The following is a 68,017-nucleotide window of genomic DNA, read 5'->3' on the forward strand; positions in this document are numbered from 1 at the left end:
GTTTTGTACAAACAAAACCAATGCAAACAAGATTAGAAGGAAAGCAGAAAACTGGGAAACAATTTTATAGTATTTCTGGTAAAGGTCTCATTTCTCAAATATATAGAGAACTGAGTCAAATTTTTAATAATATAAGTCATTCTCCAATTGATAAATGGTCAAAGGATATGAACAGGCAATTTTCAGATAAAGAAAGTAAAGCTATCTATAGTCAGATGAGAACATGCTCTAACTCGCTATTGATTAGAGAAATGCAAATTAAGGCAACTCTGAGTTACCTATGAAATTGGCTAATATGACAAAAAAAGAAAATGATAAATGTTGGAGAGAACATGGGAAAATTGGGACACTAATGCACTGTTGGTGGAGTTGTGAACTGATCCAAACATTTTGGAGGGCAACTTGGAACTATGTCCAACACTACTAGGTCTGTATCCCAGAGAGATCATAAAATTGGAAAAAGAACTCGCATATGCAAAAATATTTACAGCAGTTCTTTTTGTTGTGGCAAAGAATTGGAATTTGAGGGGATGCCCATCAACTGATGGGTGCATAACTGAACAAGTTATGGCATAAGAATGCAATAGAATACTATTGTTCTATAAGAAATAATGAGCAGGCAGATTTCAGAAAAACCTGGAAAGACTTACAGAAACTGATGCTGAATGAAGTAAGCTGAACTAGAACATTATACACAGCAGCAGCAACATTGTACAATGACTAACTGTGATAGATTTAGATCTTCTCAGCAATACAAGGATCCAAGACAATTCCAAAAGATTCACAATGGAAAATGCTTACCATATCCAGAGAAAGAGCTATGGAATCTGAATGCAGATTGAAGCATACTATTTCCACTTTTTTTCCCTTTCTCAGATTTTTTCCTTTTGTTCTGATTCTTCTTTCACAGCAAGATTAATGTGGAAATATGTGTAACATGATTGTACATGTATAACCTATATCAAGTTGTTTACTGTCTTGAGGACAGGGCAGGGAAAGGAGGGAGGGAGAAAAATTTGGAACTCTAAATCTTATAAAAATGAATCTTGAGAACTATCTTTACAGGTAATTGGGAAAAAAATACCAGTAAGGAAAAAAAAAATCATTTACCTCCCAGAGTTGTTGCGCAGATGAGATGTTAGTAAAGTATTTTTCAAACCTTAAAGCCCTATATAAAAGCTAATTATTATTATTATCATTATTGTTAGTCCTTAGAGTTAGTTTGGGGACTATGTAGCACCCTGTGGGAAAGAAAGAATCACTAGAATGCCAAAAAATTACCCTGATGGCAACTCCAAATTTAGTACTTGTCTTAGAAGAGTTTATGGGCTGCTTCAGATTTTAATGTTTTCTGGATATCCTTATGACTTGAGATGAAAATCAAAACCAAAACAAACAAACAAAAGAAAATACTGTCCTCTTCTCGTGAGTCAGTTATCTTGAGGGCCTGTATAAAATGTGTGACCCATATTTGGGGAAATCTAGTCATGAGCTGGACCTTTGCTCTCTTTTGGAAATTTTGATGGTCAACTTTAGGATAAACAGATAACAGCCAAAGAAACATAAAAACCCTGCAGGATCTGATCCTAAGAATGGCACCTTGTACCTATCTAAAGGCCAGCATTTTAGGATGCTTTGGATAAGATACTGACCCTCTGAAGTCTAATGAGGCCTCTATGTCCAGAACAAGTATCTAAAGTGAGTCAGTCAGTCAGCAACCAATGCCAGGCACAGAAAGGCAAAAACTTCCCATGCTTTCAAGGACATACGTTTTAATTAATGAGTTAACTTGTAAATAACTAAGTATATTCCAAATATATACAAAGTAAATGCAAGGTAATCTTAAAGATGAAGATATTAGTAGCCAGGGTTTGCAGAGGAGGGAAGAATAGAAAAGGTATGTACAGAAGGTAGGGGGAAGATTTTTTTTCTTTGTTTTTGTTTCAGAGAAGGAAAGGCTTAGGTAAGGTAGAATGAAACATCATAAATGTCTCCATTTCTATTATACCACAGCCTGCTCTGTATGTCTATCTGTTCATATATAATTGATGTAGTTTAATTTATTTGAAACAATAATATTGGGCTAAAGGAGCCACTGTGTTTGGAATGATTCAGTAGGTCTATGAAATAACTTTATTGCTCATGGCCTGTTTTTTAAATTAAAATCCAATGGCGTGTGCATGGAAATGTTTTTGTTAATACAAATATAGCTTCCTTAAAAATGAGAATGTGTCCATGAACTCAGTTACTCAATAGCTTCAAAAACCCTTTCTGTCAGTTTGCTGACAACCAAACATTACTGCCTAAAATATGCCTTTTATTTATCTGTTGTTAGTGACAAGTACATCAAAAAGTAACGTGTTTCTATTTATAACTCTTTTATGTATGACTAGTTAAGATCTTTACATCTTTAAATTCTACAAATTTTTATCATGTGGTCATAAATTTAGAGTAGGAAAAGGACATTAGAAGATATCTAGAACAAAATAAATTATCGATTACTTTTTGGGGGGATATGACTTCAATAGCAACAGCAGCAAAAAATATTTATATTTATATTTGTGAAGGAAAGTATTATTGGAGATTTTATTTTTATGATTTTATAGTGATATTCATTCATTATTACTACGCAGTCCATAGTTTTAACACTGGAATGTTGAACAGGGACCTGGGGCATCCAATGAAATGGGTGAAGTTGGCATGAAACTTGGATGATAGTCAAATAGAGAATTCTGATATAATATTGGCTCATAATATGCAATAAACTCTGAATGTTGGAATCCAAGAATTGTTACTCATTTAGGTTTGTTTTAATCATATAGCGTTTTGTAGAACTTTCACAGTAAAGAATTTTTGCCTTTTAAAATCCATTCCAGTTCATAATCACAAAACTTGGAAGGGATTTGGAGGGGGCTACAATGGCTATCTAATTCAATCCATAAAAATGAAAGAAACCTCAAAACAACAAATGCAACAAGTGACTATTCAATCTTTGCTTGAGGACTTTGCTTGAAGTCTTTCTACCTCCTTTGGCAAACCATTACCCTCTCAGTGGGCTAATTGTGATGAAGTATTTTCTTAAATCATGCTAAAATATATTTCTTTACATTTTCTATTAACTCAGTCTCTGAGTAAGTTGATATACGCATCTGAACTCTTTGGGATAAATATAAGTTATTAGTTGTTATTTCTTTTATTTTTGTCCTGACCAAAGATTTTAATCAATGTAGAAACGTACTATTATTCTGGGAAATTCCTTTCAGTAAGAAAGATAAGCAACTCTCTTGCCTTACAATATAGACCCTTAGAGAGTTGGTTAATGTACTACTAGATTAAAAAATTTCTACATGATCACACAGTTATATGTCAGAAATAATAATAATAATAATAGCTAATGTTTATGTGGCACTTACTATGTGCCACATAAAGTGCCAATCACTTTACAATTATTATCCTATTTTATACTCAAAACAAATCTCGGAGGTAGGTGCTATTAGTTTCTCCATTTTACGTATACGGAAACTTAGACAGAGTTTAAGTGATTTGTCTAGGATCACACAGCTAGTAAGTGTATTGAGGTCAAAATTGAACTCAAACTCAAGACTTCCTAACTCCAGGTTTATTGCTATTTCCATTTCACACCTAGTTGTATCTAGAACAGGAATAAAATTCATGATTCCATGGCTACCTTTCTAGTAGTAGTACCTTTCAAAGCAAATTTCCTTCCTCTCTCCCTCAATTTCTTTCTTTTCTTTTTTCTTTCTCTCTCTTTCTTTCTCCCTCCCTTCCTTTTTTCCTTCCTTTCTTTCTCTTTCTTTCTTTTGTTCTTTCTCTCCTCCTTCTCTTATAAATAACATTGTCATTATTAATGAGCTAAATGATTAAAATGAATCAGAGATAACCTGCTTGTGAAGTAAGTTAGAAAGATAATCCTTCCCCAGAGACTGAGTCATCATTCATTCAACATTCATTTACAGGAAGTAATTGCTATAATTGGGTAGGTGGAATTAACTTATTAATTAAGTCTGATAAAATCAGGTTTTAGATTGAGAAGTAACTATTTTCAGTTTCATCTCATTGCTTGGCACATCATCATTATTGACAGACTGATTGAAACTAAATTCATTTTTACATTTTACCATTTTATATATTTACCAGTTAACCAAAATGTGCTTCAGTTTCAAAATGCGTAAAATGGAAATAATGGTCATCAATTCTTGAGGGGAGCAAGTGAAACAAGTAAATTACATGTAATCTAAATACATAACTTCTATATTATAAAATATAAATAAGAAAGAAAATAAATGTTTCTATATATTCATAAATACATTTGTAAAATAATATATGTTATCGATAAATCTATTTACATGTACATAGATATATGTATATACATACATGCATACATACATACACACATATATAGTACAAATATATCTATAACTAGGAATTGTATCATCTGGGCAAAATCAGTTGGCATGTATAGAAGACAATTTAACAAAGTGATGAGGAGAAGCCTGAGAGCAATCCAAATTGAGTCACTGTCTTGCCAGTAATGATCCATCCCCCAGACCATCTGACTTAAAATATCAGAGAATGTGGGAGCAAAATTGGGCCAAGGAAGAGGGATCCCAGAGCAGGAGAACTATGTAGGTGGTCAACTGTCTTATTTAGTTACATTGGATAGTTCAGGTCTAGGAGGTAATTTTTTACCTCCTAGGGGTCATCTAAGAGAGGAGATATTTTCCCTTAGATCATCTGAGTTTGATTTGATTACTATGGGGACTATGGTACCTCAGGAAGAATGATGGATTTGGAGTTTGTGGACTTACTTTCCAAACTGCATTTCTACCATTTACAACTTAAGTCTTTTTGCCTCTCTTTTTATAACCAGTGACATAGCACAGTAGTTGGAATAGAAGAAAGGCTCAATAAATGCTTCTTGACTGATTGAGTATCTGTTCTTGGGCAAATCACAACCTCAATCTCCTCTTCCATCAAATGAGGGGATATTAATGCACACTATTTAGTGAACATGGCAAAGTTATACGTTGTGCTTATTTTAACTCTTCTGTTCCAAAAGAATATATCCATTTTAAAACACACATACACATATGCACACACACACACACACACACACACCCATGATTTCTCAATAACCCTAATGAATACAACTAAACAAATAAATAAGTAGCTTGAGAACAAGTATCAATCTGTTGAAAATTCATTAGCTCCTCTCCAATACTCCTTGTTCTGTGATCCTGGGAATTTAATCTCTCTGGCCTTCTTTTCCTTATCTGTCAGATAGTACTAAGAATATTTGCATTGCCTCCCTCACAGGACTGTTGGGAGGATAAAACAAAATAAAATATGTAAAGTACTTAAGATCATTTTGTAAATGTGAGCTATTATTGTGGAATTATAAACATAATCTATTCAATTTACTAATTGTTTAGGTATGATAATAAGTCAATGAACCTTAGCTGATGTGACAATATTAAACAAATGTTGTCTGTAAAATTTTGTGCCTCAATTCATATACTTAATCTGTTCTGACAGTTCTTCACAAAATCCTTGCTCTCAGAATCATCTTTAGATAAGAATTTCATCAGAATGTACTTTGCTATTTTGACTTAGGGATAACTAACTCCAAGGCCCAGGCAATTGCAAGGTAGTTGCACCATTCTGTTGGATAATTTGATAGCAACAAACTATTTCGACCACTAAATCTCCCAAAGTGAAAGACATTTCAATTTAGATGGAAAAATGCTTTATGACCTGTTTTACATAAGAGTTATAGGCTGTCCTATTCTGAACAATTACTAAATGTTTAGCCTTTTTAATATAATGAAAGATGAACCTCCTGTAGAGAAAAAAGAAAAACAAATTACATTTTCTGCAGTTCCTCTTTCTTAAGACAGAGTAAAAATTTTATGTCAGTTATTGTTGGAAGCTTTTATTAGTTGTCTGAGCTCCTATTTTGCATTGTACCAATGGAGGGATATGGTCTCTGGAAGCCCCACAGACATTAAAGTCAGCATGTTCTAAAAAGAATTCATTATCTTCCTTCCCTCCAAAAGAAAAATTCCTCATGCAAATTTCCCTATTTCTGTCAAGGACACCACCACACCATACTCCCCTATTTCTGTCAAGGATACCAGCAGCCTTCCAGGTACCTGGCTTTGCAACTGGTTATAGCTAGGTAAAAGTTTGTATGTTAGAAGAGGAGATATGGGTGTCAATGTGACCATACTAGTCTGAGACAGAAGTGAAGCCATTTCTTCACTAACTGTCTCACAATCAGTTGCCAAATCCTGTCAATTCTGTCTGCTTCATCTCTCCTATCCTCTTCTTTCTACTGACAGTGACAAAAATTGTTCAGTCCCTCATCACCTGTCCTGTGGACTATTACAATAAAGCTGACACCCATCTTCTCCCTGATAAAAGCCACATACTGCACAGCATTATAAATTGATACGCAACTGATCTGACCATGACACTCCCATGCGCAGCAAATTTCATTAGCTTCATTTGCCTCTAGGATAAAATAAAAACTTTTCTATTTGGTACTTAAGCCCCTTCACAATCTGACTCCAAAACTATCTTTTCAGACTGATCACATATTAATCCTCCTTTACCACTCTGCATTTCAACCAGACTTAACTACTTACTGGCCTCCACCTATGGTATTCTGTCTCTCACCTCTAAGCGTCTTATTCTGTCTCTCACCTCTAAACGTCTTACATTGGCATATACCTCCCCCCACCCAAATTCTGAATTATTCCTACTCGTTAACGTCTGTTAGTCTCTAGATTACTTAAAAGAACTACTCAGATGCCACCACTTCCTATAGTATGCCTTTTATGATCTCTTCCCAAATTATCTTGTTTTATTATGTATGTATATGAAACACACACACATATACCCTGTGCATGTGTGCTGTTAATACTACCTTCCTCAACAGAATTCAAAGATATTGAAGGCAAGGGCTGTTTTCATTTTGTTTCTATCTCCAATGACTAGCACAGTGCTTGGTTCATAACAGGTACAGTATTGAAATGAGTTGTATTGATCTGTCCAGCTGCCTTCATATGGGGTGAAGGAAGGGCATTATTTTGATGCTATTCTGAAAATCCAGTGGGAGCACTCAGTATTCTAAAAGTTACTTCATATTCCTACTATTTATACAGTATCATTTCAATTGTTCTTTACCTATCATTGTTATGTGATAAAAGCTTTCATTAAAAAAAAATCTGATTTCGTTTGAGAACATTAATTGCTATAAAAAGGAACCGAGACTTTTAGTTGGTTGCTAATTTTGGAGAAATGAATTCTAATTGTTCCTTCCATTTCATTTCACACATCAGTTGACCAAAATGTGCTTCATTTTCAAAATCTGTAAAATGGGGGTAGTGTTAGTATATTATTATGGGGAACACCTGAGATGACCATTTTTTAAAAAGAAAAACTGATACAATTAGAGTGAAACTAGGAATTCTGCAACTAGGACACAAAAATAGTTGAGTTACACAGAAGAAAATCTAATAAAGTGTTCAACAACAGTAGAGAATACATTCTAACCTAAGATACAATAATGCCAGACAAGAAGGTACCTCGTTCTCCAGAAAGACTGATTCACACCAGGAGGATGAGAGGGAAAAATTAGGCCAAGGAAGTGGCGTGTTATGACAAAAGGACCCAAGGGCTAGAGTTCTAGAACACTATGTGGTATAGGTGAGGACTATGAAATGCAGTGCCAGAGGTCAACTGGGAGAGAAAATTCATTCCCTTGGATATTGGTGCCCTGGGAAGAAAGCTCCTTTGTATTAATGAGCTAAATACTAATTTATGTAATTGCTAGATGATTTGCCAATGTTTTAAGGTTTTTTTTATGTTTTCAATTATTTTGGAAAATAAATGTAAGGGGTGGCTAGGTGGCGTACTGAGTAGAACACTGGCCCTGGAGTCAGGAGGACCTGAATTAAAATCTGGCCTCAGACACTTAACACAAATACTAGCCATGTGACCTTGGGCAAGTCACTTAACCCCAATTGCCCTCCAAAAAGCAAAAAAAAAAAAAAAGAAAGAAAAGAAATGTAAATATGCCATCTAAGAAAAAACCTGGGTAAATAAGGAATGGGCAGGACCTTATGCAAATAATCAAGAACACAAAAGTGTCATTGTAAGAAATGGAAAAGAAAAATCTCTTTAAAGTTTTCCTTGGTTTGCTCCAGCAGAAGTTGTATCTCTATCCTCAAATCCCTTAAAGCAGTTTCCTGGATCCTACCCTTCCCTCTATCTGCTTTCTATCAAATTTATCTATTTATATGTTCACCATTCCTCATATCCCCCCTCCCCAACCCCACTAAGAAGATTGTAAGCTTCTTGAATGCTGGGTCCCTTTTCATTTAATTAGTAATTGTGTACTAAATTAATGTTTAATCAGATAAATTCTCCTAATGTACATACTTATTCAGAGGGCAGGGAAGGGGCAATATCCATCTAACTCAATGCTAATACAATGGAACCTTGTAATTGACTCCTATTAATCATTTAAATCCCATGAAGTTTGTGATGTGTTGACCTTTCTCTTATTTCAGTTGGAAATCACCTGTGTTAGCATCAGTGAACATGTGAAAGACTAAAATATTGTAAGACCACAAGAAGAGTTCCAGGAAAGGAATAAACTCAACTGGCCCCAGTGCTCCTTAATTTTAATGCCTTGTCTCTAAAATTATCTCTAACTCGTCTTGTATATGTCCTGTTCATACATAACTATTTTTAGGCTCTTGTCACTCACCCCAGCCTTAGACTATGAGTTCCATGAAAGCAGAAGCTGCTTTGTTTTCTTTTTTGTCTCTGCAATGTTTAGGACAGTATAAGGTACATAAGAGGTGCTTAATAAATGCTTGTTGATTAAATGACTGGGCTGGAAGGGGAGGTAGTATTAGGGGAAGATAATCAACTGCTTCCTAAGAATATAGAGAGGTAGATAAACACCAGTCTACCTCAGTAAAAGGGCTAACCACTAATAATGAATGTTCAGGCATCCTTATGCTGTAATCTGAAATTTGGAAGAGTTTGTGAGCTTTGAAACCAATAAAGAAAGGCAGCCAGTTCTTGGCACTGTGCAAACAATCATGCACAAAAGACAGGTTCCTGGTCTTTAAAATGAAAAAGTCATTCAGATCCACTTGGATTGAATCTAAGCTAGGTTAAGACAAATATTTGCTACAGGTGAAGAGGCTAAGCTACATCCCAAAGAAGAACCAGACCTGTGTACACTTCAGTGTGTCTGGGTCCTGGTCTGGACATTTAAAATTCATCTAGGGGTAAGAGTCAGTTATTGCAGACAAAGACAGTCAGGGTTGCTTGAAGAGCCCCATGCCTTTGCAAAACAACAAATACTATATTTTGCTTTATTTTCCTTATGATTTCTTTTCCCTGTTTACCTTCTCATGCTTCTCTTGCTTCTTGTATATGAATGTCAAATTTTCTTTTCAACTCTGGTTTTTTCAGCAAGAATGCTTGAAAGTCTTCTATTCCACTGAATGACCATATTTTCCCTGAAAAATGATACTTAGTTTTGCTGGGTAGGTGACTCTTGGTTTTAATCCCAGCTCCTTTGACCTCCAGAATATCATATTCCAAGCCCTTCGATACCTCAGTGTAGAAGCTGCCAGATCCTGGGTTATCCTGATTGTGTTTCCACAATATTCAAATTGTTTCTTCCTGGCTGCTTGTAATATTCTCTCCTTAATCTGGGAAATCCAGAACCTGGCTATAATATTCCTAGGAGTTATCTTTTGGGGATCTTTTTCAGGAGGTGATCAGTGGATTCTTTCAACCTCTATTTTGCCCTCTGATTCTAAAACATCAGGGCAGTTTTCTTTGAGAACTTCCTGGAGGATGATTTCTAGGTTCTTACTTTCATCATGGCTTTCAAGTAGTCCAATAATTTTTAAATTATCTCTCCTGGATCTCTTCTCCAGGTCAGTGGTTTTTCCCATGAGATATTTCACATTGCCTTCTATTCTTTCATTTGTTTGGATCTGTTTAACAGCATCTTGATTTCTCATAAAGTCATTACCTTCCATTTGCTCCAGTCTAATTCTGAAGCCATGATTCTCCTCAATGAGCTTTTGAGATTCTTTTTCCTTCTGGCAAATTCGACTTTTTAAGGCATTCTTCTCCTCATTGCCTTTTTGATCCTCTTTTGCCATTTGAGTCAGTCTGTTTTTTAAAGTGTTATTTTCCTCAGTCAGGCTGTTGACTCTCATTTCATAATTTTCTTGCATTGTTCTCATTTCTCTTCCAAGTTTTTCTTCCACTTCTCTTATCTGCTTCTTAAGGTCCTCTATGGCCTATAACCAGCTCGTATTTTCCTTTTCAGCTTTTGGTGCAGGAGTTCTGACTTCACTGTCTTCCTCCTGTTCCATGTTTTTCTCCTTTTTGTCCCCTATATAGGAGTCTAATGTTGGAATCTTCTGTCTGCTTTGTTTCCTTTGCCTGGTCATGTTGCCCCTCAGTCACTTGACCTCTGGGCTTTTTGCCACAGTTGGACTCTGCCACCAGACAAGGGAGCTTTCGTCCTAAATGCTGGGGTTTTCTCAGCTGCTGGAGGTATTAGATGGGTGCCCTTGCTGAAGCCTCCACAGCTCTGGCAAGCTGGACACACACCCCAGAACCTCCACCGTAGACTGCAATCCAGATCCAAGAAGGTTAAAGCAAGAGCGATTACCCCTCAGACTGGTGCTTGGTCCCCCTACACTCTGCAGGCCAGGAGCTGAGGCTGCCACATGGTGCTGGCTGGTTGTGCTGATGCCTCAGTGGCTTCTTGCCCCAGGTGTAAAAGCCATGCACTCCCACTTACTTGTCCCAAAGTCCAGACTGCACTGACCTCTCACTTTGTCCTTTGCATCTGTGTGTTGATAAATCTGGAAATGGCCACAGCTGCTGCTGATCTGGAATCCCTCTGGCCATGGCTGGTCAGGCCCGCCCTGGGGCTAAAGCCTCAGTGTCAGGCTGGGCTTGGCTCCCAGAGCATTGTACTGGCTGATTCCTGCAGGCCTCCTCAGCTGTCCTCAGCGGGAGGTTAACTTCTCTGTGTCATTTTGTGTGTTCTCCAGCTCCAAAGTTTGTTTAGAGTCCCCTTTTTACATGAATTGGGGAAGGTGGAAGCCGGAGCAGCGGGGAGGTCCTGCTTCTACTCTGCTATCTTGGCTCTGCCCCCTATTTTGCTTTATTTTACTTTCCCCTTACATTCACTGAAAATGTTTCAGCTTATCATGTTTCAGCCTGGCTGAATTAAGGAAGGAAGAATTGCTGACATTTCTATGAAATGAGTGAGGGGACAATTCTACTTCCCTCAGGGTTCTGGCAAACATTGATGGTAGTAAAAAAGAAAAGAAGAAACTAACATATTCAGTAGGGAGGTGGATTGGAAGTTCAGTGACAGGAGTTATTGCTAGTCTTTGACCTAGAGAGTGTGTGTGTGTGTGTGTGTGTGTGTGTGTGTGTGAGAGAGAGAGAGAGAGACACAGAGACAGTGTGTGTGTTTCAACCACACAAGTTGCATGAAAAGCCTTCTCAAATGTTGCTTTTTCCTCATATTTGTCCCCTTCTCAAGACTCATGCAAAAGATAATAGCACAGTTCAAGCTCTAATCATATCTAAGATGGACTTTTGAGGTGGATTATTGCTTCTTAATTGGTAATCAGTCCCCTTGCCTTGTCTCTCTTTACTCCAATGCATCTTCCAAAAAGTTATCAAAATGATTTTCCTAAAGCATAGGTTGGACAATGTTACTTCCCTGCCCTATTCAATAGACTCTAATGTCTGTATTTCTTCTAGGATCAAATATAAATTAGTTTGACATTTAAAGCTCTTCACTACCTCTCCCTTTATTATGTTTACCATATTCTTATTCTTTATGCCTCCTCTATACACATTCTACAATTTAACTTGACTGGCTTACTTGACAATTCTTCATACTTTATATCTAGCTTCCATTTTTGTGTCTTTACACTGTCTCTTCTTCCTGAAATGTTACCTCCTCACCAATCACTATAGAATCCTTGGCCTCCTTCAAGTACCAGCCCAAATGCCACCTTCTGCAGGAGTCTTTTGTCTCTCTTCCACCAACGTCTAACTTTTGTTATGAGGTCCATTTCCACCTCTACTATATATTTTATAACTTTATATCCTTTGTATCAGGCATCTCAAACTGAATGTCCAGTAAACATCTGAAACTAAACAAGTCCAAAACATCATATTATTTTTTCTCCCAAATCCTTCCCCACCTCTACTTTCCCTATTACTGTAGAGGACACAGCTATTCTCTCAATCCCTCTAGCTGGTCTCATAGGAGGCATCCTGGACTCTTCACTATCCTCACCTCCAATATTCTATTTGTTACCAAGTCTGTTGATTTTACTTTTGTAACATCTCTCACAAACATCCTTTTTCTCTCTTCTGACACTATCACCACTCCAGTGCGGGCCATCAACACCTCATCACTAGTTTACTACAACAGCTTGCTGGTTTATCTACCTGCCTCAATTTTTTTTCCCATTCCAACCCAGTCTCTATTCAGTCAATAAATTCATTTTCCTAATCCTTCAAACTATTCCTGCCCCCTCCCTCTCCCAACATACTCAATAAATTCTAATGACTTCATATGGCCTCCAGGATCAAATAAAAAAAAAAGTTCTATTTGCTATTTGATGCCCTTCATGACCTAGGCTCCTCCCATGTTTTCAGTCTTCTTACACCATACTCTACAGCAGATATTCTTCAATGACATTTACCTCCTGGCTCTTCCACAAACAATACACTTTATTTCTTGGCTCTCAGCATTTTCCCTGACTTTGCCCTATGACTAGAATTCTCTCCCTTCTCCACTTTGGTTACTGACCTTCCTGGATCCCTTTAAATTTCAGCTAAATTTCTACCCTTTACAGGAAACTTTTTCCAATCCTTCTGAATTCTAGTACCTTCCCTGCTAATTATTTCCCATTTATTCTGCACATACTTTGATATATAGCTAGATACAGATAAATAGATTTGCATGTATGTTGTCTCCCCTACTAAACTGTAAGTTCCCTAGGGACAAGTACTGTCTTTTGCCTCTTTTTTGTATCCCCAGTGCTTAGCACAGTGCATTACACATAGTGAGCTCTTACTAAATTCCTGATTGATTGAAATAAACTTTTTAAAGACACATATTTGGGGGATAGGATTGAGATTCAAAGATACAAAAGGCCACTTCTTGGTGACAGAAAAAGAACTAACATTAAGGAAGGCAGCTGGGGATAGGAAGTAAGACCATCTGGTAGTTTCCTATTTTAGCTAATTATTGTTCTTAATTAAATTCTGAGTACAGTTGCTTCTACTTATTCGAGGAAGTTAGGTGTTATACATGCCCTATAAATTTCAGCACTCTGGCACAAAGTATCAATTGTTCCACCCTAGTTGCCATTCTGAATACTGCCAGTTTTCCAGCAGAATTTTTATTTGTTTATTTTTATAAGAAATTAAGAGCTCTATTTTTGGGGATTCTCTGTTGTCTTTCCTAATCCTTATAATGATAAATTTCACTGTATCCATGAGAGGCAGCATGCTGAAGTGAAGAGTACTGATTTTGGAATTGAGGCCCTGGGTTCATATTCACTATCTTACAGAAGTCATTTAACTTTTCTATGTCTCATTTTGCTGAATAACAAAATAAGGCATTTGAATTAGATGAAGCTGAAAGTATCTTCCATCTTTAAATCTCTGACACGAGGATCCCTCCAGTGCTTCATGTCAAATCCTTTCTTGTTTTCTTTTCTTGTGTCCTTGTTCACTTCTTTGCACTAGCCTAGCAGTTAACCTGGTCATCTGCTAGCCTAGCCCTTACTTTCCTTGCATAACCAGTCCACTTCCTTTTCTAGCCCTGTATATCTTTGATTATATCTTTAACATCGATTCTTCATTAGACACTGTGTGCAAATGACCTCAAGAAACAAAAGTTCTGAGTTGTCATATGTTTTGTTCTGATGAATGAAATATCTTGTTTGACCCTGTCAAAAATACCAGCAAGTTATCCATTAAAAATATTCTTTCTCCCTTATGTTGATATAATGTACATGGTATTTTTCATTCCTAATACTCAGCTTTTTACATTTGTATCTCAGTGGGTGATTGATAATAAATGCACCAGACATTTAGTACTAAAAATACATGAATAAAATGTATATACATGTTACAATTTACTGTTTTAAAACAACTATAGTAAAATGGATTCCAGGAAAGAAGTTATTATTCATCTTAAGGATACAATCTCAGATATGGAGAATAATTTATTTTTTTTCCCCAAAAGATTAGAGACTTTGACATAGAAGTAAACTTAGAGATTGTCTAGTTTAGTTCAATCCATTCATTTTATAAAGAGCTGAACTGAAAACCAGAGAGGTTAAATGGGGTATCCAAAATTGCACAGGAAGTAGGAAACAGAGCTAAGATTCAAGCCCACATCCTCTTACTCCAATTTTGGTGCCCTTTCCATTGGACATTGCTATAGCAAACATGGAAATTATCATAACAATGGTTCATTATAGTTTTTGAATAAGTGAATAAGGAATTAGGTAAGAAGAAATTGAAGCTTTTACAACACTTGATAGGATAATAAAGAGGTCAAAAATTATATTGAAGCTAAAAATAAATTTTCTAATGGACAATTTTGTACTAGTTTGTCTAAATGATTGAAAAAAATCTGAGTTTTCTGCTCTAAATAGACTGATGTCTATGTCCTAATCATTTGACTAAAAAGTGACTTGGTGGTTTCTCAAGAATTCATACCTAGAAAAGGCTCTATTCCCTACACTTATTGGGAATTAAATCATATAAAGGAAAAAATCTGTATTACTTGGTGAGGTGTACACTCCTGTAGTCCCCGTTTCTGGGGAAGTTGAGGTTGGTGGATCACTTGACTTCAGAAGTTCTAAGCTGAATTAAGGTTCAAACCAATTGGGTATATGAACTAAGCATAAAACTAAAATATTGAACCCCTGAAATAGGTGTGGAGGAGGTGGGTTACCAGGCAGCATAAGGAGGGACCCAAGGCAAAAATGTAGAGCAGATCAAAATTTCCATGCCACACAAATTACTTTGTGTTTTCTTAAAGCTTAAGTTTCATTCTCTAGGAAACGCACAAGGAATAAAGTACTTGCTTCATTATAATAATAGTTATGTATTATTGATTCCCATCTCATCTTTCTATTAAAAACACTCCTTTGATTGCTTTGTGTTAAAAAATCCTCATATATAATACATAACTGTCCCATATCTGATTCATATTTTTCATTAATTACATTTCTATACCCTTTTTGAGAACACTAGACATGAGACAAAATCATGCTTTAAATAATTTTCTCTAGGAGCTCTGCAGTGGATGGCATAAAGATCCTAAACAGCAGGAAAAAAATGAGACTATTACCTCTAATTAGAGACCAAGATCCTCCAGTACTCATCCTAATCCAAATATATGTGTGAATCAAGAACAGAGGTTACTCAAGGGAGCTGGGTGATGTAGTAGATTGAGCAATGGGTCTAGAATCAGAAAAACCTAAGCCTATCCTCAGACATTTACTAGCAGTATAAGCCTGGACAAGATACAACTTCTGTCTGTCTTAGTTTCCTCAATTGTAAAATGGGAATAATTAATAGCACCTATCTCCCTGGGTTGTCATCAGGACCAAATGAGATAATATTTGTAAAGTGCTTAGTATAGTATTTGGTACTATTTTTAGTTCAGTTGTTTTGTTTAATTTTGTCTGATTTGATTCTTTGTGACCTCATTTGAGAATTTCTTGGAAAAGCTACTAGAGTGAATAGTAGACACAATATTTTTTTTCCTTCCTTCTCTCTCTTAGTCTTGGACCTCTCAGTAGGTTCCAATTTTTAGACAAACATAAATAAAATATACATTTACAAAAAGTGAGCATTAAGTAAAAAGATTACTTTTGATAAAATAAATGTATTTTGCAAATCATAAAGCACTGTATTATAAATATCACTTATTATTACTATTAGTCATGGGCATTAGCAATCATAGTTTAATATATATCATAAGATTAAATTTGAAACTTTAAAATATTTTAGGCTAAAAAATTCAAAGGACAGCTAATAATCTGTGAAAATTAGAGTAATTAAATAATTATAATAGTTTATATCTATACAGTGGTATAATAAGGATAATAGAACAATTCTCCTCTCATACCACTGGATCAATGGATAGTTCCAGAACCAAACCTATTTTCTCATACATCTCCACTAGTCTAGTACTTGTCTATGGGCAGAAAAAGAAGGGGAATAATTTGGGAGATAAGAACAAGGTGGATGTAGAAGATACTTCAGCTGTTTCTTGAAGGAAGATGGGAATTATATGAAATAGAATTAATGGATGTAGTTAATGTTATTTTCCCTTTGATGTTTTCTTGATATCACAAGATATTATTCTTGAAAAATCACCAGGATAATTCTGTGAGAACACTAAAATCAATTAATTCTAACAAGCATTTATTAGCTATCTACTGTTTTAAGACATTGTGCTAAGCTCTAAATAGAGAAAGATTAAAAATAGCTGTTCCTGCTCTCAATAAGCTTAACCTCTACTAGGAAGGATACATCACATGCAACAGTAAGTGTGATAAAAGAAAAGATATGATGGAGCAAAAGAGATATCATAGGAGCACAGACAAGAGCCAGAAGGAACCTGAGAAATTACTAATACTTTTAAAGATTTTGGAGCTGAGGACTAGAGAGGTTAAAAAAATTGCTCTACATTACATAAGTACTTAATAGCAGAACCAGGATTAAAACAGGTCCTTTCCAAATGCATTGCTTTTTCCACTCCACCAAAAAGATACAAATTGCTATAGGAAAATCAGAGTAGGAATAAGAATTTCATATAGGAGAAGACATATCAATTCTTTAACAGAAACATTAATTTCAACAGGTGCAAATGTGCAGAGTTTGTGTTCTAGTCTTTAGGGAATGACTTTTATAATTACTTGAAAGCAGTAGAGAACAACATGAAGAACATAGAACAGCTACTTATCCAGTTTGGCTGGACCAATGAATGAATGAAATGGAGCAGTATGAAATAGGAGGGTAGGAATTAAAGCTGGAACCAAATATTGAAGTACCTAAAATATAAAAAGTTTGTGACATCCTATAGACAGTGTGGAGTCATGTTTCTTAGCAAGAATGAGACATTATTAGACCTTGTACATTAGGAAGATTATTTAGGGCAACTTGGTGATTAATGGATTAGAAATGGGAGAGTATAGAGGCCAGAAGACCAGTTACAGAGAACCTTTGTTAGTCAGTCAGATTTATCTCACATTTTAACATGATTTATAAACTTGAGTCTTCATGATATTTAAATAGGACTTTTAAACAGTTCTGAATTATGGGGCATTATCTCACCTGTAAGAATGCATGAAGCATTTTAAGTGATTTAGGACACTCAATATTTTCCAAGTAGAAAAGGACAGTAGATTAGTTATCATCCATCTATCATCATCGTCACCATCATCTCAATATGCACATAACATGGTACCTATTTTCACAAAACGCTATGCTGGGCTCTTCTTCAAGCACCTTATTCAGTGAATAAATCAGTAATCAAATGACTTAATCTTCCCGCAAGCAATCAAACTTTAAAGTGATATTGAACTATCACATTTTAAATAAGAAAAATGCTTGACTTTAAAAACATGACTTATTAATTTGTGGTATTGTCTAAGCAAAGTCATGAAACTGGCCACACTCTTTCACCCAGTGATCCCTCTATTGGATATACATCCTAAGGAGATTAAATACAGAAATATCCTATATATAAGAAAATAATCATAGCTACACTGTGTGGTAGCATATGTGTATATGTGTGTATGCACACACACATACATAGTGCCCTCAGTATCTAGTACAGTGCCTGGCACATAAAGGACAATAAATATTTATACACACATATGCACAAGTTTACATGTGTATACATTATATACGTGTGTATACCATATATACATACATGTATACATGTAAGAAATATATGTGTATATATAGTTACACACAGAGTTCATGGAGAGCTAACACTGGTGTGAGGGGTTGCTGAACCCTTTTCAGGGCTGTTCATCCACCTTTAGTGTCCACCTTTCACCAAACTCTTATGTGTGCCTACAAGTAGCTGTAGCAGTAACAGCAGCCACACCCTGATAAAACAGTCTCAGCAGGCAGGCTAAATAAAGCAGGTTAAGGGTAATTGACAGGTCTCAAAAACTTTGGTGAGTTAGGGGATGTCCATTTCAAGCATGTGAAATATTTCCCCAGTGTAATGGGTAGATGAGAACAATTTGTTCCAATGGCCATGCAGTTGACTGAAACAGGTATTCTGGGGTGCTTAGTGTGTGGTCAGACATTGAAGATGCCAAGGTCATCCACTGCATCCCAGGCCATCATCACCAGTCATTTTGACTATTATCTTAACACTGGACTTCATTGGCTCTGGAAGAGAAAGTGAGGCTGCTGATTTTGTGCAACTAAATTCAATTCACATGCAAGTCAAGATAGCACCCCACAATGTTACTGGTCCTCTGAAAACAAAGGACGAAAAATAATATCTATATACATGTATATATTTTTATTTGTATCTTTTTATGGTAGTAGAAAGAACACTAGATTTGTAATCAGAGGACCTGAGCTTCAGTCCTGACTGCTACTGAATATTTGTGAGACCTTTAGCAAATTTCTTAACCTTCCTAGTCCTCAGTTATTTGATCTTTAAAATTATAAGATTGGATTCAATAAACTATAAAGATTTTTCCAGCTCCAAATCTATGGTCCTATGAATCCTCTTTGCCCCACAGCGTTCTTTCCTTGACCATACTTATCTATTTACATGCCATATACTGTAAGGCACAATGCCTTAGAAAAAAGATGGCTCATCATCATAGACCTATAAATATATATTACCATATAAATATAGATATGCCCGTATGCACATGCAAACACTCATAAAATAGCAGCCCATCAACTAGGGACTGAGGAATTTGGAGAAAATCTTATCATTTATATGAAGTGACAGGGGGAAGTACCAAGAGAACAATATGCACTTTAAAACAACAATGATGTAAATGATAAGCAAATAGTCCTGAAGCAATAACTTTAGTCCTAAAGAAATGAAAGAGAAAAATCTTCCTCAGTTCAGTAGAAAGAATTAATGTTATTTATATTTTCTTTTTTAGTATCTTTTATTTAAAGTTATTGTTTATTTTTATTTTTAACTTTTTAAAAAATTTTGAGTTCCAAAATCTCTCCCTCCTTCCAGTCCCTCCCCCACCCTTTGAGAAGGTAAGCACTATGATATCAATTATACAATTATATTAGTTAAAACATTTCCGTATTAGCCATGTGACAAGGAAGCAACAAAAATAAAGAAAATGAAAAAATTATATTTCAATTAGCATTCAATTAGTTTTCTTTCTGGAGGTAGACAGCATTTTTCATCATGTATCCTTCAGAATTGTCTTGGATCATTGTATTGTTAAGAGTGGTTAATTCCTCACAGTTGTTCATCATTACAAAAATCCTATCGCTTTTTACAATGATCTGCTTTCATTCCTTTCACTCTGCATCAATTCATATAGCTCCTTTCAGATTATGCTGAAACCATTCCCTTTGTCATTTTTTTTATAGCACAATGGTATTCCATCACAATCCTGTACTACAACTTGTTCTGTAATCTCCCATTGATGGGCATTCCCCTATTTTTAATTCTTTGCCACCACAAAAACAGCTGCTATATTTTTGTACATATTAGTCCTTTTCCTTTTTCTTTGATCACTTTGAGATGCAGATCTAGTAGGGGGTAAAAGATTATGCACATTGGTAGTCCTTTGAATACAGTTCCAAATTGTTCTCCAAAATAGTTGGAACAGTTCACACCTCCAACAGTGAATATGTTCCTATTTTTCCACATTCCCTCCAATATTTGCCATTCTCCTTTTCTATCATGTTAGCCAAACTGATAGGTTTGAGATACTACCACAAAATTATTTTAATTTGCCTTTCTCTAATCAATAGTGATTTAAAGCTGTTTTCACCAATGAGACGATAGCTTTTTTTTCTGAAAACAGAAATTTTTGTTTCAGATCCTTTGAGTATTTATCAAGTGGGGAAATGGTGCTTATTTTGACTTAGTTCCCTATATTTTTTGGGAAATAAGGCCTTTATAACATTAGCTTTCTATGAAATGATTTTGACTACTTCTTGGTCTATGTACTTTTCAGCAAAATATACTTTACTGATTATCTCTTTTAATTAAGTATATTTCTGCTATTTCTTTCTCTGAGATTATTCTTGGAATCTCTGCCTTTTTAAAAACTCAACTGAAGCACAGTAGATTCTCCTTCAAGTTCCTTGTTTTAACTCTGTGTCTTTATGTCTAAGTGTGTTTCTTGTAAACAACATACTGTGAGATTCTGGTTTCTAATCCATTCTTCTATCTACTTATGTTTTATGGGTGAATTCATCCCATTCACCTTCACACTTATGACTAGTAACAGTATATTTACCTCCATTCCATTTTCTTGGTTTTTCTTCACTTTCTCTTTTTACCCTGTCCATATATATTTGCTTCTGCTTCTGACTACTGCCTCCCTTGATCCACTCACCCATTTTTCACCCCTCCTCTTTCTTTTATGCCATTCTCATTTTTCCTTCCTTGATGGGCATAAATTTCTATATCAACTGAGTGTGGATATATATTCTTCCCTCTTTCAACTAAATCCAGTGACAGTGAGGTTCAAGTGTTGCTCCCCAATTTTCCCTCCATTATGAAAGTTTATCCTCACATATCTCTTTATGAGATAATTTTTCCCATTCAACCACCTCCCTTCCCCCTTATCTCAGTGCATCCTTTTTTTTCCCCTCAGCCTTTCATTTATTTTAGAAATCATTCCAACATAACCAACCTTCACGCATACCCTATCACTACGTAAACTCCTTTTAACAGTCCTAATAATGTTAAAGTTCTCAAGAGTTACATGCATCATTTTCCCATGCAGGAACATATAATATGGGGATATAATAATAAGCTCTTCCCCATTAGGTCTCTTATGATTTCACTTTCATGTTTACCGTATTTTACTTCTCTTGAGTCTTGTGTGTGAATGTCAGATTTTCTTTTCAGCTTTGTTCTTTTGATCAGGAATGTTTAAACAGTCACTATTTCATTAAATAACCACTTTCCCCCCTTAGTTTTATACTCAATTTTGTTTGGTAGATTTTTTTCTTGGTTGTAATACTAGTTCTTTTGCCTTCTGGAATGTCATATTTCAAGCCCTACACTCCTTTAATGTAAAAGTGACTCAATCTTGTGTCCTGACTCTAGCTCCACATTATTTGAATTGTTTCTGTCTGGCTTCATGAAATATTTTCTTTTTGACCTGGAAGCTCTAATTTGGCTATAATATTCCAGGGAGTTTTCATTTTGGGATCTATTTGAGGAGCTAGTTAGTGAATTCTTTCAATTTCTATTTCACTCTCTACTTCTAACATATTGGGGGCAATTTTCCTTTATAACTTCTTGGAATATCTTGCCTATGTTTTTTTTTTTTTGATTATAGTTTTGGGAGTCCAATAATTCCTAAATTATGTCTCCTCAATCTGGTTTGCAGGTCAATCATTTTTCTGATGAAATATTTCACGTTTTTTTCTTTCTTTTGATTCATTTGACTTTGTTTCATTGTTTTAAGTGAAAGTCACTAGCTTTCACTTACCCAGTTGTAATTTCTAAGGACTTATTTTGTTCAGTGATCTTGTATCTCTTTTTTGCATTTGGCCAATTCTGCTTTTTAAAGAATTTTTCTCTTCAGCAGATTTTTGAACTTCTTTTAACATTTAGCCTATTCTTTATTTAAAAGTGTTATTTTCTTCAGTATTTTTTTGCTTCTTTTTTTCTAAGTTTTTAATTCTCTTTTCATAATTTTCTCACATCATTCTTGTTTCTTTTCCCAATTTTCCCACTACCACTCATCTCTTTCCTTAACTCTTTTTTTCATTTTTCAAATGCTTTATTAACTTCTGATTTACATCATTCATTTCCACCAGATTTTGAGTTGCAAATTTTCTCCCCATTTTTCCCCTACCCACCACCCCAAAATAGCAGTCCCACAGGATATCCCCTCCTCCAATCCGCTCTGTCCCATATTTTCTCTCATACCCCTTTCAACTTTTCCAGTGAGGCATGGTGGATCTCTATTCCCCAGTGCCTGTATATCTTATTTCCCAATTACACATCAAATAGTATTAATTATATATATATATATATATATATACACACACACACACACACACACACACACACATATATATGTATATATAAACATTTGATTTTAAAACTTTGAATTGCAGATTTATTCCCTTCCTCCCTTGTCACCCACCCTTACTGAGAAGATAAGCAGTTCAGTATAGGTTGTACATGTGTGGCTAATGCAAAACAATAACATAGCAGATATATTGTAAAAGACTGACTATATTTCCCTCCCACTTGTTATATTCTCTTCTTTGATCCCGTCCCTTTTCAAAAGTGGATGCTTCCAACTTCCCTCCCCTCTAGCCTGCCCTCCCTTCTATCATCCCCCCTCTCATCCCCTTCCCCCCCTACTCTCCTGTAGAGGGAGATACCCTATTTAGTGTGTATTTCATTCCCTCCTCAAGCCAGATTCAATGGGAATAAGGTTGAACCATTCCTTTTTGCCTTCCTATTCTTCCCCTCCATTGTAACCATTTTCTCTTGCCTCTTCTGTATGAGATATTTTACCCCATTCTGTCTCTCCCCATCTCCTCTCATTATATTCCTCTCTCATCTCTTAATTTCACCTTTTAAGTATCATCCCTTCCTGTTAAATTGGTCCTGTGTCCTCTATCTCTGTATACCTGTAAACATATACACACACATTCACATATATATTCATATGCTCATATACCCTCATATATAAACACACACACACACATATATATATATATATATATATTTCTATTCCCTTCAACTACTGAAAAAAAGTTTCCTAAGTTACAATTATTGTTTTTACATGTAGGAATGTTAATAGTTCAACTTTGACAAGTTCCTTATGATTTCTTTTCCCTGTTTACCTTCTCATGTTTCTCTTGCTTCTTGTATCTGAAATTTTCCATTCAACTCTAGTTTTTTCAGCAAGAATGCTTGAAAGTCCTCTATTCCACTGAATGACCATATTTTCCTTGAAACATGATACTCAGTTTTGCTGGGTAGGTGACTCTTGGTTTTAATCCCAGTTCCTTTGACCTCCGGAATATCATATTCCAAGCCCTTTGATCCCTCAGTGTAGAAGCTGCCAGATCCTGGGTAATCCTGATTGTGTTTCCACAATATTAAAACTGTTTCTTCCTGGCTGCTTGTAATATTCTCTCCTTAAACTGGGAATTCTGGAACCTGACTATAATATTCTTGGGAGTTTTGTTTTTGGGATCTTTTTCAGGAGGTGATTGGTGGATTCTTTCAACCTCTATTTCACCCTCTGGTTCTAAAACATCAGGGAAGTTTTCTTTGAGAACTTCCTGGAGGATGATTTCTATGTTCTTACTTTGACCATGGCTTTCAGGTAGCCCAATAATTTTTAGATTATCTCTCCTGGATCTCTTTTCGAGGTCAGTGGTTTTTCCCATGAGATATTTCACATTGCCTTCTATTCTTTCATTTGTTTGGATCTGTTTAACAGCATTTTGGTTTCTCATATTAGCTTCCATTTGCTCCAGTCTAATTCTGAAGCCATGATTCTCCTCAGTGAGCTTTTCAGATTCTTTTTACATCTGGCAAATTGGGCTTTTTAAGGCATTCTTCTCCTCATTGCCTTTTTGAGCCTCTTTTGCCATTTGAGTTAGTCTGTTTTTTTAAGGTTTAAATTTACTCAGTCAGGCTGTTGACTCTCATTTCATAATTTTCCTGAATTGTTCTCATTTCTCTTCCCAATTTTTCCTCCACTTCTCTTATCTGCTTCTTTAGGTCCTCTATGGCCTGTAACCAGCTCGTATTTTCCTTTTCAGCTTTTGGTGCAGGAATTCTGACTTCACTGTCTTCCTCCTGTTCCATGTTTTGCTCCTTTTTGTCCCCAAAATAGAAGTCTAATGTTGGAATCTTCTGTCTGCTTTGTTTCCTTTGCCTGGTCATGTCGCCCTTCAGTCACTTGACCCCTGGGCTTTTTGCCTTAGCAGGACTCTGCCAAGAGACAGGGGAGCTTTAATTCCAAATGCTCGGGTTTTCTCAGCTTCCAGAGGTATTAGATGGGTGCCCTCTCTAAGGCCTCCACACACTCTGGCAAGCTGGACACACACCCCAGAATCTCCACCCTACACTGCAATCCAGATGCAAGCAGGTTAAAGCAAAAGCAAATACCCCTCAGACTGGTTGCTTGGTTCCCCTACACTATGCCAGCCAGGAGCTGAAGCTGCCACTTGGCGTGCCAGCGTCTCAGTGGCTTCTTGCCCAGGGGCAAAAGCCATTCACTCCCACTTACTGGGTCCCAAAGTCAGACTGCACTGACCTCTCACTTTGTCCTTCACATCTATGTATTGATAAATCTGGAAACGACCACAGCTGCTGCTGATCTGGAGTCCCTCCTGCAGGTGGCTGGTCAGACCCACCTTGGGGCTAAAGCCTCAGTGTGGGGCTGGGCTCAGCTCCCAGAGCAATGCACTGGCCACTTCCTGCCAGCCTGCCAGGCTGTCCTCAGAGGGAGGTTAGCTTCTCTGTGTCATTTTTTGGTTTCTGCAGCTCCAAAGTTTGTTTAGAGTCCCCTTTTCACATGAGGAAGGTGGAAGCCAGAGCTGCAGGGAGGTCCTGCTTCTATTCTGCCATCTTGACTCCTTTCCTAAACTCTTCCAGGAATTCTTTTTGGGCTTGGGTCCAATTTGCATTTTTTTTTATTTTTGAGGCTTCTCTTGTATATGTCCTAATATTTTTTTCCTTCTTGTAAGTTTGTGTCTTGATGTTCCCTGCAACTATGATAGCTTTATAATGTCAGGTTTTTGTTGTTATTATAATTTTCTCATTTTTTAGTCTATTTCTTTTTTTTTTCAAAATCATTTTTATTGTCAGGTTTCTGTACTTTAGTTTTCCTTCTCCTGTACAGTCTTGGTACCCCCTAGCTGATCAGTACCCCGGGCAGCGATGAGACCAACCTTTCGTCCAGCTGGGGCGTCTTTTCGAATGGGGGATGGTTTTCCAATATGCTGGTGATTACCTCCTCCAAAGGGATGTTCCACAGGATTCATGGCCACACCCCAGACACGAGGCCAGCAGTTTCTCTTGGCCTTGTATTTATGATAGGCATGACCTGCCTTAAGGATGGGTTTATCAATAGGAGCTCCTCCAGAAACAACACCAACCACAGCTCTGTTAGCAGAGGAGATCACTTTCTTATAGCCTAAAGGTAGCTTCACTTGTGTTTTCTTGGTTTCAGGATTGTGGGAAATCACTGTGGCATATTTTCCAGATGCGTGGGCAAACTTAATCCGGTCCCCAGGCTTTTCTTCAAGACAACATACTATGTTCCCTTCAGGCATAGTGCCAACTGGGAGGACATTGCCAATGTTGATCTGAGCTTTCTTACCACAGTACACAAACTGGCCAGTGTGGATGCCTTCAGCAGCAATGAACAACTCTGTCCTCTTTTTGAATCAGTAAGGATCCCAAATAGCTATTTTTGCAAGAGGAGCCCCTCAGCCTGGATAATGGATTATGTCTTTTATGATACCCTTAATGTAGCCATGCCTCTTGGCGAAGTCAACAGCCTGAAGCTTGGTGGACCCTTTCCTGTGCTTCACGTGGGCGCCGGCACCCTTCCTCTGACCATGGATCACTTGCCCCATCTTGCCTGGTCTGACTCCAGACTTGCTAGCTTTAAGTCTGTTTCTTGACTTTGATTTTATGTTAAATTTGGGCTCTGTTTACCTGGAGGTAAGTAAGCACCATCCCAAGCTTCAGGCTTTTTATGCTTCTGTTTTCAGAACTAGTTCTAATGGTTGGCAAGTTTTTGGTGTTTCCATCTGCAGAGTAGTGTGAAAACTGCTACACTGGTGTGCACATTTTTATCCAGAAAGGATACCTGCTCCCCTGTAGCTGTAACCACTAGTGCTCTTCTCTGCCCTGTGTTTGAGACCAGAACCCTTGCTCCTTTGTTGAATGACCACAAGAAATTCTCTCTGCACTGGAATGTGACACAGAACTGTATGAATGCAATAGAGTTGTCTAACAGCTCCTGTTAGATCCTGTGCCTAATGCCAGCTCAGGGTCCTCAGTAATCTCTTTTTATTCAGTTGTCTAACTCCCTACTGTCTCTGTGTTAAGAGTTCCCAAAGCTATTGCTGCTTTGATAGCCACCTCCAAGGCCCACCACTAGTGTCATTACTGCATGTACTCTGGGCTGGCCCCAAGCCTGGTGTCATAGACCTCTCCTGCTGACCTCCTAAGTCATCTTGGGCTAGAAAAATGTCTTACCTCAACATTTTGTTGACTATGTTGCTCCAGAATTCGATCTGCCATATTATTTTAAAGTTGTTTGGGGGTGAATGTTGGTAGAGTTCGTTTGGACTGTGGCCTCTACCTAGTCATCTTAACTTGGCTTCCCTTGTTACATTATTAACACTTTCAAAAAGATTTGCTTGATAGCTGTTTGTTCTCAAATGTTTTTATATTTGTTTGTTGATTTTTGTTTGTTTGTTAAAAAGGAGGGTTTAATGGAAATAGAGTTAAGGGGAAGCAAAATACTACAAGAAAAATATTTTAAAATAAATAGATTTTGAGAAAAATATCAATGAAGATATTCAAAATTAGGGTCAATAGAAAATTGATATGCTATATTTAATGAGTCATAATCATCAAAAGGTTCTCTCCTCACCAACTAAATGCATTTTTATTTACTAAAATTGGAATGGAACTATTTCCTCCTAGAGAATTACTTTCTCTGCTTCAAAAATTCCATTTATTAGAGTCTTATCCTGTGCAAGGCTCTTAGTGTGGCAGAAGACTTCAATGCAAATCTTTCCATTAATGTGGCTTCTTTTTTTTTCTTTCTTTAAGCTTTGGGATATATTTCCAATTTTTTTTCAGATGAGTCCTTTTTTTAGTGCTATCACAGTTTTCTATTTCAGTGTGTCAAATGGCACAACTCAAAATAGAAAGGAAATAGCATGGATTTGACATGGCTCTAAATATCAGCTCCAATTCAGCTTTTTTCCAACTTTAAGGGAAAAAAAGGGGGAGGAGGCTAAATAGATGATACTCTACTCTCACTCCACACCTCCTGAAGTCTTAATGGTTTGAGTTGGGGAGGCATAAAATATATTTCTGTAGTCAGAAAGTCAAACATATCCCATTTATTGTCATTGTTTAGATACTTGACACCATTTAGTCCAACTCCTTCATTTGATGTTTAAGAGAATGGCAGTCCAGACAGGTTGAATGACTTTTCCACAGTGATCTAGATTGTTAGTTGCAGAGTGAGGACTTGAACTTCGACCTTCCTTATTTAGAGGTGAATGTGTCTTTTGACTATAACATCGGTATTTCCATGAATATAGGATATTATGCAAAGGAATGCTAGAGTTAATGTCATAGGAACAGAGGAGAAAGAGAGAGAGAGAGAGAGAGAGAGAGAGAGAGAGAGAGAGAGAGAGAGAGAGAGAGAGCAGAAGAATTGGGTCCAGTCATACTTCTTGGAGATTGCAGCAAGGTGATTATGGTGAGAAGTAAGGAATGGGCAGCTTGAACTAGAGATACCCAGGTAAAGATCCTGACTTCCTCATGAGAGTTTAACATTTGATGACTGGGTCTGGTGATAATATCTGATTAACCTGATGTGGGGTTTATCTATATTCTGCTTGCCTCCAGAAGTCAATGAGAAGAAATTATGGGGAATAAGTTTTCAATTCAACATGAGGATGGACATACTAGCAATCAGTGTTTTCCAAAACATGGAATGAACTGATAACAGAAAGTTGTGATTTTCCCTATTACACTGGATACTGAAGCAGAGGCTAAAATACCAATTTGTTAGACAGAATAATATTAGAATTGTAACAGATCTTTAGTTCAACTCCTCATTTTATATATCAAGTGAGTCAATGATTTAACCTGGTATCATATTGAATAATAATGATAGCTAACATCTCTATAGTGCTTTAAGGCTTGCAAACTGCCTCATGTGTATTATCTCCTTTGCTCTTCACAATCACTCTTTGAGGTAGGTGCTATTTGCTTAGCAAAATATGTTGTCTAATAAAATGTAATAATCTTGTGCCAGCTAGGTGGTCCAATGGATAAAGTGGTGGTGCTTTGACTCAGAAAAGCAATCACTAGCTGGGTGACTCTGGTCAAGACACAACTTTTGTCTGCCTTGTATTTTCTATCTGTAAGATTGAGATAATAATAACATCTACCTCTCAGGGTTCTTGTGAGGACAAAGTGAGATAATATTTATAAAATGTTTTGCAAACCTTAAAAGCATAATATAGATTCTAGCTATTATTACTTTCAAGATGGACATTTTGCAAATATGTCTTATGATCACTGCAATACAATATGACCAAAAGCCCTGTGAAAGTAATACTTCCAGGGGACTTTGGAACTAAAACAAATCTCTTTCATTCACCCCTCTAAGACAGACCCATCAGCTATCTTTTAATCTACCTGTGATTTATATTTTAAAAGTTCTATCAAGAATTTCAATAATGATATTCTTCAACTCCTTACCCCATAGTCACTGGACAAAGAGTTCATATTACAAGTATGAATAGTCAAATTAATGTTCTGAGATGATCTAAAAAGCATGACTTTTAAAATATTTTACCCTTTTCCTGTCCCTCTATCACTGGCACTGAAGATAATGAGGACATCATAGGACTGAGGTCCATCTGACAATTTTCTTTGTTTTGTGGGTTTCATTTTTCATATCCAAAGAATTCATCAGCAAGTGACCAAAGCACTTGATGTAAGACTCTCCCTGTCTAATTAAGCGAGAGCTTGGAAAGCATATTCTGCCTGTCACCAGACCCCCTCCCCCACCCTCCCTCCCAAAACCCTTTAAAAAATGGTGGCGCTTTCTAGAACACATTCGCTGGTGTTTTAGCCTTCAAGCAACCCTGGTTGCATAGGTGTTATAACCAAGTATTAGAAGTGTTTTGTTTATGATGTGAAATTATACTTAAACATAAACTAAAATTTAAAGATTTGAATAAAGTATGACTAAGAAAACATAATATTATTGGTATTTCATGCAATCAAATGTCTCTGATTCTCCATGACCCCATTTGTGGTTTTCTTGGCAAAGATACTGGAGCACTTTACCATTTTTTTTCCAATTCATTTTACAGCTGAGGAACTAAAACAGAGTTAAGAGATTTACCTAAGATCACACAGCTAATAAATACCTGAGATCAGATTTGAACTCAGGAAGATGAGTCTTCCTGACTCCAGAGTCCAGCATTCTATCCACTTTTAGCCATCTGAGTCCCTAACTCTACCCCTAAAGAATTCCTTACTTCATTCAAGACTCTACTCAAGTATTACCTCCTATGCAAATAAGAACTATCCTGGTTCCTGCCAGATGCTGGTACCCGCAACTACAGAAACTATCTTCTATTTACTTTGTACATATGTTGTATCTACTAATCTATATATTTCCCCCAATGGAATATAAGCTTCTTAAAGGCATGGACTATTTCCTTTTTTGTTTTCATATCCCTGAGAGTGGCATATAGGATGTGTTTAATGAATACTTGTTGAATGAATAAATAAATGACACCATTAATATTTATATATTATACAGTTTTTATGTATAGATTTCTACTAATATTCTCTGATATTTTGTTGGATATGTATTCATATTTCTACCTGAGAAAACTACATTTCTATATCTCTTCACTCTGCATTTTTTTCCAATAAACTTTTAAAAATTTTTTGAAAGTCTGCCCAATATACAGAAGATTTCTCCATATGCATTTTGATATCTTGGGAGTGCCCTATAACACTTTGACATCCCTTAGAAAATGAAAGCTCATCACTAGAAGGATGTAAGTAATATGGTAACTTCTTTAAGGGTAGAGATTGTTTTTGCCTTTTATCGTATTCCCAATCCTCAGCATAGTATTTATCACATGGTAAGCACATAGCAAATGCTCATTGGCTAATATATTATTAATTTATCTTCATTTTTGGTCTCCTCTTCCTGAAGTTTTCTCTAATTTCACTATCAGAAAATTTCTTCTCTTCCTCCTTATCTGTTCCTAAAGCATTTTTCCTGGATCATGTCTTTGCTTCCATCATATTCTACTTTATATTACACTTATTTGTGTATATGGTGTATTTCTCTCTCCTCCCATTAGTTCTAAGTGCTTTAGGGCAGAGATTGTATTTTATTTTTATTCCTAGTGAAATGTTTTACACTTAGTAGGCACTTGCTACATTCTTTTAATATAACTGATTTGAATTACACCTTCTTTAATCCTTCAATTCAATACAATTCAACAAAAATTTGTTATGTGCTCACATAAGTGTTTCCTAGGCCAGGAACATTTTCCATCCTTAATGCTGATATTTAGAATCCCTTGCATCCTTTAAGATGCAATTAAGGGCTACCTCCTGCAGGACGCTTTCCATGCCACTCCCAACCTGCTGGTGCACTCTGTTCTAAGTTCTAAATCACTTCTACCTACTCTGTATTTATCTTGAATGGTCTCATATATAGACACTTCCTCACTTATATTAGAATCTAAGTCTTTTGAAGGTTTGGGAAATTTTGGCTTCTTTTGTGTATACCCAGTGCTTATCACAGACAGTATGTATCATAGGAACATAGTAAGGGTTTAATAAATGCTTGTTGATTCATTGCTTGATTGGTGCTATGTGTCAGGCACTGCACTAGATGCTGAGGCTACAAAGACAAAAGCAAAATAATCAAATCTCAGGAGAAGAAAAATTACAAATTTTCTGAGGTGTAATGGAAACATAAATTAATGCAAATGAAATGTATATAGGCTACAACATGCTCCCCACTCAATTCAATTCTATTTGACCAACATATATTTGATGTCTCTTATGGGAACAAGAACAAAACTCATCCTATGAGTTCTTTACAAAGTTTTACTGTGGGTGATGAATGAAGATTTTAATGAATATGAACACCTGAAACTAAATAAATAAATAAGTTCAGGTTAAAAACTAGCCTGAAGAGATTTTGTTAAGAGGGACAGTCAAGCTAAATAGTAACTCTTTTGCAAATTACTGAATCAAATGATTTCAAATTTAGAAGGGTCTTGAGATATCATTGAATGCAATTTGTACTGGAAAAGGAATTCACTCTCTATCTTGCCCAACAAATGGTCATCCGATATATGGGTAAAAATGTCTGATTAAGCAGAACCTGCTACCTTCCAAGAAAGTTCATTTGACCTTTTCATCATTCTGTTTCTTCACATCAAATTTAATTTTTCTTACTAATTTAAAAGACATAAAAGAAATAAAAAAGATATAAAATGGAACTGTTTAGGTTTTTTTTTTAATAATCTAATTTTAGCAGTTGTATACTGTGTTTTATATGAGGAAATAATTACATCTGAGAAGAAAATCTTAGAGTAATGACTAATAACATAGTAGAAGAAATACATACTGCAGGTGATACAATTTTCCTCAAAAATTAGTTTTGCAGATGTCTTTTGGATGGGAAAATGGAAAGGATGATTCAGGACATTCTAGAAAAAAAAAAAGGGGGAGAGATGCAAGAAAACAATACCAATTATAGTCCCCCATGCCTTTTCCCACTCTCATATCTAGAAAAATTTTATTTGGAATTACATCTGTACACATCAAAGGGTATTCTTTATGAAGGGATTCATAGGAAAGGGAAAATTTTCATAAACATTTTTCTATATAATATCATATCTTTATAGGTACACAATTGAGTGAAAGGTATGTAAATATATCATTTGATGGAATCTTTTTTTTAAGTTGAAAAAAACTTGGAAGGAAAAAGTAAAAAAGGCTTGACCAATTTCCATAAACAAGTGTTTTCCCCCCATGCAGATGTTCTAAAAATGCTAGTTACTATTTATATTAAATATATATGTGATATCTTGAATGTCATTTAAAAAAAAAAGAAAAAAGTCAGGAATTTACCCAATTAGGTTTTCATTTTGTAGAATGTAATGTAAATGTCTATATTTAAATCATTCCCCTTCTATTGCCACATCCTCAACTACATGCAAATTTGTTTTTTAAAGCAACTTAGCATTGCCTAGTTGATATAGTTGCTTTCCATTGTGTTGATATGTACTGATATGAATAAAGGGGGGTGAAAAGAATCCCATTTTATTTTGCTGAGGATTCAGTCTGATGTTACCCAGAAAGGCATTTGAACAGATTATTATAGCTGTTCAGTCAATGTACTAGTCACATCACTGCCAAATCTTCCTCCCTCTGGTCATGGATTAGTGACCTTTGGGTAGCTGCCTAAGCAAGAACAAAAAAGATGCCTATGTCACTGCCTGAAATCCTCTGTAGTAATTCTAATTGACTTCAGTGATATCTACTGGTGACAGTAGAGAAAGCAGATAGCTGCAGGCCTTATTGTTGCAGCCAAAAAGCCACTCTTGCAGAGATCTTAGATGAGTATATTAAATACTTTTACTAGCTCAGCTAGGGGAGTTTCTTGGCTCTCTTGGCATGAGCGCGGGCCCAAGAATAGTCAATCACCTCTTAAAGGTCTCTTCTTGTCGTCTGAATTGTAAATGTGCAGTGAGCTAATACTAATTCTCATTTATAAATAGGACTGACCCTTTTGTACTTCAGTGTCATCAAGAAATTCTTTCCCATCATTCTTTAACTTTTCCACTTCCTCCCTTAACCCTTTTGGCCTACAAATAATAAGCAGAGATTTCGATACAATCTCAACATCAGATACCATAAAAGAATACCACAGGGGAAAAGTCAAACCCATCAGTCTTTTGGATCTACATGGTAAAAATACTGGAAGTAACTAAACCATATATTGTTTTTTAGGGGAAAAAAAAGGAACACAATTGCACAAAAAGAGAAAAAACTGCATTGGGCGAGCCTCCAATGAGGTATCATCTTCAGTCACCATCTTAGCAGCTAGATATTTGTTTGTGATATCTGAACACGAAATACAGGATATTGAAGTGTTGTAATTTTATGTTATCTGACCTTTCTTGTCTTAGGAAGGTTAAGAGAAAATAACTTCCTACTTCTAGTGAATGGGAGAAGTTATCATAGAAAGGAATAGGTTGCTGTGATCGAGAATTGCTTTGCTGTATTTCAAAAGTGTCAGAATCTAGGCACCAAGTGCAGCACCAAGTAGGTTGTTCTGATCTTTTGTCTATATGCTAAGGTAGAAAGAACAAACGATTTGAATCACAAGGGCTGGATTCAATCAGGTGTCAAATACCAGCTTGGTCACTTACCTCCTGTGTAACCTTAAACAAGCCATTTAAAAGGACCTAGATTTCCTCACCTAAAATAAGAGTGCTGGATTAGATGTTCTCTAAGGCCTGTCTATCTCTACAATCATATGAGCCTACATAGCTTAACTCTATCTAGTATTACATTTCCCTCCGAGCAGAGTACATGATATAATTGTTCCAAATATTATCATGAGCTTCTTGCTCAGTGAAAAATGCCTAGATCCAAAAAAAATCACATTTCTAGTTCAATTAAAGAATCATAACTACTGATTTTGGCAACTAGGGCAAGTAAACTTAAATAAAATTTTAATCCCTGATGTGAAAATAAGAGAAAAGACAGTATAAATTTTGGAGCTTAAGGAGTGAATGAATTCAGTTTTTGCACCCTCTAAATTTTGGTGTCTGAGGATCAAGCCCTGTCACCACCATCAAACCAGTTCATTTACAGTAAAATGCTTGAAGCACAAAATTTTAAGTTCACCAAAAACAATGCCCTTCATATTTATTTGATGATTCCATACAATATAAGACTCTTAAGAGCATATTCTTTCCATTTCTTTGCTTAACTAGAAAGTACAAGAAAGTAAAATTAGAAAGTAATTTCAAGAAAGTAAAATTAACTGTGGTAAGACTGGATAATATGTTATCATTAAGGGAAAACAGTTTTTTACTTTTTGCCCAAGGATGTCCTCATTGGTTAGTTTATTCTTTTTTTTTTCTAGTGGAAGAAATTCTACATATTCTAATCTTGATTTTCTGTCATTCATCACAGGCTAAAAATAGAAATTCTAAAATATTCCAAACTATTTCTCCTGTGCAATCTTTTATTGAGATTGCTCTGCTTGGGGTAACTAATATTTCCTTATTAAAATCTTTTTTTAGTTTACTCCCTAATAATGTAAACTCAATTTCCCACATACAGTAGACTATTATTTGGCTTAATTTAAAATTAATATTCTTTTCATAGCATTATTTCTCTAAATGAAACACAGTAGAACACCATTATGATGTGGTTCATTTTTTTTCATTGAGTAAACCAAACAATAGGTTAAATCATCTATCCAAACATACAACTGCATATACTGATATCAAACCTAATCAAATAGTTATATTTTCATTGGGTGTTTCTTTAAAAGGGCATTAGAAAGAATTTGCATTTTATACATGTTCACCATCATGAAAATTATGTGTAGCCCTGTAATGGGAATGCAAATTTGGAAGATCTTCCCTGCCCCTAGGCTAAAGTGCACCTGAAGCCTTGGGTGGGAGGCTTGTTTTTCAGTAAATACTTCTTGATTGGCCAGTGAGTCAATAGGGTTGTTACATTTTCTGAGCCAGGAGAAGGCTATATAAGCCCTGATGTGTAGCTTTGTTTTGGGGGCTCACTTTGAGAAGTGTTCTGTGATTTGATCTGCATTCTGGGAAGCCGTTGTCCAGGGCCCCCCTGCTTTGAAAAACCCAGATGCTGATTTGGTATGGATGTAATGGTTGGACAGTTTGGAAATCTGTCTACTTGATCTGTTTCTGTCTTGATAATTCTGCCTGTATGCTTTGAAGTTCTGGGTGCTGACCTCTTTCCCCTGAACAAGGTAAACAATATATGTCTGACTGATTAAAGTAAGCTTGTTAACCCATTTTGAGTTGCTTTCCTTTAACAAAGCAGATCCAAGAACCTGTGTTGGCAGACACCCTGGGGAAGCCGGGGTGCTTGCTGTTACAAGCCCTAGGACTAAAGACCATTGATTCACCAACTATTAGGTCTCATAGTCACTGAAGGTACAGAGGGTAGTAGAATTAATATAACATACAGTGAGAGAAGATGATGCTTTAATGGTTTGGGAGAGAGAAAGATGTTCCACCTGTCATACACAAAAAGCATAGGAATTCAATAAACACCCAAGATTACATTGCTAGATCTTTGGAAAATGAAAAACAAGGATAAAGGAGCTTATTTTATTTTTTGAACTATTTATCTTTGGTTCTAATTCTGTTTAATAGTTTTATTATTCACATTCTATTTATGCAAATGTGATATATTATAAGTTCTCATCTCTATAGCTCATAAAGGTCTATAAAATTCTGAACTTCCTATGATGTGCTTGTGCTAAAGTTCTATCTTTGACCTCCTTTTTTTTTCTTTCTCACTACACTAGGGGTTCTTAATCTCCAAACCATAGATAGATAGTGGGTTTGTCAAGCTTAGATGGGAAAAAATTATATTTTTATTTCAATGTAATTGATTTCCTTGTAATTCACTATACTATATTTTATGTGCTTAAAACAATTACTCTGCAACATCTATAGTTTTCACCAGTTTGCCAAACGGAGTCATGACCCCTAAAAAACAATATTAAGAACAACTGCTCTATACTGTTTCCTTTAGCAATACAGTTTCCTCCAATAATTTCAAGCATAATGTGACCTCCTTTCAGTTGCCTCCCAAATACCCATGTCTAGACCTGACCTCTCTCTTTCTAAGCTCCAAACCCATATCTTTAATTGCCAACATGACAGTCCCATTTGGATGTCCCACTAGAAGATCAAATAGAACATGTTCAAAATTAAGTTTATTTATATTTCTCTTTTAATCTGTCCCTTCTGCTGATCTGACATATTTCTCTTTTAATCTGTCTCTTCTATTGATCTGACATTTTTTCAGTGATAAAGCTGGTCTCCAGTATTTGAATCTTTGGTGTTATCTTTAACTCTCCTTTTACCTTTTATACCCCATGAAGTAAAAATCCTATATATTCCATGGTTGAGAACTCTATCATGTACATTCTCCTCTATTTTCACTGTTGCTAACTAGACTCCTAAAGAATCACTTTGCTTTCATTCTGTCCTTGTCCCCATCCATCCTTCACATCCTTGCCAGATTTATCTTGTTTATGTGTAGATATGATCAGTAGATCTCTATGGTCTAAAAAGAAAAGTTCAGGCTCCTTTGCCCCTGTGTTTATAGCCTTCTACAAGTGAGTTCTACTTTCAGACTTGTAGCACTCATCCTACATTGGATTATAGGCTCATAGAATTAGAACTGAAAGGGACTTCAGAAGCTATTGATTCTATCCTCCTCATTTTACATATGAGGCCAAAAGAAGTTGTGAGCTGGTTCACCCCAAATTTCAAGTGCAATAAATATCTGAGGCAGGATCTAAACTTAGGTATTCCTGACTCTTTGTTCAGTCTCCTATGCTGTGTAGTTGCCTTTTATTGTAGTCTATCATCCAAACAAGTTGGATTTTTTGCTGGTCCTTGTATCCATGGATTCACATCTTCCTACCATATTTTCCAATGTGTTGGAGCCTTCCCTTTCCTCAAGTTATGGTTAATTTATTATCTATATGTATGTATATCCTCTTAGTGGAAATTTTTCAGTAAAAGGAATTTTTTTTTTGGGGGGGGGCAATATTTTGGCTTTATATCCCTAGGGCTTACACTGAATTATGACCATAACTTGTACCAGGAGAATATGAAGCCAACATCTAATTAAGCCACCCCTTTCCCTTTGTTACCCCTATTCCTATGTCTTACATTTTAGTAAACTCTCATTATCTGCCACCACTTGAGGGTCCTACTACATTTAAACCCATGTTCTATAGAAAGTTTCCCTCAAGCCCTCTGCCAGGAAAGAATGAACCTTTTTCTGAGTGACCATGTTCTTGAAGAAACTGACCTTGGCTTGTGTGCCCAACCTCCCATCACAATTGACCCTGTTTGAAGTGTAGTTTTGGCTAGTCACATCTTGGCACTTAATTCTTTTGAGTGTTCAGTCTAGGCCTTTGCTTCTTCTGTTCTCCATATCTGTAAAGCCTTCCCTCATATTGAATTCTTAACCGTCTTCTGAAGCACAACTCAAATGCTAGAACCTTCAATAAATTTTCCTTTATTCACCTAGTTGATAACTATTTTCCACTCTCAGCACTTGTTTTTTCTTCTCCCAGGCATTTTATTTTGAATTATGGTCTTATGTATGTATCAAATTATTGGACTTTAGGGCCGAAATAGACAGAGATTGTCTAATCAGAATTTTGTACTTACCTCCTGTAGTGCCTACCACACACATCTAGGCCTTCACAAATGTTCGAAGAATTGACTTTTTTTTCAGTTCGTTGAGGATAGGAATCTGGGAGCACTTCCAATTTACATAGCACACATATATGGTGATCCTAGGAAGAAGATATTCCATCAGGTCATATCTATTCCAAACTATACTTCATGAGCCCTACCAATACGCTTACCTCTTTTTTTTTTTTTTAAAGATAGTCAAGAGAGAGAATACAAAACAAAGGCATTTAACAAAACAATAGTGTGAGAAAAATAGCAAATTACTTCCCTCATAAACCCTGGGCACACTCTGTCATAAAAATAAAAACCACCACTAGGAAGAAGGGCCACAAACAGGAAACATGTATAAAGTAAGTAAATGAATAGAAAATACTTTTGCCCACAGTGCATGCTTAAAGGTGCATACATGTAGTAAACATACGTGGTTGGAGTACATCTATTGAAGAGAAACAAAAGATACATATGTGAGTGAGGCATATGTATAAAGGAAAAATTCACAGTACAAAACTGAGTGTCTTCTGGTGAGATCATGACAGTCCTTCTGGGCCTACTCCCTTACTAGTGTCATGTGGTATGCAATATTTGTAAAATCTGTAGTCTGAGAGTCAAAGAATGAGATATTTCTGCTGCTCTGCCATGACTGTTGCTCAGGATCAGCCCACTGGTCCCATGGCCAGTAATAGTCACTGCCAAGCATAACTGTAGTTTATGAAGTTATGGAGCTTCTCTCTCTGTTGCTGGCTTCTTATCCCTGGTAGATTCCATAGCCAGGGTCCTGTCTCTTCCGCATAGGAAGAATCAATTCTATTGCCACTCTTTTAGTTAAGAGCCTTGACACTTTCCCTGCTATGACTCTTTTATAAATATGCTCCATCATAAGATAAGGACCCTTGAGAGAAGTGAATGTCTCTATGCAAAATGTTTTCCCAATTTGTCTCTCCCTACAAGAAATAGTCTATAAGTTTCTCAGTGTCTGGACAAACAAAAGTGACTTCCTTTCATAGAAAGAAATTCTTCCCCCTAAGCTAAACTCTTTGGAACACAGACTTGAATCCACGCCAATCTAGCCTTTGCCTTTAGGCTGAATTCTGGTTTTTAAGCCGTATTTCCCCGCCAGTAAGGCCAGTTTCTTTCTCAGAGACCTCTCTCTAGCTTAGATCCAGAAAATCTATGTTACTTGTATACAGAAATGTGCTGGTTTATGTTTAAAAACTGACTCTGAAAATTCAAGACACATTTTAAAATTAATCTGCCTTTTTAATATTTGTATCACTTTCTTGAAACTAGGCAATCGACAAAATAATAAACCAAGCGCTGATTTGTGGTATTGACATGTTCATGCTGTAAGTCTAGCATTCACCTCTCTTTAGCTGTCTCAAATACACATCTTGTGTATCATCTCCAAGGCGCTTGATATTTCTCATCCACCATTTTCTAATCCATAAATTGGGTGTAATAATAGCATCTACCTTAGAGGGCTGTAATGTACTATATAAAAATTAGCTAATTTTCTATCTGTTTCAATAGAGATATAGATATTCCACACATAAAACAGCTAACCCTTCTCCCCAATCCATTGCTCTTCTGACTCAATGTTCAACCACTTGTTGTTTGTCCTTCATTCTCTAAGAGGACTAATGACATTAGGAGGTGATGTCTTGACTTGCAAGTGAATTGGATTTAAGTGAGGCAGAGCTGTGCAAAATCACTAGCCTCACTTTCTCCTCCAGGGCCATCTGGGTTCAGTGGCAAAACAGGTCAGGATAACCAGAGATGGTCCTGGATGCTGTGGGAGACCTTGGTCTTTTTAAGCTAAGGTCTTTCCCAGATCTCAGGTTTGTCTGAAGTTACACCCATTCAGAAGGCTAGCCGCTAGTAGAATATGACACTTCAGAGCCCCAAAAGATTCTCTGGAATTTCCCAGTGTGGAGCTATAGTTACATTGAAGTCACGTGGAATTTACCACAAATATCATTAAGTTAGGAGGATATATATATGAGTTATTATAAAACTATGGTTTTGTTTATCTGAAACTGACAAATTCTATAATTTATCTTCACACACACACCTTCTTAGGAGTTTGTTGCCAAGAAGTTTTATTCTTGCTTGAAAAATAGCGCTTCATAATTCTAGAGTTTAATTTTTTGCAATTTATTCCAAGTGCTTAGCACAATGCCTGGAACATAGCAAATGACTAAGAAATACTTATTGATTGATTGATTGATTGATTGATTTTTGAACTCTAAAGAGAAAGTGGCAGTATATAATAAAAAGAAAACTGCATTTAGACATAGAGGATCTAGGTGGGAATTCTAGCTACAGCAAAATCACTTCTCACTGAGGCTCAGTTTCATTTTCTGTAAAATGTTATTATAAAATTATAACCCATACACTGAAAGAAAAGGAGGATTGTAGAATGAGGACTCAAATGGGTTAAAAACATTCTGGTTTTTATGGTGATACCCAGGACAAAAACTGGGGGGAAATGGGGCATTTGGGCTGATAGAAAAGGGCCAGGAAAGCCACTTCAGGCCCTTCTTCTCCTCCAGGAAAATAGACAAGATAGGAACCAAATCTAGTTGACCCCCAAGTCCCCTAGTGGAAGGAATTCATGGCCACCAGTAACCCAAAATCCAACTATAAACCACTAGCTAGGGAGGAGTCAAAGCGTGATAGTGATAGGGAATATAATAAAAAAGACAGCAATACCAGAAACATCTACTTAAAAGGGTCTCAAAGCTAAATACATAGACAAAGCCAAAAGATATCTAATCAATAGAAATGTGGATAAGTAAAACCTCAAGTATAAAAAAAAAAATCAAGCAAATGCATGAAGAAAAGGGAAGCAATGGTCCCTGATGAAAGACAGAATCTTGTGGACTCCTCAGAGATCATGGAACAATAATAAAATTCTCCAGAATGGTCAATATAAACATTAAAATGAGATTACATATATACATAGAGAGAGAGAGAAAGAGTGCTTTGCAAACCTTAAAGCCCTATGTAAATGCTAGCTATTATTATTAATAAAATTCATAATCAAGGAATTAGGAATTAATGTAGTTCAAAAATGAGTGTTCCACACATAATTTTAAAATGAAATTAGTAGAGTATAAAATGTGAATAAATAACAGACATTCTCCCAAGATTTAGAAACTCTAGGGGAGAGAGAGAGAGAGAGAGAGAGAGAGAGAGAGAGAGAGAGAGAGAGAGAGAGAGAAACAAAAAATCTGGAACATGGAATACAAAAATACTCAAGTGAGCAAAGTGAGGTAAGAGAGTGACAGAAGAAAAGCAAAAGTCATTAATGTTCAAATAATACAATTCAACACAAGCCAAAGCAACTGACCTCTCAGACAGGAAGTACAGAGGTAACATAAGTATCATAGATCTAGAAGAACATGGAAAAAAAAATCAACCTAGAAACCATAATCCAAAAAAAAAAAAAAAAAAGCAAAAACTTCAGAATTTTTTAATACAGACAATAAAGCATCCCTTGAGAGAACCCACAGATTGTTGCAGGGGGGAAAATTACACTTTCAACTTCAGGACAAGTGATTACACTGAACAGTTTCATATTTGACTTGCTCGTTGCTTGGTTGCTTGAGATTTAGCAAAAACAAACAAACAAAAAACAGACAGCATAATGTTTGATAGTTAAGAAATACAGCCTTCTCTATGACTTTCATCTAATTGTAACCTTTTCTTTATTTGAGGTCACCTTAAGAATTAGCTGAATTATGGTTGCTACAAGAGGTTTTCTTTGTTTAATGCACTACTTTAAGAGCAAAGGGAGCTAAGCTTTTCTTTACCAGAATCGTGGATTGGTTTTATCTTTATCCCTAGCTATATCCCCTATCTTTATCCCAGTCCTCTGACACTTTAGGATTAAAACATCTATCATAGATTTGGCAAATTATGGTGCAATCTTTGTTTAAATTTCAGATTATCAGATAGGTTACTGATTTATTTATTCAGGTCTTTTTTTTCCTTAAATTTAAGTTAACATTTTAAAATTCCTGATGAAATATGCCCTTCCATGCTATGGTTAAATTTCATTTTTAAAAAAGTCAAAATATCTAAACCTAAGTTTTTGCATGATATTTGTACCTAGAATCTTGGGAAAAACTAAAAAGTAAAAGATATACCTTTGGTATATTAAATGACAAGTGATATTTGTATGTCCTTTAAAGTTTTCATAATGCTTTACATGCATAACTGATTCAACCTTCATCACAATTCTGTGCATTGGAAGGTAAAAGTTACTATTATAATTCTCACTGTAAGGATGAAGAAACTGAGGTTTAGAGAGGTAGTAGGCTGTAATTCACAAATAAATTACCTATAACATCAAAGATGGTAGACTAGGGAAGCAGCAAACAGACCCATTCTTTCCCAAAACTACTCTAATAAAGACCTAAAAAAGAGTACTAGACATAACTGTGATTAGAAAATGCAAGGAAAAAATCAGTGCGTCTGTTTTGAAGCTCTGCTCAACAAATGGAGACTAACAGAGGCCACTGGGAACAGTGGCTAGTTAAGAGAGTGATGAGTGGAATTTTCCAGCATGTGGAAAATGAACTGGGGTCAATGGTTGTGTTCAAGGGCAAAATGTGGTCCTAGATAGGGCAAGGACAGACCTGAAGTGATTTGGGAAACGGAAACAAGAGCCAAGTGGCAAAGGAAGGAGAGGAAGAAGGAGGAGGAGGAGGAAGCAGAAAACAGAAAAAAAATAACAGAAGAAAACAAGGTATATGACATACGAAATAACATTTGAAATTAACCTATTATTTTATTGGTATAGGAAACTCACATTTAAGGAAATTCCCTTTGCCAGTACGGGTTTCTACCTTCCTTGAATGGAATTTCAAAGCTGCCTAGATCATAAGAGAATAAAGTGACTAGCCCTGAATCACACAGCCAGAGAAGTGCTACTTGAACTGGGGCCTTCCTATCTTGAAGGTCACCTACCACGTTGCAATTGTCTCTGAAAAGAGTTGACGTTTATATATTACTTAAAGGTTTACAAAAAAAGTTCACAATAAACTCCCTCATTGGGTACCGCATGTAATCCTCTAAGGTAGATGCTATCATTATCCCAGTTTTGCAGTAGAGGAAACTGAGGTTCAAGAAAAGTTAAGCAACTTACTGAAAGTCACATAATGAGGAAGTCTTTGAAGTGAGACATGAATCCAGTTACTCCCATCTCCCCGTTCACTGATCTATCCCTAACACAACTCTGACTCAATAGTGAGTGATATTTAGAGACAAGGAAGGGATCATTTTTTGCAGGTATAAAGAAGAAATACCTTTGATCTGTGCCAATTGTGTGGGGATAGAAAATGAAGGAGATATTTTACTAGCATTTTGTAACTTTTGTAGGCATGCGTGTGTAGCTGAGTGGGCTATCCAACATTGTTTTATACTGTTTAATTTATTACCCATATATTGACACCCACCTTGGAACACTAAAACATTAAAATATATGTTTCAGGCAAGAAGCTGTGAGCCATGTTGCTTATTATAAGCACCCCCCAAAATATTCATACATTGGAAAAATCTTTTATTTCCCCAATTGAGGAAAATTAATCTACCTGAAAGATAAAATTTTAGGTACAGAGCTATTAACATTATATGAAAGAAAGTGATTCATTTATTAAAATGGGTGATATCCTTCTGAACTGAGAATCTTTTCCGTTTTGTTCCCTTACTCAAGTTGGGAGAGATAACCTGAATGCCTAGATTAAGTCTATGCTAATCTAATGCTTAGATTAGGACATGGCATATAGTAAGTATTTAATAAAACTTGTGAGAAGGAAATAGAACCATTTTTTCTTGAGTGGCTGAATAAAAGAAAGCAAAGGACAAAGGAAACTCAATGTGGCTATGTAATGGTAATAGTAATCTGAAGCTCTTCCCTGTTTTAAAGATCTTCCCCACCCCCTAATAGGTCGAATATAATCACATGGAGCCTGTGGTAGAAGGAGCTTGCTAAAGGGTGTAGCAAAGCCCAGAGGAAGCTGGGAGTCAGAGCACTTAGACAGAGGGAGGAGAGAAGATGCAGGCAAGGAGACAGCGAGGCTTGTGAGTGTTTGTTTATGGAAAGGCTAAAGGATGGTATGGCTCCCTGTTGTGTTATGGAGTATTAATTTCTTTGTTGCTATGATGGGTTTGAATTTCTGTTGTTGGGGTTTGGCTTTCTGGTGTCTGAATAAATGTTTTGCTTCTGTCTTATATATAGAGAGTCTGTTATATTTTTGCAATTCAGAATTATGCCAACATATTCATAGTTGCCGTCAGTGCTGTGAATATTGCATTAACACTACAGGCTAAAATGACCTCAGTTCCACATTTCTAAAAAATTGTAGATCCTTCAAATCACTTTCACTTCAAACATGCTAAGTATATAACTGGAGAGCTCTCTGTCTCCATACCTTTTTTAAATAAATTTTTTATATTTCATTTAATTCAATATAAATAATTCCAGATGTTATTTTTAGAATATTTTACTTTCACTGTATTCCCATCTACAAAATGGAGAAAGTAATTGCTTATACTGTATATCTCACAGTATTGTCATGAGGAAAGCATTTTGTGAATATATCATGTAAATGTGTTATGTTGTTGCTATACCTATTATCAATATTCAAATTTCTATAAAGGTGAAAAGAAAACATTTTAATTCATTTATGCATTTACCTTTAAAATAAGTAAGCCTAAAAATAAATCATAGAAAAAATTCAAATGTAAGATATGATGACCATATATCCACTACAAAGAAGGTGGACCAATTATAAGAGGAAGGGATAATCAATGATTGGTACCATGCAGTATCAAGAAATCTATAAAATATCCCCAGACATTTTGTGTAAACATTTTATAGAGAATTTGAACAAGTCTATAGGATTAAAAGGCATAGCCAAGGTGTGATCTGCCCCCTGGAAGAAACAGCTACATTGAAGAGATCTTGTAACCACTGAAGTAATCCTGAGACATTACCAAATTACTCCAAATCTGGCAAGGTGGACAGAACTGGACTGAGAGTCAGGAAAACCTATACGAGAGCACTGTCATAAACTCTAGTTCTGTGACCCTGGTCAAGTCACTTAGCCTTAATGAATACCTAGTTCTTCATCTGTAAAAGTGGAACAATGGCAACAAAAGCAATAAACAACAAATAACAACACATTTCTCACAGTTGTGTGTTGAGGCTCAAGTGAGATGAATGTAAAATGCTTTGCAAAACTTAAAGCTCTAAATAAAAGTCAGCTAAATAAAATTTGGTTTGATTCATAAATGTTAATGGCTAATTCTGTGAAAATCACATTCACATAAAATGAATTTCAAAAAAATGGGATAATTATCTTATTGAAGACACTTGAAGTTTAAAAGAACATTTGATAATTGGGAATTATATAAATAAATTATTTTTATTCAAATAAGCAGCAAGGTATGTGTCCCCACATTTACAATTAGTTATTGTTTTTGTTTTTTACAATGCTATTGGAAGATTACACTTTCTCTAACTGGAGTTTTCAAGAGGCTAATTTAATCTGACATATTATGATGTGCTAGTTACCATGACAGAATGTGTCTGAGTACAGGAACTACTACTAAAAACAGGGACCAAAAAACAAAAGAAAGAGACCATTTGAAGAGCGTCCAACCTTTAGCTTCACTGTTATTCTGAGGTTCACCATCCTATTATAACAATAATAAGTACCATGACAAAAACAACAGCCTTTAATGGCACTATTAACTCCAGAACCTAAAACAGCAACTATATTAATTACATTCATTATACTTAATTGAACATAATCATCTAACCTAACAATTCCTTGTACACTAATTAATAAAACAGCATGTCTTCTGGATCAGAAATGTGTAAAAATAGTCTTTCTTTTTGAGTAGTTCATTTTTGGGGTGGTGAAAATGTGTGAAGTACATTTGGTGCATAGAAAAAGATGACTTTTCATTTTAGCATTATTAATTTTTCAATATATCTTAATATTCATATCTTACTAATACAAAACTTGAGGTTACAGTGCCTAATATAAAAATGCTTTTTGTACCAAAATTAGAACCTGCAATCCACCAATGTAAATAGCATTTTCTGGCATACTCTTCAAATAATTTTGGTAGAGAAAATTCAAGTGAAGATCGTTCTAGAGAATTTCAGATTTTTTTCCTTCCCTTCCCAAATGAACCTGTTTATCTTCAAAAGTATGATCCCAAGATAGGAGAATTAGAATTTAAAATCTATTCCCCATAGGGCCCTATTCACAATCCTTATTTCCTTTAAGATCAAAGTGACCCTCTGTGGCCACCACTGTCCTTTTTATGTTGTTTCCTTCATTAGAATGTAAGCTCCTTGGGGCTGCTAGGTGGCACAGTGAATAGAGCACCGGCCTTGGAGTCAGGAGGACCTGAATTCAAATTTGACCTCACACACTTAACACAAAACTAGCCATGTGACCTTGGGCAAGTCACTTAACCCCAATTGTCCTAACTCCCCCCCCTCCAAAAAGTTAAAAATATAAAAAAGAATGTAAGCTCCTTGAGGACAAAGGCTGTCTTTGTATTTTTTTTTTGTCTTTATATCCAAAGCGCATAGCATGATATTTGTCAGTTTTTATTTTTTAATATATAATTATATTATAAATTATAAACTATATCATAATTATAAATATAATTATAATAATCTTTTCTTAAAACATTAATAAATGTTTTCTCATTCATTCTTTTAGCACCTAGCACAAACCTTGCATAGTAATTAATAAATGATTATTTAATTGAATTGAGCTGAACTTCAACCTCAATAGCCGAACCTATAAATGAACAGGGACAGATTGTTATGAAAATCCCATGAGATTCAATCTACAAATCATTTCACTTCAAAGCCCTATCAAGAGCCCCACAAATGTGAGCAATTGCTAGATATTATAGTTCTTTAAATATGAGTGAATCCCCTCAGCTTGGTAACGGATGTGCTAAGGAATGGTGTATGCCTTTCTAATCTCACTCAAATAATGACCTAGCAAATAAAGAAAAGCACAAAAAAGAAATCATTTAAATTGATGTATTTCAATATAATACATTGCCAGTGCTATGTCAATTCTGACAAATCATTTTTGATCATTACTGAGTATATTCTCCTTTACAAAGGGGATCAAGCCAAGAAAATAAGAAGAAAAAAAAAAACCTTCTGTAGACATCATTTAACCCAGTCATTGTTAGCCCTTGTTGGAAAAGTATAGGGTCTAAAAATAACAGGGTTAACTGGAGGCCATATTTGGATTTAAAAACTCAGTCAAGCTCTTCTTGCAAGAAACAGTGTGCTATAATAATATTAACAAGCAATTCCAGTGTTGATCTTCACTACTGCTTATTCTAGCCATAGCACTCTACTGTATAATAAAGTCATTTTAGTTTCATGCTGAACTCCATTAGGGTCTTGCCCCAGCTGTCACACTCATGGACATCTCTATTCCTGAACCCTCTTCCACTTCCAAAAAAAAAAAAAAAAAAAAACAATAAAAATTCTTCAGGTGATTGGGTCAGCACAAGAGATATTTTCTATTTTGCTCGTTCAGGATCACTCAACTCGATCTCTCTTTAATCAGCTAAGCCTAATGGGAAGGTCATAGGCAAACTCTAACTCAGTGGTGACATAAAACATTATGTGAAAGAAATGACCCCTCCATCAGCAGAGGCTTGTTATTTCAAACTAGTGCTCACCCTGAAGTCTCATCTTTCAAGCTGTGGATAGAGAACAATGTGGTCCCTTCCTATACACTCAAAGCATTATTGAAGAAACCCTGATTCTGTTATTACACTTTTGATCACAGACCCTATCACTCTCATAGGGTGACAGAAAATCATTGAAACTAAGCTTTCCACCATCTAGCAATGATAAAGAAAAGTACAGTTCATCCCCTAATCAGTGTATCAATTGTCACTGAGTGGTGACAGAAGACGAAATACCCACCTACAAGGGTCTGAGACATAGGTCTGAATGTCTTCCTGGTTCCACATTTTTGGTGCTGATGTTCTGCAAAGCTGTTTGCCAACAGAGTAAGAAACTAACATACTAGCACTTGGGAATAGGAACAGACACAAAACAAGAAAGTATAAAGAAAGGGGATACAAATGCACTAACAGGGCAGGAAAAAAAATACAAATACATGATCACAAAGAAAGGCTATTCTTCCAGCTTTTCATAGACACCCTACAGTTAGAATTTCAGGAGTAGGAAGCTGTTGCTATTGTTGTTGTTTTAAATAATTCACTGTATATATAGTTATCTCTTTTATATATTATTTCATTTGAAGTTTTGGTCTTTAGTATTTTTTTAAATAGTGAAATCTGGTTTAACAAAATATCTGTAAGACAAGAAATATTTATGCCATTTAGAAGCATTTAACGATAATGAATAGAGGATCAATCTTGAAGTGTGAAAGACTCAGGTTCAAGCCCCCCCTATAATATACATTAACATTGCAAACTTGGGGAAATTATTTATTCTCTCCTTCCTCCAAATATATACATACATATATATGTGTGTATAAGTGTGCATATACAATACATAAAACATGTGTGTATGTGTACATATGTGTATATACATACACATATATGTATAAGTTATGGAGAGGGGGAGAGAGAGGTTTCCAGTAATGATTTATGACTGTAAAACACGAAGGAGCATGGTTTGTACACAATTAAAGTGACAGGTCACCCAAACGCAATTTAAAGGTGTGTAGTGGGAGTGGGCACTGCACCTTATATATACTTAATATATACTTATAATACTTAAAAATAGTATTAATGAGATGTATGATTGGATGAAAAGGTACTCTGGTCAGATAATAAGAGTAAAGAATTACTGATGGCCTGCATGATCCACAGGTACCAAAGTGATCTAACTGAAAAGCCCCCAGAGAACAATGACTGAACCCTCTCTAGAATATTTATAGGTATTTATGGACAAGAGAAACGAAGGAACAGAAGTGGTGCATGTGTTATCATCTGTAGCTTTGGGAAGAGTAGCTATGTTAGTGAGATCAGATTCATTTAAGTACTAATCATAGTCTGAAATAAAGATTTGGTGGGGAGGGGACTAATTTATATTACATATCCAAGAGAGGCTAGTGCATTAAATGTATTATTTCAAAATTAATCATGGAAAATGTCATCATTTCATTTTGATACTTTTAAATTTATTACATGAAAACACAAATCAAATGTGAGAAAAGAGCAAAAAGGAAAAGAAAATTTGGACTTAAGGTGCTGGTTTTAATTACTCCTTTAACAACCAGAACAAAACTACAAAAGGTTTTTACTCCCTACAACTTTTTCTAACACTTACATACTGTAATGTAATGTCAAGGAAAGGCAACTTCCCAAGGTTCAGAATATCAGCATAGGTGCTCTCCATTTTATTCAGTGACAAATTAAGAACAGAGAAGATCAAAATATGACATCATTCAAAATACAGCATTTACTAAGTGTGATTAAATAATCTCCAAGTACTACCCCACCCCAGGACCTTCCATTCATTCAATTAATTCAATCAATTACAAAGTCCCTGTTCTAAATACTACTCCACCCCTAGGCTGTACCTTCATTTAGTCCACCACAAAGCCCCTCTTCTCAAATGGAGTTTAGTTTCCAATCATAAGTAAGGTACATTCATTTGTTCAACCATAGAACACAAAAAGGTCAAAAGTTCCCCACCCCTGGATCACAATTGAATCTACCCCAGAGTTACAACAAGTTTAAGCACAGCACTTAATACCCAAATGGAGGTCTTTTCTTCATCTTGACAGAAGGCAAGTTCTCAGCTATCTTAGTTCCTGGGGAGACAAGGCTTAGCAAGGCCACAAGATACATTGCCAGTCTCTTCATTAATTCATCCTCTGTCTGCAGAACAGTCCTAGAACCCCTGAAAACATTAGCAAAACCCTCTCCCAGGATTTCTGTAAACATACAACAAGAAAATCCTTCTTCAGGGCTTCTGAACCAAGAGAAAGGTTCCCAGACCCCTGCAACAACAGCACTGTCCTTCACCAGTGGACAGTATTCACTCTCTGTCTGCAGGACAGTCTCAGGAGCTCTTAGCCAACAGCCAGGTTCCAGGACTTCTTCAACAGGACTGTCTTTCACCAGTGGACAAATCTGGCAAAACAACATCAAAACAGACATACAAAGTACCAGCAAAACAGCCATGTCTCCTCAGTCCTTGGCAGCTCTGGGGGCAGGTCTCAAAAGTCCAGGACGATTCAAAGTGGCCCTCAGCAATCCTCTCAGTCTCTCTCTGCCTCCACAAGGGTGCTGCTTCCAAAAAAGTTCTTCTGCCTCTCTCTTGTCTCTCTAAATCTATGTCACCAGCTCCTCCCAGTTCAGCCCTCTCTTTTCACATCAACAAGTCCATCCCACAGGTGGGATTAACAAGCTCTGGGTTTTAACACAATCAATTTGAAAACCAAGCCAATACAGGGGGATCTTTATATTCCATTACTATCACACATACATAGAATCTGATGGTAGCAGACATTTAATATTTGATTCTTGTTTATTTAAGCTATGTATTTATATGGTTTATATGTGTATACATACACACACTTATATATATGTATTTCTTTTGAGCCTGAATTTCTTCAGTCATCCTTTCCATTATAGTAGGAATTTGAATGTTTTATAACTTTTTGATTTCATGACATCACCTTTTCCCTAAAGAATCCTATGGGATATATTTATTTTTAAATAAGTAAGTAGAGTAAAATTAATTTTGTTTTGATAATTTTGCGACACCCTTGGAAATAGTTTAAGATCCTCAGTAAAGTGATGACATTTCTGACCTTTGAGATTATGACAAGAGACAATAGCATAGGTGGAAATATTCATTTCTAAGCCCAGTTCATTATCAATCAGCAATATGTATCCAAGTTACACAACCTAATGGACATGATCTCTAGTCTGTGCATCCAACTATGTATCATTGCCTGAGCACAAAGGAAAGGAATTTGCTCCTAGCTCATCTGTCTAGCCTCAAGGATAAATCCAATGGATGTTGAAGTAGCTATGCCAAAGCATCCCAGTCCAATGATTTCTTTTTATTTTATTTCTTTTAAATTTATCTAAGGGAAAATAAAAACCCTTTGTACTCTCAAAAACAGAATGCTCATTGTATTACTCAGGATTATTGTATTTAAAAGTTGTCCATCTTTAAAATGTTATAGTATAGGAGTCTTTCATATGTATTTTGCTAAAAATCTTTGAATTTCTTTAAGAAATGACACGAGATAAAGAATCTTCATTTTTTCAATCCAGCACACATTTACCACAGCTAACTGCTTGCTAAATGGAATCAGTTCTTCTTCCACAATATCTCTTGGATTCCTCCCCTCTTCAATTCTTATTTTACTCCTCCCCCCATAGTAGTGGCAACTTTTGCAATTACTATAATAGTCTCTTAACCTGTCTTACTCTTTGTTCTGTCCTTCCATTAATAGCTATACTAATGTATCCCCTGCACATTCATGTGTGATCATGTAACTCCCCTACTTAACCTTCAGTGGCTCTCTATTATCTACAGGATAAAATACGAATGGTTTAATTTGGTATGTGAGACCCTCCTCCAACTCCAATTAATTTAAAAAATGTATTAAGTGCTATTATATTCAAGACAAAATCAAAAAAGATAAGTATAATAGAGAATAAGGAGTAAATGGAGCACTGGTAGAAACAGAAAAAAAGCTCTACAACCATAGGAGAAGTAAACAAAAGTAAAAAAGAAAGTTTCATGCAGGAGGTAACAGTTGAATTGATCCTTGAAGCAACAAAAGATCCTGGAAAGGTAAAGAAAAAAGTGGAAGCATATTCAAGGCATTGGGGATGTTTTCTTCCAAGGCATAGGGCTAAGATATGGCATGTGGAATTTAAGGAATATCAAGTAATCAGGTCTGACTTGAATATATAAAGTATATAAAGAGGAGCAGTATTAAACAGGAGTGGCGAGATCAGTGAATACTAGATTATGAAGGGCCTTCAATGGCAGACTAAAAAGTTTACACATTCTGTATACAAATATTCAGAATGATAGAGGTGATAGTCCTACCTGTACAGATCTCATCAGGATGTTTCATTCATTTCTGAGCTTTGCACTTTTCATCAAAGAACACTGACCCACTGAAGCATATTCAGAGGAGGTCAATTTTAGCTTAAAATTTTGTGACCCTGTGTCGCTGTTGGAACCACCTATACCCCCAGTAAAATGCAATCTCCTTGAAAGTAGAGATTACTCCAAATGCAAAAAGCTTTGTGTCCCCAGCACCTAAAATAGTTCCTTATACATAGCAGGTACTTAGTAATGCTGTTGAATTAACTTGTATATGCTGAGATACAAAGATAAATCAAAGACAGCTTATTTAAAGCTTATCAGGGCCCTTTTTACTGCACTGCTTGTTTATCCTGTGGATGACTGTAAATAACATTTTATTTGTTTTAGCTTATTAAAATCTTTCATAAGTTAAAATGCATTGAAACTGCTTATGCGGAGCTAGTAAATTACATATTTGTCTGGAGACAAATAAAAGTCTGATCAAGATGACTTTAAACTGAAAAATGGAGTCAGCAAAAGAAAACTGAATGTGTATATGACCAAATCAGACACAGAGGGGTGTGGCAGGTACTCAATTTAGATTTATTTGATTCAATAAGCATTCATCAAGCCCCTGCTATGTGTCTTAATTAGGCTTTAGGGATACAAAAACAAAGTAAAAAATGTCATTGACCTCAATGAGCTTACACTCTATATGTCTTGGGGTGTGTGTGGGGGTGGATGGGACAGATATAACATATACTTAAAAATAAGAAAACACAATATGTATGTATGTAAATTCAAATACATTTAGAGATGTTAGTGACATGGAAGAGAGTAAGGTAAGTCAAGTTGTGGGAATGGAACTAAGATTATAATTGCTTATGAAGTTACTAGAAAGTAAGAAAGTAGAGAAAATGAGCAAACACAACTTTTTCCAGAAGTGGAGTTGTAAAAGGAAAAAAAGACATTGGACAGTAATACAAGGGAATGGAAGCTTCAGGTAAAGACTTTTCTTCAGGATGGAGATCTAGGCATATTTGGCAGTAATAGAATTTAATCTATTAATTAAGGAAATATTTTAAAAACAGGAAAAGAGTGATATGGGAGAAGGATCAATTTCATAGAATGGGCAATTGAAATGGGATCCAGTCCACAAGAAGAGGATTGAAAGGAAGGAAGAGTCTCTATTCTTCTGAGGCTGGAACAAAGGATGTGAGCATAGCATACGATGGTGACATTATTTAAAGTGTAGAATTTGAAATAAGAGGGAGTTTTCAAGTAATATTCTTAAACTGATCAGTGAATCAGAACATAGAATGAATGAACACTTTGGGGATACATAAAATTTTAAGGTGCACAAACAAAACTAATAGTTAAAATAAGAGGAAAGCAGGTAAATAGGGGGAAAATCTAAGCAACAAGTTCCTCTGATAAATGTCTCATTTCCAAGATATGTAAGAAACTGATTAAAGTTTATGTTTGATTTAACAATTGATAAATAATTAAATTGTACTAATAAGCAGTTTTTGAGGAAGAAATTTAAAGTATTAACTATATATGTTTATATATATAATATATGATATATATCTTTAAAATATTATGTGTATTCTAAAATATCTATAATTAGAGAAGTATAAATTAAAGCAAGTCTAAGCATCCAATTCACACCCATACATTGCCATATTTTACAAAAAAGAAAAATTAGAATTCTTGAAGGGCTACAGGAAAATAGGTACATCAATAATAGAACCATGAATTGGCATATGTGGGATAGGTAGATAGATGAGGGGGAGGAAGAGAGAGAGAAAAATATTAGTCTATCTGTCTTTTCTATCAGGATGTATGTGGTGTATCTTCTTCATCACTGGGCCTTTGAAATTATAATTGGTGATTAAATTCATCAGAGTACCTCAATCTTTCAAAGCTGTTTGTCTTTACAAAGTTATTTAAATTCTTCTCCTTACTCTGCTCATTTTACTCCGCATAGTTTGTATGTCTTCCCAGGTTTCTTTGAAATAATTCTTTTTGTCATTTCTTATAGCACAATAATATTATATTATATTCACACATCATAATGTGTAGTACATAGGCAGTGAAGGAATCTGTTTTGTTTCACCACATATATTTAAAACAAGGAGGAAAATCAGTGAATTATGAGGTAAAACATCTTGAAAGACAGGGAGTAGTCTAGGTGGCTTGATGATTAAAGAAGATATTTTGAACAGAAAACATGGGGAGTTGAATATAGTTGAATATATATCAGGGGTGAGTAAAAGCTTGCTGTATAGCAGTGAGGGCCCAGTTAAGATTAGATAAGAAACATAAAGTGAATTCAATCAGGACACAGTTATTCTGTGACTTCTTCCAGCACCATTTTATAAATAAGAGCAGGAACAGAAGAAGATAATGGTTAGCGTAATCTAGGGATTGTGTTTAGAAGTTGGTAAACAACAATAAGACAGTGGGCGCTGGACTCAATGGAAGAAATATTGTCAAGTTTATACAGTTAAATATAGGTTAAAGATTCTGAAAGGCAAAAAGTGAGGCTTTTTACTGATATTCACTGAGTCATGTGACTCAAAGTTGCAGGAAGGATAGAGAACAGAAGTAAGAGGAGGAAACCATAAATAGTGGTAAAAGAATAAGGAGATGAGGGTATTATTAAAAAAAAGAATTTTGATATTCATATGAGGGTACAAGTCTGAAAGGGATACATGAAGGTAGATCCAGTACGGGAAGGGGAGTCATGCATGGTATAAGAAATAGAACATCAATGGCGAATAACAGCAGTTCTCTGTGATTGAAAAGACAATGTAAGACATTGGAAAAAGAAAAGACATGGATATCTACTTCATATAGACCACCAAAATTTAGTGAGAAGTGACTAGATTATCCTTATTAAAACAACAACAATAATAGATTCTATAAAGTGGGTGAAGCTCATAAAGGAAAAACATAGACTCTGTTAGAAAATATACAAGTAAGAGGGTGTATCAGCAATGCAATATTCACAATGCCTACGGTAACTATAAATATGCCATTATGGGTATTAATCACAAAATATACCAGGCTCTCTATGTGGGGGACAAAGCTAGAACATTTATTCAAATGCCAGAAAACTGAGTCCCCAAACCAGAAAGTCAAAGCCATCACAGTAGATTGAAGTTGGCACACGTAGTTAATGTAGTAAACACCTACATTCTCAAGCCTTCAAAACAGAACATGCCACCTCAGGCAAAGATCCTCCTCTTCTCACTCATGGCAACTGCTCAGCATCCAGGAAGCTTGCTCCCAGCAGCTCACTCCCCCCATCCCCGTCAGTTCCCGTTACTAGCAGTCCTCAGCAGAAGTCCCTAGCAGAAATACTGGCTGGCTCAAAAAAAGGAGTTTGCATCCCTGCTGCAGATGCTGCTGCCACCATGCTTCCAGTCACAACACACACTCTCGCTCGGCTCCCACTTCCTCTTGCCCCACCCCTTCCTGCTATGTCACTAAGTTCAAGGGGCATGGAAGATCTTAAAATCCCATAATTATTACATTGGGTCAACTGAGCAGCTCAGTGGATAGAGTGTTGGGCATGGAGCCAGGAAGACCTGAGTTCAAATCTGACCTCATATACTCACTAGCTATGTGACTCTGGGCAAGTCACTTAACCTCTGCTTGCTTTAATATACTGGAGAAGGAAATGGAAAACCACTCCATTATCTTTGCCAAGAAAACCCCATACAGAGTCATAAAGAGTCAGATTGCTGAAATACAACTACAACAAGAAAGGTACAGAACACTGCGGTGAGGAAGTCTCCACATGGAGTGGACCATCACTTATTTGGAAAGTCACAGAGATTCTTGTTTAGAGAAGATTTGGATTAGCTAACCTCTGAAGTCCCTTACCTTACTACTCTAAGATTCTGTGATTCTATACTCACTTAAAAATACTTAGTGCCAGAGATTTTGGTTCATTGCTTCTAAGCAATCCATCTGTATATTCTGCTACACATAGCTCTGCTCATATTAAAATGGAGGTGAAGGGCTGACTAATACAGTTGATGCTTTCTTGAAATGGCTTCTGAGAAGGTATGACATTAAGGCTTGAAGCATAAAGGGATAATTTATTTAAAATGTACACTAGATAAGCTATAAGCAGGCACTATATCTCTCATCATATCTTTATTCATTCCTTCTGGTTTTTGTATGTTACTTCAGGAGAGGATTCAAAGTAAACCTTACTATAATTTGTTCCTCCTTCTGGATATGGACTTTTGCTGTAGTAGTCTAGTTTTATCTATATCAACTTTTACCAGTAATTCTAGATTTATTTATAATACCCTCTAGTATTTCTAATGGCCTTTTGGGGAGCTTCATGGTACCAAGGAGGATAACAGGAGTTGGGATGAAAAATAATAATAATAAAAAAGTATATCGGTTTCTCCCCAGATTCATGTGGAGTATAACCCTCATACCCTGAAGAAGAAAAAAGAATGAAATTCAATTACTCAAATGTACCTGGGTGTAAGAGCTAAGGAAAGGTTTAAGAAGGGCAAGTTTGGAGATCTCTATAGCTGCCTGAACAGTATTTTTTTAATGCTTGCTGATGAGGATGTAAGGCTAAGAAAAAAACAGCCTGAATGGGTTGAGTTTTCCTAAGACACTTTGGTCTGACCAGCTGAATTCTAGAACAGTGGAACTTGAAAGAGGTAACCACATCAACCACAGCAGTAATGGCAGGCTGTCCAGCAGCAACAGCAGGAAATAGAGAGCAGCTGCAGGCTGGAATACAGTAAAAGCAGCAAAAAGGCAGAGCCTCCAAATCACTAAAGTAGCACATGGCAGGGGGCAGCAAGGTGGCCTGTGAATAGAGCACAGGCCCTGGAGTCAGGAGGACCTGAGTTCAAATTTGGCTTCAGGCATTTAATGTAAAAACTAGCCCTGTAACCTTGGGCAAGTCACTTAACGCCAATTGCCCTACCTTCCCAGCTCTGAAAAGAAAAAAAAAGAAAAAGCAGGTGGCAGAAATGGAGTTCCTGCATTTTGGTTAAAAAAAAAAATGGAAGAGGCAGAGAAAATGACAAGCAAAACACAAAGTCAGAACATGAAGGGGCAATAATAGAATTTGCCCTTCACTAGTACTTTGACTCATGAGACCCAAATAGGTCCCAACGTAAAGGACCAGAGGAGACAGTTGGACTCATTAGCAACAGAAAATTTCTCCCCACACTCCAACTGCTTGGGAGGGCTTCAGCTCCCACACAATGCTACATGTCTGGAGTAGTTATTTAGCTCCCTGGAAAAAGCAGAGATCAGCAGAGGGGAAAGTTTACTTGACTGACTATGGGCTCAAGAATGAATCCCTTTTCTATATTTTTTTACAGTAATAAACTTGTTCTATAGTCCTTGTCTTTCTAGCTTTGTACTAGCAAAGGAACTGGAGACACTGAGATGAGAGAAAAATACAGCTGAAATCTTAAGTTCTAACAGGAACTCTAAATGGGAACATAAACTAAATTGTATACAATTACTGAGAAAGGACCAAAAAATTAATCCAGATCGCCTTGATGGTATCATGGGGGTGGGAGGAGGAGGGGATGATCAGAAGGCTGAGGAGCTGGGAATCTTAAGTGAGTGAGGGACTGAAGGTTCCACTCCTTTCAGGGCCCAGCCAAGACATTGTTTTCCCATCCTGGATTTGAGATTGGCTTTCCTATTTTGTTTAGGTTTTTTTTCTTGTAATTTTTGTTCTCCTCTCACACTCTGCTATGGGCCACTCTAGAGTCATGTAGAAGGACCTTTTGAACTGCCCTTGGTAAGAAATATGAGGGGCAGCACAGTGTGTGTGTGTGTGTGTGTGTGTGTGTGTGTGTGTGTGTGTGTGTTGGGGAGAATTAGTTCAAGAACCAAACCTTGGGAGTGGGAACAGGCAACAATTTGTGGGATACTCTGGGAGATCAATGTTTGGGACAGGCAATATCTCTGTCAACTATGACTGCAGAACAATCTGCGGTTTAGACAGTGTGGTCATAATTCTGGAAGTCTCCCCAGGATTTGGGTCCTTGTTGGGTACAATGTTTGGGGGTATAGGGGCATCTCAGACTAAACTCCAAACCTCGAGGCTGTTAAACATAGTGTTCCTTAAGGGACATCAAATCATCCTAGTTTCCTGGGACCATCTATAGACCATAGGTCTCTCAAAGCCATTCCCTATTCTTGCTCTCCAAAGGCCTCTACCATTTCCATTAGCCCCTACCCCAAGCCAAGAGTCTTTTCCCTGGTCTCTGGATCCTTCCACCTTTGCCATGTGTGGGATACCCTCAGGGATAAGATTGGAGGAGGCATAGATTAAGGGAGCTGAATATATGATGAATTTTCTTATTGGCAATGAACACGTTGTACCTCCCCCCCCCCCAAAGTAATATTCCAAAATCAAAGCACTAAGTTTGTAGAGACTGGATTAATTTTTTGGAACATCAGGCTGAATTCCTGTATCTGAGACCTATTCAAGCACATGAATAGGGCTGGGAGAGTCCTGGGAAGAGGAAGAGAAAGGGGCCGGCCCCTCACTTTCCTCCACCTCTTGCTTCTCTTCAGGCACCTCCTCCTCAGGCTCAGGTTCCTGGATAAGCCCGTGCAGGTTGCTCCTGGTCGGTGCTGACCCCGGGCCTGCCCCCCTCCCCACCCTCCCCCCGCCCCTCCCCCCACCTTCCCTGGCTTCTTTAACAGCTGCTCCGCCCATACCGCTCTCTCAGAGCCAAACAACTGCAAACGCCTAACCATCCTCATGCTCCTTCTATCAGAACCGAGGATGGCCCGGGGCCACTTGTACCAGAGCTTCTTTCCAGTGAAATTGTTGCCTCTAGTGAAGCACTTGTCACACATGGCACTCGTATCTTGGGTCCTAGTCACCTTGGTGCACTTTTCGGTAACGGGACTTGATGCAGCAGTGGGAGCGGGCGCTGAAGCTGCAGCTTGCAAACTTACAATGGGAGGCGGGTTCCTCCCGCTGTGGGTGTCTGGGTGCTGCCGGAGGTCAATCAGGTTTTTATCACAGTAGTCACAGTAATCACATTTCATGGGGCAGCTTTCACTGTATCAGGAGTGAGGGCAGCGGGCAGGTCATGTTGCTCGAAGGGCATCTGTGATTTACAAAGCTGTGCATGTGGTCCCGCAATAGTCGCTCTGTAGCAAACCTCTTGGAGCAGTGGGAGCACTGGAATCGTTGTTGGTCCAGTAATATCTGGCATGTGTGAGGTCAAAAAACTTAGTGTTATTGGCAAACCTCCCCCCACTGGTGGAGCGGGCCACCACCTTTTCCTGGGTGTGGCTTCGAAGATACTTTCTCAATTTACCATGGCCTCTTAAGGTACAGTTGCAATCTTTCCAGCCACATGGTACCACATGGTTCTCCTTGCTGGCTGCCTTGTATTCACAACACAGGCAATGAGCCTCCACGTGCCAGTAAAACCACTCTGGATTGTCAGAAGAGCCCTCACAGTGCTCCCACTGGCCAAGAAGTGTCCAGGAATATTGGGGTTCATGTTTCAACTTTGGAAGTCCAATAAGCAGTGGAAGAGTCCGGCCTGTTCTTACAGAGCCTGAAGTCCCCACTGTTTCATCTGGGTGTGGTAACAGTGGAAACAGACATGATGGACCAGGTCAGCCAAGCTATCTGAGGAACAGAAGCCACAATCTTGCAACAAACAGGAATACTCTTCACTAAGTGGGTCCACCTCATTCTCATCTTCTTCCTCTGGACTCCAGAGATGCTTCTGGAGGTGCCTCCTGATGGTTGGCTGAACTCCTCTGAGGTTGAGGCCACAAAGGTACAGGATCCCCAGATCCCCTTCACACTGTAGCACCAGGGCCTCCCTTGGGGGACCTTTGTAGGGGGTGACATGATTACCAGAAGTGCTCTCTGCTCCCAGGTCTCTCTGTTCCTCTTGCTTTTCCAGGCAGCTTGGTTGGGGGTGGGTGGGCAAGGGGAAGACACTGGATTATTCTTTAACTGTGAAAACTGATAAAATAGATGGTAACATAATTTTTTTCCATATTGGAACAAATCAAACTCACATAATCATGGAGTAATCTTAAATGGACTTGTACATGAAATAATTATTTCATTTTAACTTTTCTCTCTTATGGTTCAGGATGGGGAACAATATTTTTAAAGTAAAGTCCAAAGGGACTCTACATAGCTCATTTTCCTTCCTCTGCAGGTACACTATAAATGCATCACATTATCAAAACCTTCAAAACATTTTAAGGCTCAACTGAAAAGAGAGTAGAAGATGAATTAGTAATGAAAGCAATTAGTAAAGATTAAATAATAATGAAATCCTCTGATATGGACCAGGAAAAAAATGGCTTTTCTCTGTCATGCATACTCATAGTAATTACCATATTTAGATGTTCTTTGCTTTCAAATAGCCTAAAAATAAAAGATGTTAGTCCATTCCAAATATGAGATTATCATCTCAGCTTTTCATTGTGTGAAACTAACTAGTTAGTACTGTATGACATTTATAAATTTCAACACTACTTTCTTAGCAATACAGTAGTATTATAGTGTCCCCTCTGGGCACATGTCAGAATCATATCCTAACCACTGTCCAGTATGAGGAAATGAATAGTATATAGAAAGTCAGTGAATAGGATACAAGATATTCTCAACAGTTAAGTGTTTATCTCCTAGAGATTTTATATGCAGTCTTCATGCTTCAGTACACACCAAATGCTTGTGATTTCATTCATGTGGGGGCTCCCTTATAATATCCACATTTATTTAAATCAACACAATAATATGAAGAACAATTGATATTAAAGGTCACATTTTTTTTTCAGGGAGATAGTTTAAGCTCATTAGAGTTCTACCTAGCTCAGAATCCACTATGAATTCCCATAAATGGAACTAAGTATAATTCAAAAATTAAGGAGAGTCCAAACAAAATATCTTACAAATCATTTAATGTACTTGAATGATAGAAAGCTACACAGCTCCAGAGAAAAACACAATAAAGAACTCCTACATCTCTTAGAATCTTATTCCAGGAATATCAAAATGTCCTTTGGACTTAATAAATGAAAATTTCTTAGCATGTGCAGTGTGGTGCTGTTGTTGCTGTCCTTAATACCCAAAGAGGAAAAAAATGACATCAAAATGTCAGGGTCAAAGTGCGTTGTGTCTGACTGTGGCTGATCAGACCAGTATGAACTTGGAAGGTTCTACCACAGGTGGGCACAAATAATCCATTTAAACATTTGGGATGGAGGTAGCTCTAAATTTGTCCATCTCAGGTTTCTTTTGAGCTACTGCAATTCTGCTTTGCCCATAGAGCACAGCACCTACTTTGATGTGGGCATGCCATACTGGATGTTCCTATGTCAGCGTCCCATGTCTCACAATCAATATCAGGGTTCCTCAGACAGACCTTGAGAGTGTCCTTGTATATCTTCTTCTGTTCTCCATGTGAGAACTTGCCTTGTGTGAGTTCTCCATAAAATAGTCTTTTAGGCATTCAAACAATGTGGCCAGCCCATCAGAGCTACACTCTCTGCAGTAGAGTTCAAATGGTTAGCAGTTCAGCTGAAGAAGGGACCTAAGTGTCTGGTACCTTACCTTGCCAGGTGATCTTCAGGATCTTCCAAAGACAATTCTGGGCCAAAACACTTGCAAACATCAGAATTGGCTTGGTGAAAATGATGGGGGAAATTCAGAAATTACTAAATGACAAATGAGAACTTCACAGGGTTTACAAGCAGAAGAGTTCATCTGTCTCTAAGAAGGAGTGTTTAAATCTATTAAAAGTAAAGTACAAGTGAAACTTAGAGAGATGAAGGATTCATGGTACAGTAAAAAGGCAGATGAGATTCAGTTTTACGCTTACAATGACAATCCAAAATGCTTCTACAATGCCCTGAAAGCTATTTAGGAACCAAAGACCTTAGGTGCACAGTGCTAATGGTGATAAGATGTATGTGATCCATGTGATAAGAATCAGTGATAAGAAATATGATCTTGGAGAGATGAGTGGAACATACACATAGTGTTCTCAATAGACCATCAAACAACCAATGCTGAAGCCATTGACTGTATACCTCATGTGGAAGTAAATTCTTCTACAGCCAAACTTCCAACTGAAGAAGAGGTTTTAAATGCCAGTAGGCTCCTCTAGTGTACCAATTTAGAAACTAAATACTTTAGGTTTGAACCTAGAGACCACATTGAACCAATAGATGAAGATGATTGCTATAACCAGTATTTATATAGCTCGACAAGGTTTACAGAGTGTTTTAGAAATATTAACTTGTTTTATTTTCACAACAATGTTGGGAGGTAGATAATACCATTATTACCATTTTACAGAGAAGGAAGACTGACAGAGGTTGAATGATTTGCCCAAAGTCAAACAGCTAATAGATACCTGAGGCTGGATTTAAACACATTTGATTCTAGGTCTAGTACTCTACTAAGTCAACTCAGACAGACCAAGCATAAATGTATCACGGAGAAAGCTGTGATTAAATGCATTAAGAATATTATGGTATCAAAGCTGAATGGGTGAAACAGGTTTATGATGCAATACCAATTATAATCTAAACCTTCAGAATTTTTATAAAAGGACCATAAGAGATTTTGAACTTTTCCTAACAAACTCATACAGTATTGACCAAACATCGGTCCCATCACTCTGTTGGACTTGCAGACAAATGAACAATTATTTGTCAAAAAGGGAGGAAAAGTATTGAAAGACAAACTTAAAAGAAAAATGAAAGAAACAAGCATTTATTAAACACCTACTTTGTGCCAGTAACTGTACAAATATCTCATTTGATGCCTACAACAATCCTAGAAGATAGATGCTATAATTATTCCCGCTTTACAGATGAAGAAACTAAGGCAGACAGACTTGTCCAGGGTCACACAGCTTGAAAATGTCTCAGGCTGGATTTGAACTCGGGTCTTCTTGACTCAAGATGCAACACTATCCATTGTGCTACCTAGCTGTTTCTAGAGCACATGGAAAATTGATCAGAAACCTACAGAAGTACTTTCAAAATGAGGAGATATCACTCCACCTAGCAATAATTTTGTTAAATGTAACCCAAAATAGTTTACCTCTAAACAGAATCTATGAAAGGGCTAATATCTAACAATTTACAAAAGTCTTTCCATGAGCAAAATACCCAAGAATTCAGTCAACAATATGTTAACAGAAAAAAAAAAGAAACTAATATATATTTGCTTGTGAAAACTGTAGGGTTTGTGATAGCAATTCAGTCATTGATCATTGCCATCAGAAACAAAAATAGGGTTATCCTGAAGGAGCCTGGAATTAATGGCCAGTGCAGCATCTGCAAAGAAATGGTAGAAATGGTGTCAGTGCAGGTAGCAGTAATTTAATACTTGATAACTAGAATTTTATATTAGATGCATGCTGTCTTACATGAAATGACAGATAACCAATCTCTGTACTACAATTATAAATAAAATATTATTAAGAAAATAATAGCTAAACAGTGTCCAAGGTCACACATTTGAGAAGTGTCAGAGGCAGATAATTTGAACCTTTGTATTCCAGACCACAAATCCAACACTACCTACTATGCCATGTTACTTCTTGAATACTTGATCAATAGATTTATGCTGATCAATTAATAAGGTGATCACAAGTTTTGAGGTCACCTTTAAAAAATGATATAAGTAGGGGAAATGCTCTTTATATGCACTACTGATTTACCCATTAACCCATAGGGTCCTAGGAGTTTTCAAACCTATCTTTTATTTCTCAAGTCAAAGAAAATTTTAAATGACCCTTGGTATAAGAGAATTGAATCTAAGAATTTGGAAAAGATATGCTCAAAAATAGACTTTAAATGGATAAAAAGGTTTTTTTTTTCATTTTCAAAAGAGAAATTTTGTTACAGTTAATACTAGCTACCACTTTTACATTTAGTTGATGAGATTACAGAGAGCAATTTAAAATAAATAAATATGAAATTAGATTTTTATGGCCAATGGTCAGGAGGGGACTGGCTATATCAAAAGAGTCACTAAGTGCAAAAACACTTTGGAGTTCATTTAATATAGTATCATGGATAGATACCTTGAAATGTCATTAGTTGTTTTTTTCCCTCTCAATATTCAGCTATCTGATACTATGAGAAGCCTGTTTCAGAAGCAGTGAAAGAGTTAACTAATGAACCATGGCAAATATCCAGTCATAGAAAAAGAATAAACATCCATAAGTTTTGATAAACTGAAAATAGATAGATAAATCATAGATTCACACTAAAGTAATGAAAATAGAAATGCTATTTATGGGTTGCAAAATCAGGAGCAAGGATTTTCATAAAAATAAAGATTATTTCCCATTATTTTCTCCCTTTTCTTTTTGCATTTCTTAATTTCATTGAGATAAAAGTTATTGATCAATTACTCAACAGACAAAAATCTTGCCCTAAATAAAGCTAATGTTTGCATAGCACATGCTGAGTTTGATGCACTGAGCTTACACTGTGGAATGAATGGGTGGATTGAACAATTCTCTGTTAATCTTGGTCTGTTTAGACTGTCTGAATAATTCATATCCCAAACTGCCCCAAAAGGGCGGGGAGGGGGGGAGGGGGGGAGGGAGAGGCAGTATATGGATCATTTTCTCAACTTTCGACTTCATATTACCTAAATAAACACAGCATAAACATTAAATAGACTTTTTTCTTTTGATTAGTTTGTCTTTATGTTTAAGGAGAATCATTCTATTGTAGGAAAGTCAATTGAGTAAGCTTCTATTAAGCACCTACTTTGTACCAGGTGCTATGCTATATAGAAAAGGTGCAAAAATAAAAATGGAATAGCCCTCAGGGGCTTATAATCTACTGCTGAGTCGTGGGTTTCTTTTCCCTTTATTAAGTAAAAAGATATGATATGCATTTTTTTCTGGCAATAAAGGGTGACTTTGTGAAAAATCTGAGGTGTCCAGACTCAAAAGTAAAGTAAAATAGAAAATACATTAAGAAAGTTGGGATGGAGGGGGGCGGAGCCAAGATGGCAGAGTAGAAGCACGACCTTCCCTCAGCTCCGGCTTCCACTCCCCAATCCATGTAAAAAGGGGACTCGAAACAAACTTTGGAGATACAGAACCCAAAAAATGACACAGAGAAGCTAACCTCCCGCTGAGGACAGCCTGGCAGGCCGACAGGAATCCAGCACAGCGCTCTGAGAGCCGAGCCCAGCCCATCGCCAAGGCTTTAGCCCCAGGGCGGGCCTGACCAGCCTCTTGCCAGAGGGACTCCAGATCAGCAGCAGCTGTGGCCATTTTCATATTTATCAACACATAGACACAAAGGACAAAGTGAGATGTTAGTGCAGTCTGGACTTTGGGACCAGTAAGTGGGAGTGAGTGGCTTTTACCCCCAGGGCGAAAAGCCCCTGAGACGCCAGCACAGCCAGCCAGAGCCGCCACTAGACAGCTTCAGCACTTTGCCTGCGGAGTGTAGGGGGACCAAGCACCAGTCTGAGGGGTAATTGCTCTTGCTTTAACCTGCTCGGATCTGGATTGCAGTCTAGGGTGGAGGTTCTGGACTGTGTGTCCAGCTTGCCAGAGTGTGTGGAGACCTCAGAGAGGGCACCCATTTAATACCTCTGGCAGCTGAGAAAACCCCAGTGTTTGGGACGAAAGCTCCCCTGTTTGGTGGCAGAGTCCTACTGTGGCAAAAAGCCCAAAAGTCAAGTAATTGAGTGGCAAAATGAGCAGGCAAAGGAAACAAAGCAGACAGAAGATTCCAACAATACACTCCTATTTTAGGGACAAAAAGGAGCAAAGCATGGAACAGGAGGAAAACAGTGAAGTCAGAACTCCTGCACCAAAGCTTCAAAGGAAAATACAAGCTGGTTACAGGCCATAGAGGACCTTAAGAAAGATTTTGAAAACCAAATAAGAGAAGTGGAGGAAAAATTGGGAAGAGAAATGAGAACAATGAAAGAAAATTATGAAATGAGAGTCAACAGCCTGACTGAGGAAAATAATACCATAAAAAACAGACTGACTCAAATGGCAAAGGAGGCCCAAAAAGGCAATGAGGAGAAGAATGCCTTAAAAAGCCGAATTTGCTAGATGGAAAAAGAATCTCAAAAACTCAATGAGGAGAATCATTGCTTCAGAATTAGATTGGAGCTAATGGAAGCTAATGACTTTATGAGAAATCAAGATGCTGTTAAGCAGATCCAGAAAAAAGAAAGAATAGAAGGCAATGTGAAATATCTCATGGGAAAAACCACTGACCTGGAAAATAGATCCAGGAGAGAGAATTTAAAAATTATTGGACTGCCTGAAAGCCATGACCAAAGTAAGAACCTAGAAATCATCCTCCAGGAAGTTCTCAAAGAAAACTGCCCTGATGTTTTAGAATCAGAGGGCAAAACAGAGGTTGAAAGAATCCACCGATCACCTCCTGAAAAAGATCCCAAAAAGAAAACTCCTAGGAATATTATAGCCAGGTTCCAGAATTCCCAGATTAAGGAGAGAATATTACAAGCAGCCAGTAAGAAACAATTTGAATATTGTGGAAACACAATCAGGATAACCCCCGATCTGGCAGCTTCTACACTGAGGGATCGAAGGGCTTGGAATATGATATTCCGGAGGGCAAAGGAGCTTGGATTAAAACCAAGAGTCATGTACCTAGCAAAAATGAGTATCATATTTCAGGGGAAAATATGGTTATTCAGTGGAATAGAGGACTTTCAAGCATTCTATCTGAAAAAACCAGAGTTGAATAGAAAATTTGACATTCAGATACAAGAAGCAAGAGAAGCATGAGAAGGTAAACAGGGAAAAGGCATCATAAGGAACTTATCAACATTGAACTATTAACACTCCTACATGGCAAAACAATAATTGTAACTTATGAAACTTTTCTCAGTAGTTGAAGGCATTAGAAATATATGTATTTGTCTATATATGAGGGTATATGGGCATATGAATACATATGTGAATGTGTGTATATATGTTTACAGGTATACATAGATAGAGGGCACAGGACAAATTTAACAGGAAGGAATGATACTTAAAAGGTGAAATTAAGAGGTGAGAGGAATATAATGAGAGGAGATGGGGAGAGACAGATTGGGATAAACTATTTCATACAGAAGAGGCAAGGAAAAATGGTTACAATGGAGGGGAAGAATAGGAAGGCAAAAGGGAATGGGTCAACCTTATTCCCATTGAATTTGGCTTAAGGAGGGAGTGAAATACACACTAAATAGGGTATCTCACCCTCCAGGAGAATAGGGGGGGAAGAGGATGAGAGGGGGGATGATAGAAGGGAGGGTAGGCTGGGGGGGAGGGAATTTGGAAGCACTCACTTTTGAAAATAGATGGGATCAAAGTAGAGAATAGAACAAGTGGGAGGTGGGATAGGAGGGAGGGAAATATAGTCAGTCTTTTACAATATATCTACTATGTTATTGTTTTGCATTAGCCACACATGTACAACCTATACTGAACTGCATATCTTCCCAGTAAGGGTGAGTGACTGTAATGTAATGCCAAGCAAAGGCAACTTCCCAAGGTTCAAAATACCAGCATAGGTGCTCTCCATTTTATTCAGTGACAAATCAAGAACAGAGAAGATCAAAATATGACACCATTCAAAATACAGCATTTACTAAGTGTGATTAAATAATCTCCAAGTACTACCCCACCCCAGAACCTTACATTCATTCAATCGATTACAAAGTTACCCCTAGGCTGTACCTTCATTTAGTCCATGACAAAGCCCCTCTTCTTAAATGGAGATTAGTTTCCAATCAGAAGTAAAGTACATTCATTTGTTCAATCATAGAACACAAAAAGGTCAAAAGTTCCACACCCCTGGATCACAATTGAATCTACCCCAGAGTTACAACAAGTTTAAGCACAGCACTTAATACCCAAATGGAGTTCTTTTCTTCATCTTGACACTACAAGTTCTCAGCAATCTTTGTTCCTGGGAAGGCAAAGCTTAGCAAGGCCACAAGATACATTGCCAGTCTCTTCATTAATTCGTCCTCTGTCTGCAGAACAGTCCTAGGACCCCTGAAAACATTAGCAAAACCCTCTCCCAGGATTTCTGTAAACATACAACAAGAAAATCCTTCTTCAGGGCTTCGGAACCAACAGCAAGGTTCCAAGAATTCTGCAACAACAGCATTGTCCGTCACCAGTGGACAGTATTCACTCTCTGTCTGCAGGACAGTCTCAGAAGCTCTGAACCAACAGAAAAGTTCCCAGACTCCTCCAACAACAGCACTGTCCTTCACCAGTG

General features: G+C 36.7%; 2 pseudogenes; both read right to left on the bottom strand.

The window, feature by feature from the left end:
- Window positions 1-25,133: 25,133 nt before the first annotated feature.
- Window positions 25,134-25,974, bottom strand: LOC138174787 (large ribosomal subunit protein uL2 pseudogene; annotated as a pseudogene).
- A 28,517-nt stretch (window positions 25,975-54,491) lies between these two features.
- Window positions 54,492-59,609, bottom strand: LOC138174942 (histone H4 transcription factor pseudogene; annotated as a pseudogene).
- Between the last annotated feature and the right edge of the window lie 8,408 nt (window positions 59,610-68,017).

Source organism: Petaurus breviceps, unplaced genomic scaffold, assembly GCF_028583685.1.
Source record: "Petaurus breviceps papuanus isolate PSGF00001 unplaced genomic scaffold, PetGlider_PUasm1.0 76, whole genome shotgun sequence".
In the NCBI taxonomy this organism is placed as follows: Eukaryota; Metazoa; Chordata; class Mammalia; order Diprotodontia; family Petauridae; genus Petaurus; species Petaurus breviceps.